The sequence below is a fragment of the Camellia sinensis genome, chromosome 10 (assembly GCF_055761805.1).
Source record: "Camellia sinensis isolate YWXY chromosome 10, ASM5576180v1, whole genome shotgun sequence".
Taxonomy (NCBI): Eukaryota; Viridiplantae; Streptophyta; class Magnoliopsida; order Ericales; family Theaceae; genus Camellia; species Camellia sinensis.
Genome location: NC_138970.1, coordinates 135087272 through 135159360, shown reverse-complemented (window position 1 = coordinate 135159360; position 72089 = coordinate 135087272). Strand labels below are relative to the sequence as shown.

The 72089-nt window shown below is 36.0% G+C and overlaps 1 protein-coding gene across 2 annotated transcripts; it reads left to right on the top strand.

Moving 5' to 3' along the window:
• The first annotated feature begins 25543 nt into the window (after nt 1–25543).
• On the top strand, nt 25544–66199 carry LOC114290804 (chaperone protein ClpB4, mitochondrial-like). 2 transcript variants are annotated; one of them, XR_014342644.1, is made up of 11 exons: nt 25583–26036; nt 30436–30654; nt 30721–30958; nt 33003–33198; nt 47978–48032; nt 56935–57085; nt 63112–63420; nt 63923–64188; nt 64282–64834; nt 64936–65211; nt 65740–66199. XR_014342644.1 is itself a non-coding variant. In XM_028234781.2 (10 exons), exons 1-10 carry the CDS (start codon nt 25770–25772, stop codon nt 66043–66045), a joined length of 2937 nt encoding a protein of 978 aa, XP_028090582.2. In that variant the 5' UTR covers nt 25544–25769; the 3' UTR covers nt 66046–66199. The 2 variants fall into 2 exon arrangements, 1 of the variants encoding a protein (XP_028090582.2); XM_028234781.2 differs by having other exon boundaries at nt 25544–26036; nt 64282–65211.
• The last annotated feature ends 5890 nt before the right edge of the window (nt 66200–72089 follow it).

The window sequence follows — 72089 nt, the reverse complement described above, 5'->3', positions numbered from 1 at the left end:
TCAGAGTTGCTATCAGTATCTTGTTATCGGGCTCGAGATGGTCGACCAGCTGCCGTCACGGGTCGTTCCAGGCCTTCATATGCAGCTTGTTTGGACTTCGCCACTTCCAAGGCCAAATCCTGACGGAGATGTTTGTTCTCTGTAATCATGTTCTCCAATCTTTGTTCATTTTGCTGTGCTTGTTCCAGGATTGCTTGCATTGCGTCGTGCTCTGAAGGCGAGGGTGACGCGAAAGTCAAGGCACATCTTACGGCGAAAGTCTCTGTTCCAAGCATGGTTGTTGGAGTAGTTGCATCTTGTGGTATAGGGTCGGCAGTGACTGTTGGAGGATCTTCCGTCACGCTCGCCATGGATGTGCTTGAGTATTCCCACAGACAGTGCCAATTGTGGAGAAGTGGTTTGGAAATATTCTTCTGATCTTGGGGAACGCTCGTGATCCTCTTCCGGTCACCTGAAAAAGAATATACACTCCGACGGACAAGTCAGTAACTGCACTCAAGAATACTTATATTCTAAGTTAAGCACTACAATTCTCACATACCTCTTTCTGGCTGATGTTCTTCTATTTATATCTTTTCTTCCATGGGCCTCGGGATTAGGTCCATTTCCAACTCATAGTCGGCGCATCTTATAATAGACTGACCCTCACTCGGCCCCTTGCCTAATCGGCTGTTTGGCCGAATAGGTTGGATTTGAACATGCGAGCCAATTGCCGAGTGCTTCGAATCTTGACTCTCCAAGGTTCGACTATCCAGAATCTCTACGACTCCCTCTTCTCGGCCCCCACAATTTCCTATACGCTAAGTTCTTTACGTACGCAAAGATGAGTCCCTTGTCCTTCGAAGAGAAAAATAAGGAAAGAATGCATTCGGAGATAGTCTAAGTTATGGGGAAAAGGCTCCAATGCTACAAGGAGTATGAAAGGTTTCTCAGTGCATCACGATCATCGCCGGAATCACCATTATTATTAAAGTTTCCCTCGATGTCGAAAGTGGTTTCCGTGTCATCTTCTTCATTGCTACTCACCACCAAAGAATCCGGAGTGGGCAGTCGGAGTGATTCTAAGTTGTCATCCTAAAACCAAGAGACCCATGTTATTAAAGAGAGAAGTGAAAAATGCCAATGCAAAATGAGAAATGAGTTTCAAGGTCAGTATATTTACCTCCAAGAAGATGGTAGGATAAGGGAATAAAAACCCCTTGGGCAAGGAGTTTTGGTTAAGCCCATGAGTCGGCGTCGGACCCAACCCATAAAAATGACCACAAGCATGAGCATAGTTCAAGGATCAGCTATTAACTTCACCGCAGCCATGAACTCTTTTTTCGTTATCAACAGTGGGTTCATCCAGGACCGCCCATAATTCTTCTCTCTTATGGACAAGCCTTCTTCTACCTCCCCGGCCACTAAAGAGAGTTCTTAAACATATTACTTTCAAGTTAGGAACTACGACATCATCGGAACTTTCATTGGATAAGCCATCAAAATCCAAGTAATAAGGGGAGCCCATGTCTCAAGATACACTGAAAATGAAAAGGAGACAGAGGGTGTAAACCATTTGAAAGTAAGAAAAGGCGTACAAAGCCACATAAATAGAAACTTCGGATAGCTGTGGGTTGTTTGCAGCCGAAGTACCACCTTTTTACACACTTTCAAAAGTAGAAAAGTTAAGACTCACTCTGGGTTAGACCGATTGTACCAGCCGACTTCACATTTGGTCAGCCGACCATGGCATTGGCCAGCAGGTTCTGGGGAAACTAGTCCAGGTGCACTAATGAGTTTCATGGTGCTAGAACAAGAGCAAGAATGCATTTACAGAGTTTAAAAAAGAAAAAGATATTCAGGTGCGTGTATAATTATTCAGAAGTGAAGCAGGGCAAGCAAGGCATAAAGTCAGAGGTCATCCACAAACAAAAGAGAGTTGATATATATATATATATATATATGTGGTCCACAAACGGCATGAGTTGTTTACAAAAATAGTTACAAAATATCCTACGACAGTTAAAGATATCACTTTCAAAGTTCCTATAAGATATACAAAATGAGAAAAAAAGAAATAAGAAAAAGAAAAAAAAAAAGAAGGTAAAAGTGGAGCCTAAATTAAAACAAAGCTAGGCAATTTGAGCCATCATCCTAGTGGGCAGCAGGGTGCCATCTCCGCCAGGGGTATCATCATCACCACTAGCCTCCACAGCTGAAAACATTACTACCTACAGAGGGATAATCAAGGGGTCTGTAAAGTGCATCATCATCATCGTCATCATTATTGCTGATGACAAGCACCTCAGGCAAAGCAGCTTCATCCTATAACAAAGAAGAAATCTCAATCAAAGAAAAGTGAAAAGTATCGTATGGGAACCATTCATGAGGAAATGATCAGTTTTAGGGGTAACCAAACCTCATGGTGGATGTCTGGAACATGTGGGGCTATTAAAACTTGGTCGTGTCCGTGTCCTCGTCGACCTCGGATGCCCAGGCCATGTCATTCGTGAGGAGGCTGTCTAGGACCATAGTAACAGCCTCGCCCATGGGCTCGAGTCTACGCGGGCTCATCAACCGCTGCCTGCCTACTACTACTAGCACCCCCATAAAGGTTTCCTAATCTATGCCTCCTCGCATGGATAATGATATAAGCAAGCTCCGGGTCAACGGCATCTGTCATGGCTGTGACTAAAGCATCTGTTACCGTGTTTCTAGAGGACTTATCACTGTTTGATGGTGTATTTTATTCATCAAATCCAATGGAAGAGTTGGAAGGAAATGGGAGGAGGTCATCATCAGCCATGGGAAGTAATCAGAAAAAGTTTCAGAGGACTTGGGAGGTGTTTTTGGACAGAAGTGAAAGAAAGTTGGATGGTCACTCCCTTTATAAACTTTCAAAGTTGTGAAATGACTGTTCTGACCTTGTAAAAACCCCATAAGGCCGACCGACCACACCTTCATTCGGTCAGCTAATTTTCTAGTCGGCCAAAGAAGCAACATCAATATGTTAGAAAAGAGGTGTTTAGAGATATACAATAGTGGCCGGGTGGTGTATAGTTGTCATCCCTATCATGTTTCGAGATGTGATTGTTCAGTGGTGCCAGTAGAGAGGAAGGTTAGTCCATGTTTTATCGTGTTTTCTTGTATTTGCCTTAGTGGCACAATGCTTCTATTGTTGTAACCACTCCTCACATGTACAAAGTGTGTAAAGCGTGACCCTCGGTTAATACCACCACCTGTGGGGGTTGGTAGTTAACACCACCATTGGTTAATACCGTCTCTTGTGGGGTTGGGAGTTAATACCAACCTCAGTTAATACCACCCTCCGCGGGGTTGGTGGTTAACATCACTCTCGATTAATATTGCCCTATGCAGGGTTAGCGATTAACACCACCTTCAATCAATACCGCTCCCTGCGGAGTTGGAGGTTAACACCACCCTCGTTTAATATCGTCCCCTGCAGAGTTGGTGGTTAACACCACCCTCAATTAATATCGTCACCTGCGAGGTTGGTAGTTAACACCACCTTCAATTAATACTGTCCCCTGCAAGTTGACGGTGAACACCACCCTCAATTAATACCACCTCCCATGGAATTGGCGATTAACACCATCTTTTCTCCCTCCATGACGTGGCATGTTTTGTGTTGTGGAGTTCCTTGTTGCTGTGACTATCGGTCATATGCAATTGTTGTTGCAATCATTCTTTTCTCTTTCCATCTCGTGTCACCACACCTGTGGGGTTATTACATTTTTATCATGTGGAGCATGCTTGTTGTGGAGAGGTAGTTTGGAAATACTCTAAGATCCTGAAGGACGTCCCTAATCCTTTGATTGCCACTTGAAAAAGGGATTAACACTCCGGTCGGGGGTGCCGAAATTAGCACTCCGACGGACAAGTTAGTATACTCTCGTTTGCTTGTGGCTTAAGTTTCTTTAATCTGTTCACACATACCTCTCTTGGTTGATGCTCCTCTCTTTTATACTCGTCCCTGGTCTCGGGGGTCGGGCCCACTTTTAATCCAGCACATAACTGCTCACTCAGCCATTTTGTCGTGTGCCTATTCGCACTCGGCTTCTTGTACGTCTGATTCTGTGGCCGATTTAACTATTCGGCTTCAGGGTCCCCCAGGATGGAGCCGAATAGTATGGGCTTGTTTGGTTTGTTTTTGGGAGAGTTGTTTTGAAATTTTTTTTCAAAATTTTGTTTGGTTTGTGATTTTTCTCAAAAAGCTTCCAAAATCACTTTCTCTCTCTTACACATCAATCAATCACTTTTTCTCTCTCCTCTTTCATTTTCAATCACTTTTTCTCTCACACACATCTACTCAATTACAACAAAATATCAAATCATCCCAAACTCCCAAACTCCAAAACTACTTTCAAAATATACAACCAAACAAACCAAAAAAATTTCTAAACTCTCTCCCCAAATTTTTTTTCAAAAATAACTCTCCCAAAAACAAACCAAACAAGCCCTATATATCCTGATTTTCTTCAAATTCATTTGGTTTTCCTACATATAAAAATTATTCGGCTCCCACACTTGTATATGGTGCGTCATTTTTTGTTTTTCATAATTGTTAGCTTGCTTTGTATGTCATTTGCATGAGATCCTTCTTTTTCTTTTGCCATCTTTGCAGCTTTATATATTGTTCCACCTCATCACCCTCCCGGGGTGTTTGCAGCATCATCAAGCTTTTCAAAACTCCAGCAGTGTGATACACGTAAGCACAATTATCAAATAATGGCAGTGCGCGCCACGTAAGCCCATCTTTTCAAAATGTATTTTGAGCATAGCATTTGCATTCTATCCCTGAATTATGTTGGTTTGATTCCTTGCAAAAATGCATAGACAACCCTCGGGTTCAACCAAATTTTATCTACATGTTGTTTGTTTGCCCAAGTCTTACGGCCTCATCAAAAAGGGTCATCTCTAGGCTTTAACATTCACTCACGTTATGAAATGATGCACCGAGCTCTATCAAAGAGGTGCAACTGTAGACATTCCATTTTTAACTAGACTTGAGACTTAGGCGTTCCCTTTTGAGTTCCCAATAATGAAGACGAAATGTGTTAATACTTATGAATTCCGCATCAAGAAATCTAAGGATCAAGTTTTAAACCATCCAGTGACTATTTTAGACAAAATGTTTTTCGACCAAAATGGAAACCTCTTCCAAAATGAGTTTTAAAGGTGCAACTCCAAACGTAACCACAATGTTCTAAGACTCATATTTTCAAAATCAAAACGTAGTATTCTTTCAAATAAACTGAGCAAGGAATATAGTGGAAATGAATAGGAATGATGAAATCCTCTAAAAGGCATGTTTCTCCTTTCAATTCAGGCTAGCCTTCTCTTGTTGATCTGACGAATATGCCCACCGGCTAGCCGAACACCATATGATGGTCGGCTATAAAAGCACTTGACCAGCTGAATGTTCTGGGTACAAAGCATTTTTAGAAATTTCAGCTTATTTTGCTTACCTACCACAAATATCTCCGATATTTATGACCTGAGCTTTATATATGAGAGCTCGACAACTCTTTTTAAAAGGTTGAAAAACTTGCCCAAGGCATAGCAAGGCTTGAAAGCTCTCTCTCTCCCTCTTCCCTTGCTTCCTACACACCACCTTTACCTTTTAACACTAAATCCTCCATTAAAGCTTGATCCTAAGCTTTGGATAAATGACATTTGGATATTAAGAAGTGCACCTAAGAATTCTTGAGGGGCCTTAAAGAGAATTTGTGAACAAAAAGAACTCATCCTCATACAGAGGTGAATCATTTGCTTTATTGATCAATTTTTTTTTTCCTTTTTTCTTTAGTTCTAACTTCATTTTCAAATATGTAATTTTTGTAAGTCCTTATAGATGTGGAGGAAGTAGCTTTAGCCACCCATCCATTGAATTGATAGCCTTTTCTTTGTTTCCTTACTTTTCTTAGCTTTAACTATCTAGTTCATATGAATTTTGGATCCTTTTGGATAAGATTGGGAGCGGTTTTAGCCATCCATTCACAAGTTAAATAAGTATGGTAGCTTTTCTTATTATTACACTCCTTATCCTATCTCTCAAGTTTGTTAATCCATGTGGTTCAACTTCTTACTCCATTACCATAAGTGCTAGGGGTTGTTCCATGGGATTGCTTGGGTAATCCATCTGATTTGATGTGAATAAGTGGTGTCTTCCCCTTTTTATTGAGCCTTTAGAAAGTTAAATAAGAGATTTTTGGTCAAAGAAAGTTGAAACCTCCCTTCTCAATCATTTGTGAACATAGAAAATAATGTCATCATCATTGTTTTATGACTAGATGAGGCATTTTTTGATGAGTTTGATGAATCACTTATTTTGTTAAGAAAAGTTTCCGCCAAGAAATGATTTGCATTAATCTATGTTCTCCACTTAATCGCATGGATTTGGGTATTAATTTACCCTTATTCACAAAGAGAAGATGTATGTTCCTATTCGTTTCTTGGGCTTTATTTGTTTTGGTTTTGTTTAACTTAATTGTTGATTTATTGCAAAATATCTATTGTATATACCTGTTTTATTATTATTGAAGGCTTTGGCCTATTTGCCTCTTCCTCAAGTGATCTTTGTCAACAGAGGAGGAAGAAGAGTTGAGCACTCCTAGAAAGTGCCTTTTTGAATTCTATCCTGGAATTCTGCACTGACATATTCCCTAGCTAGAGAGGAAATTCAGCTAGCCACTTCCTCGTGTGGCCAATTCACTTTGTGTCTGGTAGGTCATCCCTCTCTAAGAATAGAACAAACAGTTTCTAGGAAATGCTCTCCTGGGCAACTCTGGAGCTCCTGGATGGCTTCTTTTCTTTATTTAGTGTGATTTGTTAAATTCAGCAGTAGTTGGGTTGAATCGGTTCATTGTTGTAATAATCTCTCTCTCTTCTCCTTTTTCTTATTCGAATTGTTTTAATATCTTCCAATCCCACATCTTTCTAACCCTTTTATTTACCCGCTTTCAGTATTGCATCATGTTTTCTTTATCATACCTGTATATTGCATCCATTTTTTATGCATTCGAGTCTGGTTCATCCACATTTGTGGCATTTACTATCTTCAAAAATGAATACATGCATAAATCCATGTCTTCAAATGATGCTCATGTCACATCCTAGCATCCAGACTCCTAGATGCATGTTATGAACGTACTGCATTAGTAATTTGCATATAAGATCATGTGTATTTGTATATATTTGCATGTGTCTTGGGACTCATCTTAGAGTACTAGGTGAGCATTTCAAGCTTTAGCATATTGCATATGTGTGTTCCTTATCATATTTGTTGCTATACCATGTCGCTAAGTGCTTAAGTGAGATATCTGCTTGAATACCAGTGGATAAAGGTTGTGTTGTTTTTTTAGAATGTAGATGATTCTTACGCTATAGATTTTATTTAAGAAAACCCTATTCAAAACACATGAAGTCAAAGCATAACTAAAATTAACAACACAATCTATATTTGCATGCCCCAGATAGTAATTGTAGCATTATTAATAATCAGAATATGGGTATACATTGATTATACAAATCACATTATGACTTAGTAGAGGTCAATCTTTGATCAGGTGAATAGGGTGCTCAATTAATGACCTTTCCTTTTCATACCTAAGTTCTCGAGGCGAGACACTCTGGTTATGACGGATGGTGGCCTTTGGCACAAGTCATGGGTTTCTTAATTTTTCCAAAAGATTAGGTGGTGACTTTAAAATCTGGTGATGCAGTCCATTTCTGGCAATATTTTGTAATAAAAATGGATTTTCTATAAAAGTTGTCAGATTTGGACTTTCATTTTTTGTTTCACATTGCACTAGTGATATCATATCAGAAATTAGGAGTCTAAACTGTTGGGCGCATTTGGTAACCCCAAAAGGCATCCCACACCTGCAAGGCAAACTACTGGAAGTCTCTTTTCTCTGCTTGAGCAGTCTTTTAACCGCTCAAGCAGTCATTTGGGATGAATTGTCACAATCTCTCCCCCCTTAAGGAATTTCGCCGCCGAAATAACGTTAATTCCCAACGCAACATCAATAACATGATAATGACATAAAAATCACAAGTCACCAACAACCTCAGATAGCTAACGGAAAACTTTTTATAACAAAATATGAGAGATTTAATATAAAGAGTAAATTACACTGAGTTTATTATAGTTTAAGGGAAGAACGAATCAAAAGGAAAGATTACATATTATGAAATAAATTTGGGTATTTCTTACAGACCTCATCTTCACACTCCCAAATTGCTTCCTCAACCCCATGATGATGCCAAAGCACTTTGACTAACGGAATGGTCTTATCCCTCAAAACTTGTTCCCGAGTGTCTAAAATATTAACCGCTCTCTCTTCATAAGATGCACCCTCATCAACCTCAATATTCGTCCAATCTAACACATGGGAAGGGTTGGGTTCGTACTTACGAAGTATTGACATATGGAATACATCGTGTACTATGGAGAGTTGTGGTGGTAGGGCAAGATGATACACAACCTCTCCTACCCATTCTACGATGTCAAAAGGACTGATAAACTGTAGAGATAATTTCCCACTCCAACCAATCCTCATCAATCCCCTCCTAGGTGAGATTTTCATAAATACATGATCTCCTACCTCAAAGGACAATGGTCTGTGCCTCTGACCGGCATAACTTTTCTGAGGGCTTTGAGCTGTAACTGATCTTTTCCGAATGAGAGCTATTTTCTCAGTGGTCTCACGAACTAACTCGGGCTCAAGTATGGGTGAATCCCCTACCTCAACCCAACAAACCGATGACCTACAAGGACGCTCATAAAGAGCCTCAAAAGGTGTTATCTCAATCCTAGCTTGATAGTTGTTATTATATGCAAACTCAGCTAATGGTAAATGTTTCTTCTAAGACCTTTTAAAGTCTAACACACAAGCCTTTAACATCTTCAAAAATTTGAATGGTGTGCACGGATTATCCATCAGTCTGAGGGTGGTAGGCGGTGCTAAGGTTCAGTTGCGTACCGAAGGCACTCTCAAGACTCTACCACAATCTGACGGTGAAGCGAGGATCTCTATCAGAAACTATACTCATTGGAACTCGATGGAGTTGAATAATTTCACGGATATAAAGTTTAGCTAAGTATTCAACAGAATCTATCACACTCATGCCAAGGAAATGGGCCGACTTGGTAAGTCGATCCACAATTACCCATATCGCATCATTACTCCTTTAAGTTCTAGGAAGGCCCGTAACGAAATCCATATTGACATGTTCCCATTTCCACTTGGCAATTGGTAAAGGTTATAATAATCCCGTGAGTTTTTTATGTTCGGCCTTAACTTGTTGATAGGTTAAACACTTCAATATAAATAAGGCTACATCCCTCTTTAAACACTGGATGTACCGCAAGGCGGAAACAATGGAATTCCCGAAGGACTTCCTCTCTAATAGGCTCAGGTACAAACAACCTGTCAAGATAACAAACGCTCAAATCGGCATAAATATTCAAACCCTTCTCTTCCTTTCCCTTGGAGATTCTCTCTCAAATAGTCTTCACTTCATAATCACCCTGTTGTGCCTCTATCACTCAACTAACTAGTGTAGGTTGTGTAATAGTTGTGAACAAGGTAGCCTGTTCCATAGACTAACGAAGTTGTAAGTCAAATTCACTAATGTCACCCATCATCTTCCATTCCCTCACAACGACGCTAACCAAGGTACTTACGGATTTTCTACTCAAAGCATTGGCCACTATATTGGCCTTTCTAGGATGATAGTGTAACTCAAAGTCGTAATCCTCCATAAATTCCATCTATCCCCGTTGACACAAGTTAAAATCTTTTTGAGAAACAAGTACTTGAGACTCTTATGATTAGAGAACACTTCAAATTTCTCACCACACAAATAATGTCTCCAAAGTTTCAAAGCAAAAATAATGGCGCCAAGCTCTAGATCGTAAGTCGGATAATTTCTCTCATGAGTTTTCAATTGGCATAAGCTGTAAGCCACTACCATTGCCTCTTGCATCAAAACACACCCCAAGCCTTCCTTAGAAGTATTGCAATACATCGTATAACCCAAACCACATTCTAGTTTAATAAGAATACAAGCAGTAGTCAATCTAAGCTTCAGCTATTGAAAGGATCCCTCGCAAGCTTCATTCCAAACAAATTTGACACCCTTTCGAATCAATCTAGTCAAAGACGATTCTATAGAAAAGAAATTTCTCACAAAGTGACGATGGTAACCGGCTAGACCCAAGAAACTACAAATTTCAAAGGCGTTTTTAGGTTGATTCCATTTATATACTGCCTCAATTTTGGAGGAGTCTACCGTGACCTTGTCTTTGGAAACTACATGACCTAAAAACTTCACTTTCGAAAGTCAAAATTCACACTTCTTGAATTTTGCATACAAACGATGTTCCCTAAGAAATTGTAGAATAATGCGGAGGTGCCCCTTATGCTCCTCCTCGGAAGGAGAGTAGACAAGAATGTCGTCCACAAAGACGACCACAAATTTGTCAATAAACTCTTGAAAGACCCGATTCATCAAGTCCATGAATGTAATAAGTGCATTGGTTAGACCAAATAGCATGACATAAACTCATAATGGCTATATCTAGTACAAAAGGCCCTTTTTAAAATATCCTCATCCTTGACTCGCAATTAATGATAACCCGACCTTAAATCTATTTTTGAAAACAACGTGAACCCTTGAGTTAGTCAAAAAGATCGTATATTCTAGGTAATGGATACTTATTATTAACTGTAACTCTATTTAGTTTGTGATAATCGATGCACAACCTTAGCGAACCATCTTTCTTTTTGGCAAAAAGAATCGAAGCTCCCCACGGTGAAGTGCTAGGGGGTATGAAGCCTTTATTCTTGCAATTGTTCCTTTAGAATAACCAACTCGGCCAGTGCGAACCTATATGGTGACATGGAGATAGATGTTGTGCCCAGCACCAAGTCTATGGAAAACTTGACCTCCCGATGAGGCAGTAACTCGATAAGATCATCTAGAAAAACATTTGGATATTTGCAAACCACCCTAAGAAGTGTGTCTCGAACCGTACTACTCCCTTCGGCAAAGGCTAAGGCAAAAAGAAAACTAAGCTTGCCTCGACCCCGAAGGTAATACAACGGCGGTGTAGACATATCACAACAGTCACCTAAAAAGTAGAAGCAATCCCCTGCTGGTGTACGAACAGTAACTCTCCTACAATGGCAATCTATGGTGGCCTGATAAGTAGACAACCAATCCATGCCTAAGATGATGTCAAAAATCGGCATGTCTAAGACCACAAAATCAAACAAAAGTCAACACATGTAACCTCTATCTTACAACCACGAAATATTTTGTTCAACACAACTCCGCCTCCAATTGGTGACTCTACCATAAGTGGAGATGCTAACTTATCCACCTTTAACCCCAAAATTGATGCAAATGTAGAAGATATGAATGAATGTGATGCTCTGGTGTCTATTAATACACTTGCCCAACTATAGAAGACAAGGTAAGTACCTCTCACAACGGATGGTCCTAAAAACTACTCAAATGTAGTGACCACATACACCCTTTCCCATGGTCTCTACTCTCCTACGTCGCCTCTCGGAACATAGGCCTACTACACAGATTGTGCAGATATGGCCCTATAAACTGCTCTGGATGCCTGGCCCGACTAGACTAATGAGACTACCTATGACCCTAACACGTCTGAAAACCTCCTGATTGGCGAGACCCCGATACACTAGCTGATCTTTCTATCTATGGGCAAAACTTCTTCAAATGCCCTAGTTGACCGAACTACTAATAGGATGGCGATTGACCCCTACTCCAAGGTTAGCTCTAATAACGAGCCGACTATGCTGGTGGTCTAACCCTCTGACTACACTCTGAAGCTTTATGACCTAGCTAGCCACCTTGATAGCAAACACCACGAGTTTGACTCGTGTTCCCAGAACTTCTATCCATCACCAAACCCGAAGACTTAGCCGACTACGGTGGTGACTGAAAAGATAACGAACCCTTAGACTTCTTAGAGGACCCTGAATCACCCCGAGAATTTGAGTACGCTGACCTCTTCAACTTTTGTCTTGCCTCATCTACCTCCACCATAATTTCTACATGCGCTAGGGCCTTCATTAACTAATCATACTCCTTGATCATATTGCCCACTACCTTTATCAAAATTTTCGATCTCAACCTCTTCTCAAGTTCCAATCATCGGCGCTCTTCTATCACCGCAAGCTCGGGTGTAAAGCAGGATAGACTAGTCAAAGTAGCTTCAAACTCAGTCATGGATGTGTCAAGCTGTAATAGCTCTTCAAACTGCCTCCTCAACTGTTCCCTAGCAGTGGGAGGGAGGAACTTCTCTTGGAAGGCATGTGTAAATGCCTCCTAAGTGTGCATGAGATTCTTGGCATACTCCCACTACTACCCAGCCTCTCCCCTCAGCTGATAAGCCGCCAACGCCCCATGAAACTCACCCTCACAGATGTTTAGGATCTCAAAAGATTTGACGATCTGTTTAACCACTCATCTGCCTTCATAGGGTCAAGCCCGCCACTGAACTCGAAGGGGTTGGAACGAAAGAATTCCTTCTTTAGGAATGTAGTTCTAGTCTCCCCTTCAATAGCCCTAGTCGCTTGCTCGACTCTAAGTATGTCCACGGACTCTCTAAGAGCCCTTGTCATTTCTTGGACCAGTGCCCCCATCGCGTCTTGGGCCGGTGAAGCGGCCACATTATTTTGACCTACTTCTTATTCTTGAAGAGGGATCTCCGGTTAGACCAGAGTATCCCGACCATCCTGGCAAGGTCTACCACGACCTCTACCACGTCCATACATCCTATAAGAAATAGAGATAAACTAAAATTCGTGACTCACATTCGCAAACTTAGTCTCACCCGTCACACATGCACTAGCATGAGCCCATACATACAATTAAGTCACATTAAGCAAACCACATAAGTATCTTGTTAAACCACCTCTCTAAGATATTAACTTGTTCCAAGGCGCTTAAAGACCTCCAAATGAAAAAAGTATTGATCAGGTGTCTTTCCAAAAGAATTTCAATGAATGCAATGAACGCAAGTCGTATCCTAGAAGTTTAATTTCATACCCAAATAGTCACATAAACGCATAATCATATAAAGTAATTAACATCCCTTCCTAGCATGGCAAACCCATTATGGTGCAGATCACTTTCCACGGGCTCAAGGTATTCAAAACTGATTGGCTCTGATACCAATTTGTAATGCCCCTAAATTATTTAAATTAAAGCATTATTTGTAACATGATTAATCTGAAATCTTACCATAACCAACAATAACATTAATCCCATAAGATTTCTTTCCCATTGAACTACACTTTAGAAGTTACAAATTTCATGTTCTAGTATTAGTTACATCACCACTTCCATAGTTCAAGAAGTTAGAAGATACAAATTAAAAATTCCCTAATGGCTTACAAATAGGCAAGGCAAGGCCTTGTTACAACAAAATGGACACGCAGTCCCAAAACACATATGCTCGGAGGTTCCACATAATACATACATGAGCCTTCGTGCTGCATCAAAACAAAAGAATCCACCTCTTTCTCATGAGGTGGTTGCACATCACCATGTCTTGAAAAATGTTAGATAGGAATGAGTTAGATGCCCAATAGAAATACTTTTAACAAAGTACCTAATTACTAGAAAATCCATATGGCATTATCACAACCGAAACATTCTCTTATTCAATACGAGTTAAAGACATAAACAAGGAAACTTAAATATTATAATTCCTATTAACACCGCAATTCAACACCGGGGGATAAATACACCATGAAGCCCCTAAGGAGAATCCCAATACATACATACATAGGTTTATATCTGAAATAACCCCACATTTGCCGGCTATTAATATGGCAAGGAATAGGCATCCAAAATCATTCGTTTTTTCACTTTTACTGACTACAATACGACAGAACCAATAGACACCCAAAAATACTTTCCCACATTCGTCCGATGATAAACTCAAGACAGAATAATTGGGCACCTAGACTTTTTCCCTGCGCGGGTATCAACAACACATAACCTTTTCCAAAATTGACTCTTTACCTAGATTCACATGCTATTTACCACCGGCTTAAACAACCTTTCAAATATTTCCAAGTATTCATACTTTCATGAGAAAAAGGATAAATTACCCCATTCAAGTAATTTAGGCGCATAAGTAGAAACAGTATACATAATTCAAGAAAGATCTTAAGAGCTTCCAATTTCACAAGTCTCAATCAATATACATTCCAAAATCTCATAATTTGTTCATCAATTTAAAATTTTAAAAATCAATTCCATTTAATTACAACCTTCCTAAATTCCAAAAATTAGGATTTTCATAAAATCAAGGCTTTTTCCCCTTCATCATGTTAGATATTGTTTTTCAACTCCAATTTCCATAATCCATAGGCGTTACTAGAAATTTTAAGAAAAATTTGGGAAAAATACCATTTTGGAAACAAAAATCCAAGTTATGAAGACAAACATCAATTATGGCATCAATGTTACAATAACACCACATAAACATCCTCAAAGTAAAGAGATACAAGGTTAAAAGTAATCCTAACTCGAAGATGGAAGCAAGGAAGATATATCAAGAAGAATCCTTCAAAAACCAACGATCCAATCAGAGGAAATACACTACCTTCGCGTAAACTTTGATTTTTGCAAGGGAGAGAGGTGTGAATCTTAGTAAAATGAGTGATTTCTAGAGTGAGAGTATTAGGGTCTTCGAAGCTAGAGAGAGGAGGGAAGGGAGAAAAGAAAAAGTGAAGAAAATGATCTAAAAAGTCACTTTTAAGTGACTGATATCGCGTAGACTGCTAGAGCGATGAACTTAAACTCTCAGTATTTCAATCTACAAAACGAGATTCTGGGAACCCCCTCATGTTCGCTCACGCGACCACTTGAGATTCTAGAAACCCCCTCATATTCGCTCAAGCGACCACTTGACAACTTGAGCGGTCCTCCGACCTGCAAGGCAAACTATTGGAAGTCTCTTTTCTCTGCTCAAGCGGTCTTTTAACTGCTCGAGCAGTCACGTGGGATGAATTGTCACAATATATACACGTATCACTTATTTATTCACTTATATGTTCAATATTACCTATCTAGTCACCTTACTACCACCAGCTGCCACTAGGGGTGTATGCAGTGCAAGTCGGGCAGTTTGAGAGTAAAATCACAAACCAAATAGCAGATTGACGGATTGACAAATCACAATTTTTGGCAGATTGATGGATTGAAAAATATTCTAACCAATTATCAAACATTTGCGTAATATATAACATTAATTTACATAATATTTTTCATATATATAACACATACGAATTTTACATAATATGTTTCATATAAGTAACTTCTAATTTGTAACAAATTTCATATCTTAAAACTTTCTCACACTCATTTTTACTTTGATATTTCATTAGAGATTAAAATATATATATATATATATATATCTATCTTAACTATAGTGAAGCAAAGCAGTTTTGAGGGTGGATTATAAATTTTAAAGTTTAATCTGCGATTAGCAGATAGAGCGGTGCAAATTGATGTGATTTTAGTGGATTGAACGGTATTTTGCACAGCCCTAATTGTCGCTGCTAGTATTCAATGATTTTTCCAGTGTCGAGAACTTTTCAATGCATGTCTTTATCGGCAAAAAAGATTAAACTTTAAAATAAATGACATATGACTCCATAAGAATGGATTTTTCACCAATTAACCCTTTTTTCTTTATAATTTTAAATATATCAATTTTATTCTTTAATTTTCTTATTGTATTAATTTAGTCTAAGGATTTTTTACAACTAGATTTTAATCTAATTTTTAAAGAGGCGTTATTAATTAAATTAAATTCACACATTATAAAAATTTAAAATTAATATTATTAAAATTATAAGGATTAAATTGATACAAATGGAAATCAAATGGGTAAATTACATTTTACCCTTTTATATTTAGTCATTTTCGCACTTTGGCCCTTAAAGTTTGTTTTTTCACTTTGACCCTTCATGTTTCAATTTTTTCTCAATTTCCTCCTAAAATAATTTATGTTCAAAATTAAATAGAAAATATCATATTAGTTGTCACATAATATAAAAAATATACTATTATATTGGAATTTGAGTTTGTGTTGGAAATATGAGTTAAATATATTAAAATATAATATGCTGCATAACTGTCAATATATCGACTTATGTCTAATTTTGAACATAAATTAGCTTTTCAAGTAAATTTTTTTAAAAAAATATTCTTAAAATATAAAAGGTCAAAGTAGGGGGGAAAAAAAAAAAACTTCAGAAGCCAAAATAAAAAAAGTAATTTTATTTACACCACCATTTTAACTCGTTATAATCCCAAAGTTGTTTATTTATTTATTTATTACAATCTCATCCTTATCTAAAATGACCAAAATAGCCTCAAAATCCTATACCTAATTTCTCAATACACCTATTAGTCACCACTATGATTTCAACCAACCTCTGCCACCGATGACACTATCCATTGTCGTTGGTGCCACTACCTACCCCCTTTATGCCCCATCTCCAGTCCCACTCCACCTCCTCTTCATCTTCTTTATCTTCTTCTCTAAAACCCTATAATTGTTTCTATTTCTTAAGGGTTCGCAATGCAGGTGGTTGGGTTGCTATGGACGATCGCGCAATGAAGGCAATTGGATCACAATGAAGGGTCGCGCTACGAAGACAAGTTGTTCACGGTGGTCCCAATGGAAGTGATGGTTAGCGGCGGAGATTGGGAAAGAGAGTCGCAGCGATGAGAGACTGGAATGAAAGTCAAATACGAGGATGAGAGGTCGGTCGGAAATGTGGCGAAGAGTATGGCTGGTTCGCAAGGGAAAAGTAGTTGTGGTAGTTGGTTGTGGTGGTCAAAAAGGGGAAGCGATGGTGAAGGTGGTCACAAGAAGAGAAGAGCTAGGGCTCTGGCTCACCAGTGGGAGGGGGGTTGCAGTTTGGTGGTCAGAGTCGCCAATAATAGCTGCCGCCGAAGTCACCGACAGTGACTGTCGAAGTGGGGGTGCGATCTAGGGTTTGAAAAATGAAAGGAAAGAAGATAAGGGCAATCTTGGTATTATGATAAGTGTAAAGAGAAAAAGATAATAGCTGTCGCCGAAGTCACCGACAGTGACTGTTGAAGTGGGGGTGCAATCTAGTGTTTGAAAAATGAAAGGAAAGAAGATAAGGGCAATCTTGGTATTATGATAAGTGTAAAGAGAAAAAGATAAAATTGATTGTGGTGTAATGAAAAATTAGGTGTAAGGAGACAAAATTATTGTATAGGTAGAATTACCCAAATAAAAAAGGGATCAAATATAAACGGAGCAAATTGTAATTTACCCAAAATCAAATAGACTGTGAATATTACAAGAACTCATGACTTGTGACCTGAAGAGTTTTGTTTTCCCCTTTATCAGTGATCAAAATCCTAATTTCATTGGCGCCATGATTAGGCCGTCTAGATTTCTCTTGTGCCAGGTTTGTCGACGAAATTAGGCCTCGTTTAGGGACTTGGGTTTGTAACCAAAAAGTTACTATAAGTTATCACATCACTTTCTCTACTTTCTGTATGTCTTTTTGTAAAAACTCAAAATTTTAATTAAAATAGTCAATTCCCAAATATGACCTTAAGCTGTAGATCTCGGCACCCACAAGATTCAACTGCATACTTAATTAAGGGTTAATTACATTAATGGTGCTTAAAATATACATATTATTACACTTTAATTTCAAATCTATCGATTGTTCCACTTTAGTCTCCAAAATATGTTATCTGTTACAATTTAGTCCTTATTGTCAACGCGACTCAAAATCAGTAATAGGAGAAGAAATATTTTTGAAATTTACAGGAAGACTCAACAAAATTAAAATGACCAAATATACACATGATCTAAAAGTGTGCATTTTGTAACATTTTTATTTCTAAAATATATTTTTTGTTTCATTTTAGTCTCAAAAGTCTATGCTTTCTTGCATCTTTTGTCCCTAATCTTTTAATTTTGTTGCCTTTTTATTATAAAAATACTCCTATTTCCATTACTAATTTTGAATGGCGTTGATATTAAAAATTAAAGTGTAATAGAGCGTGTGTTTGATGGACTAAAGAGGAACAACAAAAAAATTGAGAACTAAAATATAACATGACACATACTTTGGGGACTGTTTATGTAATTAACTCCATATTGTATATAAACATGGTTGCTTTGGGATTTATTATTTTTCTTAAAACAAAGAGTACATTGAATGATATTTTAATTACAAAAATGCTGATGCTACAACATTTAGGTAGAGAATTTTGTATAAAAAATTTTTTTAACAATAGTACTTTTCGGATTGTGATTCTCTCTATTGCATATTTGTAATGACGAGGTTCCATTACATCATCCAATAGTGAGTGTAATGATTTATTTTAATTTAAATTAATTATAAATTTACATTCCTATTTCGTAACCATTAGATATGTAATGGAAATTCTCTATTACATATATGAAATGAAAAGGATCAAAATCCATATTTTTCGGTTTAAATTATATTTTTATAATTGATATTTGGTGTTGAAAAATGCTATTGACCATGAAAATTTACTGTAACTCTTATCCTTAAAATGGTGTAGATTTAGAAATGGAATGTTCGCCATACCTACTATAAATGTTGTTTAAAAATACTATATGGACCATTGCTTTATCTTTTTGAATAATTTTCCGTGTAATTTTTTTGGGTATATAAAATATTATTGTTTAACGTTAGTATTAAATAGGAATTAAGGACTGAAAAGGTGTTGCTGGACCTATTAGGCCCACTTTTATGCCCTATTTCGATAATCTGAATAGTTCAAATTTTAAAATTCGTCGAATTCTTACAAAAAATCAAGTCGATCAGATAACAACAATTACTTGTTCATTTCAATCTTGTATAATTCATTTATTTTATCACCGTTCATTTTTTTCATACAAAACTGATCCAAACTCGTGGTTGTCGTTATTAGATCGACTTAATTTTTTGCAAGAATGATGTGCTTGATTAATTCTAAAATATGAATAGTTTAGATCATCGAAATAAGACCCAATAGTGAGCTCAATAGATCCAACAACACCTCTCCAGTCTGATTAAGGACGAGAGAGAAGCCAATCCTATCAAATAATCCATTTGTTTTATGCACTGAACAATAGTATCATATGGAAGGCTCATCGGGTGGTGGCTTCCAACTACGTTGGCCTGTATAATTCACAAGGACTTCTCTCATGATCCTTTCAGTTTCCCAATTCAATTTTGTGCTTAGAAATTTGAACTGGCCTCATTTGGTAACTTTGAATTTTAGTCGAAAAGTCACTATAAATTATCACATCACTATAAATTATCACATCACTCTCTACTTTTTCTGCATATTTTTTTGTAAAAAGTCAAAAAATTACTAAAATAGACTGTTCCCAACCGAGGCCGATGTAGGATTGGCAACAATGAAATCAATTCTTTGCTCCGTTAACTCTTCATCTTCCGTTCATTTCTACTATATAAAAGGCCAAGACCACTTGGTTGACAACAACCATAGATGGAGATAGAGCTGAAAAATATGAAGGCAACAATATGTTTCATTATGTTTTGAAGAAGCTCAAAGAAGCCTTTCATTGGCTTATATCCAAAATCAAAAACTTCTTTCAAAAGGCTTACTAAGTGACAAAAAGCGCTTTTGACAGCTTTGCTAAAAAAGTTCAAAGAAGCTATTGTCAAATGCAAGACCAAGATTGACTCAACCATTGCAAAAGTTAAAGCTTACATGTTTTCAATTTTTGGCTTGTTTTGCTCTTCGGTGTGAAAGCTGAATTTCGGTACATTGAAAAATTTGTTGAGTTCTTTGGTGGAGTAGTTGCAGAAGCTTTTTGGCTACGTGAAGGAGTTTCATGAAATTAATGAGTGAAGCTGTGTTGGTGTATGTACAATTCATGTGATGATGACAAAACATTTTTGGAAGAGTATTCACCCAAAAAAAACGTTTTTGGAAGAGTTAATCAGTCTTATATTTGAGATTTTGGGTATAGAGCAGAAAAGCCAGCCACATGAATTCTGTTTCAATCTTGGGAAATTGGTGAAAGAGAAAATTGACAGGTTCTTGAAAAAAAAAAATTCAGTAGTTTGGCTGAGTATCCATGAAGGAGAGGCTTGTTTGTTGATTTATGTCTTATTGCTTTGTTAGTTCTCTTGAATTGAGTGTATCCTAGCTTTCAAGAAACAAAACAAAACAAAACAAAAATTCTACTATAATGTTTTGAATCTAATTTGTGTTTTTTTGGGATGTTAATTTAATGGACAATTGGTTTATTGAGTTATTTGGCCGTACATAATTTCAATTTTGAGGATTTATCATAATTGATCAAATTAATGAATTTAAGAAATATTGTGTGGTTGACAATAATAAATTTTTGGAAATATTACTCATAAATCTCATTTTAGTAAATGTTGCTCTAATTAGTGCTAGGTGTTTTTTCTTAAACCATTTAGTTCTTTTTATTTTTGATATGATATATGTTTTTGATATATTGTGTATGGAGTTTACATTTTTGCTCATATTATGATTTCATTTTGATTTTGTCATGGTGTGAATATATTCTCTCTCTCTCTCTATCTCTCTCTCTCTCTCTCTCATTTCTTTAACATCATCTAAACCCTTCTCTCTCCTCACTCACTCACTCTCTCTCTCGGAGTCGCCTTCAACCTTGTGCTGCCACTTCATACCTCGATGTCGCCGCAGGCGCTGTAGATCTTCAAACCCCTCTCTCTCTCTCTCTCTCTTAGTCGTCGAAATCGCCGAGCTATAGATCTGAGCATGCCATCGCCGAAGCTGTAGATCTAAGTATGCCTCATGCCGCCGCTCCACAATGTTGTTTCCGGCATCGACGATCGAGATCTAGAAGTCGTAGATCTATAGATCTTCTCTTTTTTTGTCATCGATCTGTGCTGTAGCTTTTTCTTTTTTCTATCACCGGTCTTCTCTTTTTCTAATCGTCTTGGTTCCCAAAAGGAATTGAAGTCTCGGTTCCCAACATCATCAATGACATCATCAACATCAGCAACATCAACTACAACATCAACATCAGCAACATCATCAATATCAGAAACATCAACTGCATCATCAACATTAGCGATATCATCAACATCAGTAATATCAGCGACATCAGCGATATCAGCGACATGGGTTTTTTGTGGGTCATATGCTATGTTATTGTGTCATTCAATATTGGAGGGTCAACATTGTCAAATGTGATTTTTCAATCACACAAAATGAGGATCCCAATCACTAACGTTGGGATACAAACCCAGAATGTTCCATAATATCTAGACCGTTTTGTTCGGAAAGGAGGGAAATCATAAAAAAACCTATAGTAAGCTTTTAGGCACTTTTGTGATTATAACATCAGTAAAAACTTACATTTGCCTTCCACCAAAAAAAAAATACGTGTTTAATAAATAGGTATATATGTAATTAACATTTAAACAGAACTTATCAGCCTACAAAATAAAAGGTAGGACCAGATGGTTCAACAAATTAAAATTTGAGATTTATTGGTGCTTTGCCCTACTTTTTTAGTAGAGTTCTTTAAATTAAATCAAGATTTTTGATAAATAATTGTATAGCATGATTTCATAGAGGGTTCAATTCTTATGAGGTGAAATTTGATATTTTTGTAGTGGTTGAAGTCTAATTTAATATAATATTTTTTATATTTATAATTGTTAAAAAAAATGAAGTTACATATTTGTTAATAAAAGTCAAAGTGGGTTGTGCATTTTGATCCCATTATTTTATACCCACCTAATTTTATATTAAAAAAAAAGGGAAAAAAAATGAAAAGAAAGAAAGAAAGAAAGAAATGAAGCTACTCTTGCAGCACTTAGGGGGTGTTTGGGATACAAATTTTTGGCTCAAATAGTAAATAGAGATAAAAAAAAATTAAAATGGTCAATAAGATAAAATATCATATCTAAATTATAATTATTTTATTTTTTCTCTCATAACTTTCAAATTAACTATATATATAAAAAAAAACTAAAAAAATCCCAAATACAACGATCATGTTTAGTTTGTATTTATGAAACAATTTTGAAAAATAATTTTTTGAAATGAGTACAAAATTTAAAAATTTGTTTAGTTATATGTTTTGAAAATAGTTTTAGAATTTTAGATGATTTAATTATTTTTTTGTTATTGAATAAATATGTGAGAGAAAAAGTGATTGTTTGATGTGTAATAAATAGAAAAATGATTTTGATTTTTTTTTTCCTAAAAATTTTCAACCAAATAACTTTTTAAAAAAATTTCTCAAAATTTTTTTCTTAAGAAACAAATCAAACAATGCTAACTTTTTTAGCCACTTTAAAACAATAAAGACACTAATTAAAATAGCAAAGATCCAACCGAGTGTCATCCGACAACCAAAAATTTGCGAGGATGATAATAATTATTTTAGAAATTCTAAGAGCATTCATATCAGTGTTTTCAAATTTTTAGTTAAATTATAACATAAAAAGTCTTTTTTTTTATTTTATTTTAGCTAGTCATCTCACTACATCAAACTCTCTATTCTAACTCAATCCTATTAAAATATTTGTTATTCTTTTTTTTATTAAATTGGTGAGCTGCCGGTCAAACAATTCTTATGTTTCTTTGTAAAGGCAAAATTGAAGGAAATGTAAATAAAAAAAAATTAAAAAATGCCATTGACCGGTTGACTGGTCGGACGTCCGGACAGACATCCGGTAACACACATGTAGCGATAAATAATACCTCACTTGTTGTAGTGAGATATTGTAGCAGTCACAAATTTTGACAAGCTGTAAGCGAGACTGATAGAGGTCGTTTTTTGAAGTTTATATTGCTAGTTTAGCTAAGAAATGATTTTATCAATGCTGATGCTCTAACGAGTGTGTTTAAAATTATAAAAATCTTGAAGGCTTTACAACAAATTTCCAGCACTTTTTAATAGTAATAAGGTGGTGTTTGGCAAGTGGTTTTAGGGTTAAAATAGTCACAAAAAAACAAAATATGCTATTTTAGCCATAACAAACAAAACGTCACATTCAACCCATAATCATTACACTCTTCTCTCACAAAAAAAGTCAAAAAAGGCAAAAAACTCTTCCCAAACTAAGCTTTTTAGCCCAGGCTAAAATAACAAAAAAAGCCAAAAAGCCAACCCACTTCCCAAACGAAGGCTAAATATTCTAACTAAAAACAGGCTTGTTTGGCGAGTTAGGTTTTAATTTTTTTTGGATCAACATTTAGAAAAAATAAATAAATAAAATAAATTAAAATAGTCAATAAAATAAAATATTATAATTTGAGTATGACATTTTATCTTATTAGACTAAAAAATTTATTTTATCTTTTTATAATTATTTTAGTAAAAAAAAATGACCCGTTTAACTTGTGGTGCAAATTGGGCGGGTTCAACCCGAGCAACCCGAACCCAGTCCGAATTTTTTTCGGGCTTGGACAAGATATTTTCAAATTCGGTACGAGCTTGGGCAAAAATTTAGAAACCCGAATTAAATTTGAACAACTTGAACAAAAATGTCAAACAATCCGAAACCCGAATTATACATATATAGATATATAAAAATATTAAATATACATATAAATTATTAGCCATTACATGATATTAAAGTAATTTAGATTATTAAATCATATTGAATATATATTATTATATATACAAATATACTTTTTTTATTTTCACTCATAAATTGTAAAGACTATTATAGTGGCATCTCTCTTACATTATATAAATTATTTATTTTGATAGTATTAATGATTTTCTCTACAATAAAAAAAAAATGTAAATAGAGTCAAATTTTAATAATTTAATAATATAACTGTAAAAAAAAAAACTAAAATTCATTTACAATTCGAGCAACTCGGACAATTCGGATTTAACTTAGGTTGAGCTTGAATATTTAATCTCGGATTATAATTTGGGTCTGGACAAGTTTGGATAGATCTCATTACAACTTGAATTAGACATAGACAACTTTCCAACCCATCCGAACCCGCCCGAATTGCATCCTAATTTAACTTATGCAAAGAGGGATAAAATCAGTCTGTTTAGTTTGAGTTTTCTAGATTAAGTTTTTTGAAAACTGAATATTTTGTTTTTCGTGCTTTCTTGTTTTTAGTGAATATTTTAAAAATTTTAAACGTTTTTATTTTTTTATTTTTTAGATGCACCTTACTTAGATGTATCTAAAAAGTAAAAAAATTATGAAAAAATATTTTAAAAAATTAATAAATACATAAAAATATAAAAAAATATACTGAATTCCATCCTTTGATACCAAAAGGGACGGAAGTAGGAATATTAGAGAAGAAGAGGATGGAAATAAGATAATTGCAATAGCACAAAGAAAATAATCAAAACCAAATCTTTAAAATAAAAGTTTAATAACTTACAATTGTTTAACAAAAGTAGCACTGGATTGCTGCAAAATACATGTTTAAACAAAAGCATATTGACTAATTGATTAGTTGACTAGGTGTTGGTTCTCACTTAGTTCTCACACAGAACTTTTATAGTTTTGAACCTCTGTCCAAAAATGATTTAACCATTGCAATTTATAGAACGAAAATTAACTATGCAGCATGTGACTTGAGATGGATCATGAGAGCAGCTGACAGCACATAGGCAAAAGCAAGCTGTCTGATACTTTCGGCGGATTGACAAAAGTTGAAGCAACTTTTAGCAGATTGATTGAGTGATGAACAGTAAAAGTGAATATTGACTTTTTACTATTAATTACTTTCGGTGGAGACATGTTAATAAGGGAATCAATATAAATACAAATTGACAGCTTTTCTCAAAAGAGTATTGATTGAAGCTAATTTGTATTTATATGGAATCCAATGCAGGGTTGACTAGGCATATGGGTCCTGAGCATCTTGGAACTCGGGTCCATATTGGTTTTGAGTAGTTGAACCTTCAAAAGAGCTTGAACTGTCTGAACTTTCCTCTAAATTGTTGTTATCCGAATTATTCGAATCTGACTGGGTTTCAACTTGGTCAACAAATAGACGGGCCATCTTGAGAAGGTCATCTCTGTATGACTTGCTTTTAACTTTGGGCTTAACTGGAGATACAGGAGTTGTAGATTTAACCTTGGACTTTGCTTTAGCAGATGTGGGTTTTGCTTTATCCTTTGATTTTGGCTGAGCAGAGCTGGGCTTAGCAGATTTGGACGTCTTGGGCTTGGAAGAACTTGAAGTTGGGCTTCCAAGATTAACAGTAAGAAGTTGGCTTCCTTGGGTGATTGAAGCAGTTGGGTTCTGCTGAAATACAAAAAAAAAAATAATGAATTCTTATATTTTTTTTATATTTTTGATATTTAGTAAATTTGTAAAAAGCTTTTTTACAAATTTTTGACTTTTTAAATATATTTATATTAGGTATATCTAAAAGTTAAAAAAGTTATTTAAAATATTTAAAAAAATTATTAAAAACAAAAATCACGAAAAATAAGAAAAAACTGTTTTCAAAAAAACGAGACCCACCAACTGAGAAGAGAAACCCAGAAACTCCCTCACAGTTCCTAGAAACTTCCAAATGCTTTTTGCCTCTTCCCCAAGCTTCTCCACCCTTCTCTACTAGAACAGAATAACCCCCCTACACAAACTTCCATAAACCACCTCTTCTCCTCAAAACAAAGAAACGAAAGAATTACAAACCCTAGTTTTGCTTCCACTTCTGCACAACTATGGCTACCTCCAGGACGACCTCCACTGCGAGGCTCACAAGGTCAGCTCTCTCCGCTCTCAAGCCCTCGTCTTTCTCTCAATCTCGACCCGCACTCTCTCGCTGCACTGAAATTCTCGCAAATGGTTCGGAGAATTTCTCAACGCGGCCTCGAATCAATACTGGTGTTGTGAAACCATCATCGACCTTCAATGGCAGAGGATTTGTTGTTCCTCACTTCCAGTATTATTCCTCACGCTCTTATTCCACCGCCGTCAACTCTTCTCAGGTAGCTTTCTTTATCTTTTCTATTTTGTGTGCATTTTTGTTTGTTTTCATTTCCTGTTTACAAAATCTTTGGGACTAATTTCACTTTTTAATCTATCACAATTTTTATGTATTTATTTATTTTAATTGTCTTTAAACTATCAATTTTGTATATTTAGTTTTGATTTGTGTTCATGTGGTCCAATTAGACATGATTGTACAAATCCATTACAGTTAAAGCTTAATTTGATGGAATTTGATTGGGTACTAAACACCCTTTAAATTAGTTTGTAAGGTATATTTTGTTCAAAATAGTAAGAAAAATGAGTGTTTTATTGTATGATTTTAGACAGTTTAAATCTCATCAAATGAGGCAGTGTTGGACCACATGAACAAAAATTAGAAACTTTAGGGATTAAACAGACGAAAATTATAGTTTATGAATGAAATAAGAAAAATGGTTGTAGTTTAGGGGATGAAAGTGAAATTAACTGAATCTTTGTTTACTACTATTTTCTTTTTGGAGGAATGTCATAGTTGTATACGACACAAACATACATATATCCATAAACAAACATTTGTATGAATATAAAACAACACATAATTGTATGCTGACAAGATTTGAAATTTGGTATGGGAATTCTAATACACACCTCATAAAAAAAATTGTACATATGCATCTTTAATTTCAGCAGTTGGATATAAAAAATTGAATTGGAAACATTGATCATAGCTAAATATTGTCATTACCCATATCACTTTGGGCATAGACCGGTCTCTAGTCATAACTAAAAGTTGGCACTATGGGGTTGTGTCAACACACCACAATGCGTTGCTTTGTATCTTTTGATTTGACAATTTGCTAATGCTACCACCACAATGGTCCATAACCAAACACCACAATTGTTTGTGGGTAACCACAATTTTGGCCATAACTTCCATATGATATGCATGGTGTGTGTTGTAGCATCACCCGGTTTGGTATTTCAAACATTAATTTGTTATTTTTTAAGGAGAGTCTTGACCCGCACTTGAAAAGCATGTAAGCTGTAACACCGACATGAGCTCATCTGTATTTTATGAGTTTCTTGCAATGGGAACATGGTGATGGGAAGGATTTTTGATTAGAGGCAACCATTAATGTGTTTTTATTTTCTATATGAACTGTTGAACATCCATGTGGAGTTCTTCCTTTCTTTCTTTCCCCTTTTTTGTAGGTAGCTTTTAGAATACCCTTGCATTAACCATGTGCCTGCTTGAAACCTCAACTTCTAAGTTAGGCGTTACAACTCCAACTGCATATCAACAAATAGTTGCTGGTGAGGAAGAGTTTCAGGAGTTCAGTTAACCTTGGTCTTTGAAATTATGGCAGAAAAACAAAAGAACAAAAAAATGGTATGTACAATTGAAGGTGGATTTTTTTAATGATTAATTAGAAAATGGAAACATGTTAAGCATGGCTGGAAATGTTTCCAGAGAACAATTTTTTTTGTTTTCGGGAGTTTAGTTAACTTTGTTTTTGTTGAGGGTCTTGAAATTATGTCTAAAAACAAAAGAACAAAAAAGGAACAATTGAACATGGTTTTTTGTAAGTGATTAATTAGAAGATGGAACCTATTATGCATGGGTGGCTAGGAAGCATGGATACGGATGCGGTGATATGGCAAAATTTGAAAAATTATGATACGGGCACGGCGGGAATATGTTCGTAAAATGTATTATTTTTACAATTTTTAGTAGTGTGCTCTACATAAAAACAAAACCTAAAGCAAAAGACAACTTGATAAAAAAGGAAGATTCCTATATAGTTAAGGGTCTTCAAGGTTAATAGCTTCAACTTGTTCCACTTGTTGAACCTAAACTTCCCGTATCCGAACTCATTTCCTAAAATTTATAAATTTGGTAAAGAAATAAAACAAAACATTAATGTAGTTATCTTTTAGCATGAACATAAAAAAAAAATTCAGCAATTCAATTCAATTCAATTAAATCTCTTACATCTTTAAAGAGATAATCTGTAACAAGTTACTGAAGGGAAAAACATAAATTAACATTAAGCAAAAGAGGCAACACAGGTATAGAAAAAAAAATTAAGAGTAAATTTTTGGTTACTATTTAACAGGACTAGAATAGAGTAAATGCACCTCAGATTAGGATTGCCTTTTAGCTTCACTGCAAAAAAAAAGAAAAAAAAAAAAAGATATTCAAAGGGGTCAGAGACGGAAAGAGTGAGTGAGATTGAGCGAGAGGGAGAGACAGAGAGAGTGAGTGAGATTGAGCAAGAGGGACAGAGAGACCGAGTGAGAGAGAGGGACAGAGAGAGGGAGAGAACGAACCTTGATCGACTCCTCCTCTTCCTCCTCCTCCTCCTTGCTGCTGTTTGCGAGCCTTGAGCTAGGGCTTGGTTGATTTTATTTTTTGTTTTATTTTAGATTACTTTTGTTATTTTACATTTTGATTCCATTATAAGTTTTTAAAATTATTTTTTCGTCCCGCCGTATTCCGAAAGTATCCCAAGTGTATCCCTGAAGTATCCTCGCATATCCCAAATGTATCCGAAATTCAAAAAGTTTAAAAAAAAAAATTTGAGATACTTTTTTACCGTATTTGATATGTATCCTGTCGTATCGAACGCCTATCCGTATCTGATACATATCCAACACGCATACGAGGGCCATTCTGGAGTATTTGTGCTTCATAGATGGATGGAAATGTTTCCAGAAAGCAATTATTTTATTTTATTTCCCAATTAATTGCTTTACTTAACAAGAAGAAATGACATTTCAACTTATCTTGTTTCTTGCTATTGAACCTTTGAACTTATTTTGATTTCAAAAAGGAAAAGTTTTATTTGGACAGTATATACATACCCACTTTAGGAAAGAAACAAGATTAGTGTTTGATATAGAATATAAGACCATCTCCAATGGTTACTCAAATCTATCCTCAAATTTGAATTTGTGAAAAATCACTCATTTTCCTGCACCAACGGTTTCATCAAATAGGTATCAAATTCAGGATTTTACTTTTCTTTCATCAAATTGAGGACCAATGTGCTTTTTATCAAATCACTGTTCGTAGCCGTTTGATTTTCACCACTAGATATCCCTCCAGATATCCTCGGATGACCACTTCAAGGCAAAAATTTGTGAAAAAATTACGCTGATCGGTCGACCCCTTGGATGACCACCTCAAATCAAAAATTTGTGAAAAATTCACACTGGTCGGCCGACCAGCTAGACATCTACCAGGGTCAACCAGTGTTCTGATGAAGTTTCAAATGTTTTCATTGGAGCACTTGATATCAAATGAAACTTTTACTCCAAGTTTTACTCAAATTTGATGAAAAATTTGATGCACCGTTGGAAATGCTCTAAAAATCTCATGAAAGAGTAAATTCAAAGAAGTGGCAATATTTGAAAATTGACATGATTTTAAAGTGAAACTGATAGGAATTTTATATAATAATGTTTCTAGTATTATTAGAGTCTTATTTTATGATTATTTTTATGTTTTCTAGAATTTTTAAGTTAAGGGTATTTTGGTAATTTTTATTGTTGTTGTCATGGGTTATAGGAGTCGCCCATGGGTCATCTTGGGGGTCAAGTTATTTAATTGAGTTTTATGTTTCTTCTTTGGTCTTAAATTAGTTTTGAAAGTCTAAAATATTATAACAGTTTCTATTTTTAGGTCTAGTTGGTTGAGGAAGTCTCTAAAGTCTATATAAAGTCATGTAATGCTTTTAATTCAATTGAGTTAATATTTTATAAAAATTTGAGGGCTTTGAACCTTCTTCATGGATTGTGTGATGCAATCAAACCCTAAGTGTGATCCTATGGAATCTGGGTGTGACGCTTAGACCTATCTTTCTTCTTTCTTCTTTCTTCTTCTTTTCTGTTTTAGTTTACTCTTCACGAATTACTGTTCACAGCTTCATAGCAGCCCCTAAACAGTGCTAAAATCCCATATTTTCATGCTTTAACTCTTATCTATTTATTACCCTAAACAAACCGTACTTGTCCCCTATATTCTTATTGCAATTGCAACCATAAAATCCAATTAAAATCAGCCCCAAAAGACTAGATTTGTTGCTGTTCCAAGATCATAGTCATTTGAGAATTGATAATAAGAATGCTTGCTTGAGAGTTTTGATTGTGCTTTTTGAGAATGGACTCAACAAGATCAATGTCATATTCCAACTCAATTTAATGAATTCTCTACTTTTAGTGTCTATGCTGCATGTATTCAGTCATAAAAACCTCATCAAATCGAATATGCTTCTTGTAAATTTTTCCTTGGGTTGATTTCTGATCTTCTTTTCGTTCTTCCATTTGCGTTCCCCAGAGATTTTTCTTTTCTAACAGTGAGATGCAACATATTTTTCTAATCCTTTTGTATGTGCTTAACAATTCCTTTATCAGATCAATAATTCAGAGTTCACTGAAATGGCATGGGAGGGAATCATTGGTGCTGTGGAAGCAGCACAAGCTTTGAAACAGCAACTGGTGGAGTCTGAGCATTTAATGAAAGCCCTTTTAGAGCAGAAGGATGGCTTGGCTCGGAGAATTTTCGCAAAGGCTGGTCTTGACAACACATCACTTCTGCAAGCTACAAATGATTTTATATCTCAACAACCAAAGGTATGCACATGAATGGTTTTCAAAAGCTAGTTGCTTTGGAAATATGGTCATCTATTTCTGTGGCAGGTGGTGGGTGACACTAGTGGTCCTATATTGGGCTCGCATCTCAGTTCCCTTTTGGACAATGCAAGAAAGAATATGAAAGAAATGGGAGATGCCTTTGTGTCTGTGGAGCATTTAGTGTTGGCATTCTATTCAGATAAGAGGTTTGGCCTGCAATTATTCAAGAACCTGCAGCTTAGTGAGACGGCTTTGAAGGATGCTGTTCAGGCTGTTCGTGGCAGTCAGAGAGTAACAGATCAAAGTACAAACTTGATCTCTTGTATTCTCATGGTTATATGCATTTCTATTCTACAAGTATAAGCATGGGGAAAAAAATCATTTGAGACTTGGAATTTGCAAATAATTCTATTAAGTTTTTTAACGCAAAGCATATTGAAGTTAGAAACATAAAAAAGCAAGAATCATAGAAAGAATATCTATGGTGAATCGCACGATTCACAACTGATTCTTGATTCAATTTACTAGTTACGATTCATGTGATTTTTGAAAGTATTGTGTCCAATAAATTTTGACCCTTTTTTACTTTATTTATTTATTTTATTATTATTTAAAAATAGTCGAGTGACATATTTATTATGAAAATAACCAATACCTATGTATGATTTGTTGTTATTTTGGTGGTCAGAGGGTTTTTAATAGGATTCAATCTGATCTAGTCAAACCCACCATGTTCATAACCTTTTTTCCTCATTTTTTTTTTTTTTTTCAAATGATACATTTCCTAAAGATGTTTAAGGTTAATATTACTTGAACCCATGAATTATCTATGGCTATTTAGTGAAATAAATATGTTTGGTTATTACATGGGTCAGGTCAATCAAACCTAATGGTTCAAAAACTATTGTTTTAAAACTTGTTTTAAACAATAAGCATACACTTCTTTTAAAGTGTTTTGAATTTTAAAAAAAAAGGATTCCACTTAATTCTTGAATTTAAAAAAAAAGGATTCCACTTAATTCTTTCCTCTTAATATATTCTATATAGGGTTCCTAGGTCTATTTTTTGTATGCCAAGAGAGATTATATTATGATTTTTGAATAATTTTATGGTTGGATCCTATTTGGACCCATATTTGTTGCTATAAAGACAATGCCTTCTCAATTAGACGGTGTAATCATGTCCTTATATAAGAATTATTTTATAACATGTACCAAAATCAATTTATAATAATAATAATAATTATTATTATTAATAATTATTATATATATGATTATTTAATATATATATATATATTTTTTATAGTTTGTATTGAATCTTAATGATTCTCGATTCCTGGTATGATTCACAATTCACAACGTTATAATTTTGATCGACCATACGATTCTTGACTTGACAACTATGGATAAATATAACATAGATGCCACTCTTGGAGAAATGAAGGCTCTGTTTGGTGCAGCTTTCGAAAGTTGATTCCACCTTTTGGTTTGAGTGTGGTGTTTGGTTAGAGTTTTCAAAAATGGATTCCACTCCCATTTCGAAAACACATCTATCCGGTCATCCTCTCGGACGTCCGGCCGGTTGATTGGAACAGTCTTCGTGTTTTTTTTTTTTTTTTTGGCACATGTTATTTTTATATTTTAGATAAAAAAAAATATTTTTGGAATTGTTTTAAATTTTTTATGAGCTTTGAATAGAATTTTAGATTGTGTGTTTGGTTATGAGTTGTAAGTTTTTGAATCAAATATCATGTCACATTAAAAATTTCAAACTCAATTCAAAACTCTTTTCAAAACTTATAACCAAACAAATTTTCCACACTAAAATCATAATTTCAAAACTCACAAACTCAAAATACAACTCTATTCTCAAATCATAGTTTTAAAACTCTACCAAATGCTACTGAAGTAGCCAATCTCCCATCTCAAATTGGATAACTTTGCTAGGAATATTAGTTTAAAAAAAATAAAATAAAATAAAAAAATAAAAATAAAAAATAAAAAAGAGAAGATAATTGGTCAATTTTGCAGTTCTTAAACATTTAGTTCTGAAGTTGTATCTTTGTTTATATAGTTTTTCAAGCATGAAAAATGAATGAATAGGTTTTCTAGCAAAGGAATGTATTTGTTTAAATGATTTTCTCTCCTTTATGTAGAATTGACTCTTTATTCATTGCTTATTTCATATTCTTGTACTTCCTATATAAAATTTAAGCTGCATAAGCATGTGCGATGTATTTGTTTCTATTTCTTTCTTTATCTCCCACTATATTTGAGTTATGATCATCTGTGCTTGCAAAGGTTCTTTGCTAACTTGTGGTCTACTTACACAAATGATGTTTTATTTAGATCCTGAAGGCAAGTATGAGGCACTTGAGAAATATGGGACTGACTTGACTGAGATGGCTAGGCGTGGAAAACTTGATCCAGTTATAGGTCGGGATGATGAAATAAGGCGGTGCATCCAAATATTATCTCGTAGAACAAAGAATAATCCTGTCATTATTGGTGAGCCTGGTGTAGGGAAAACTGCGATTGCTGAAGGGTATGATCTTTATACCTTTTTGTTTGTTTCTTCTTTGGGGAAGTGGAGTCCATTATGGTAAATTTATTCATTTTTTGGAGATAGTACACGGTATTAGTTCATTTGGTAAAATATTATGTGCAAAATTTTTAAAGGCGAATGCGTAATGTGAGGCATTTTAACCCTCATGAGGTGAGCCGTAAGCCTTTAAGGCGTTGATGCATAAGCATGTTGAATTTTCATTTTTTATATTTAGTAAATAATAAAAATTAAATATAAAGGTCTAAGTACTTTTCTGCTCAAGATGTTGAATATTTCACTTCCCTTATTGAAAGTGAAATTGACATTTTTTAATTTAGTAATTGAACTTTTCACTTGAGCATTAGCTTTGTATTTTTTCTTGATTGGTCAAGTACTTAATTTTTCTACATAATATAGTTCCAAAAATAGTTATTTTTTTATTTTTTTGTTTAAATCATCTACTAGACTAAGTTTAACAAGAGCCTCAGACAAGGCTTTTTATGTGCTTATGTGCAAAAGGTGTACAAAGCACAACTAAGGCACATGTCTCAAATTGTGATGCGCAAGCCTTTGGGAAGTATAGCCTGAAAATCGAAGTTGTGATGTGTTTTACCTTAGCCTCGCTTGGAGGCGAGCCTCAATGAAGCCTTTTGAAACTTTGATTATTTGAGTAGATTGTCTGGTTGAACCACTAAAATCTTTTAATAAAACTACTTCACATTTTATGTTAATTTGAGTGTTTTCCATGTTAATTCCGTTTTAAGATATATCTATCTATTTATATAAAATATAAATTTCTACTAGTCAACTTTGTTCATTTTCTAGTTCCTTAAGGTTTTATTTGTACTATCTATTGAAAAAAATAAGGGAAAATATAAGATTTTAAAAGAAAGTTGTCCTTTCACATTGCTAAATATCAAATAATGGTCCTCTCCTCTCTAAGGTTAAGCATGAATGCTTTTAATAAATTCTTCCTAGAAGATTTCTCTTGAAATGTAATTTGTTTTAGCATTAGAGTTAAAAGGCTCATTGATACTTGGTAAAGAATAGTAATGGATGGCATAACAACCAAAAGAAAAATAAGGCTATAATTGTTTTGTAAAAGAGTTGCTAGAATTGAAAACAACATACTCTACAAAAATGATAGAAAAGCTTACTCCGCGACAATGAATGTTGCTTGGCTTGTGTCATTGATCATACTGGGTGATTGCTTGTTACATTTTTTTTTTTTTTAATTTTTAAAAATGGGAGTAAGTTATTTTATGTTAAAAAAGATTACTTCAAAAGTACATTTCAGATTGAGAATTTTACTTCCATAGTTTAGTTAAGGGTAAATTATATTTAACATCCTTGAAGGTTTGCTTTTAATACAAATTCTTCCCTAATGCTTTGTAAATTAAACAAACTCCCCTTGTCAGTGTTTATCGATTGACAGGGTTAACAAAAATGATTAAATGACCTTTTTACCTTTTAATCATTTATCTATTTTCCGTGGTGCCGTTATTTCCCTCTTTTCATATTTCCCACCTCCCACTACCTCCATTGTCATCTTCCACCTTCTATTCCCAACAACCACGTTCACCCACCCCCACCACGCCGCTACCTTTCCCTTTCCACCCCCACCTCCATCTTCGCATACCCCCAATTGCCACCTTCCCCTTCTATCCCCAACTAACTCCTTTCCATTCCTAGCCGCACCTCACCCTTAACCTTTCCCTCGTTCACCTTCGCTACCCCAAACCATTGGCTAACAAAATCAAGCTCAAGTCAAAATCAATTACACAAATCAATACCAAACCCAAACCCAATCAAATCAAACCATACGCAAAATGAAAATGAAAATAAAATCCTAATGGCAGAGATTGATTGGAGAGAGAAGGGGAAGGGAAAGGTGGTTGTGAAGTGGTGTTAGGCAAGGGAGATGAAGGATAGGGGAAATGGGAGGTCTGTGATGGGGGAGGGGAGAGAAGAGAGGAGAGATGATCTGTGATGGAGGGAAGAGGATGATTATGGCAGTTGACAAAGAGGGAGGTGGTTTCGGTGAGGTGGTGGGAGGTGTTGTCGTGAAGGGATGGGAGGTCAAGGTTTTGAATGAAAATGGTGGGGATGGTGGTGACGGGTTTGGTGGAGCTTGTGATATGGGAGCTTGGGGTGGTTTTGTGAGAGTTTTAATGAGAGAGAATGAGGGAGGCAGGAGAGGGGAAGAGATGGCCATGGTGGTGGGCTTTTGGTTCATGTAGACACAAATTTTAAAACATGAAGTGTTTCAACACATTTCCAAATTTTATGTTACAAATGTTCACTGTTTAGTCTTTGGACTAAATAGTGTTGATTATTTGAATAGCAGGTTCTTATTTCCGATCTGTATTTCAGATCGTTAATTACACATTTTCATACAAATGAAACCTCCGATTAATGAAGAATAAAATAAACAACAAAAGACAATTTAAGAAAAATAAATATTTTATTGAAATTATTATGGGCTTTGAACCCTCAAATACAAAATACAATTCTTGGGTTTGGAACCCTTTACCTATTCATCGCCATTAGTAGTGAATGTGTCCGTCACCTCAATGGCTTGAGAGTTTGTGTGTAGGCTTCACCTCCTTTTATGAGAAGGTGAAGATATTTCTTGGATGCTTTGCTTTGAAAACCCAACTTGCAGATTCTTCAAACTTGTCTACTGCATAATTTGAGGCCCAATACTATGAGAAGAAGCTTCATTTCGACAAAGTTTCTGGCGAACATGAACAGTTGTCTGCTTCAATTATCAAGTCGGATGAGCACATTGCGGGTCTTAATCAAAGGATTATTCAAACAAAAGAGTTACTCAAACAACTTGAAGAGGAATTGTCATCCACCCAAGCGGAACATGCATCCTTTATGTGTGATTTTGCACAAGTTTCCAAGAGTGTTTCTAAATCAGAAGAAGACGTGCAAACTGCTCTGAATGTTTTGAGCCAACACAAGAAGAAGAATGGACAACACAGTGTTGTGGAACGTGCTTTTGAAAGGGCCAAGGCTTCTCTTAATGAGTGAATGCACTTTTATTTTATTATTCATCCGAACATAATGTATTTATGAAATTTCGCTCAGTGATAGATTTATTTGTTATATGAAATTTCTCAATACAATAAATTGATTTGTCTTATTTTAGCCGTTCACAGTTTATACTCTTGTTGGCCAGGAGTATCCAATGTTTTACCACCTTAGATTTCGATGGGATATTTTAGCAGTTTAACCACATACAATACCGTTGGTGGTTTTTGACTTTTGTTTGGCCGTACACAGTTTATACTCTTGCAAGCCAGGAGTATCCAATGTTTTACCACCTTAGATTTCGGTGGGATATTTTAGCAGTTTAACCACATACAATATCGTTGGTGGTATTCGACTTTTGTTTGGCCGTACATAGTTTATACTCTTGCGGGGCAGGAGTATCCAATGTTTTACCATCTTAGATTTCGGTGGGATATTTTAGCAGTTTAACCACATACTATACCGTTGGTGGTTTTTTTTTTTGCCTAGGCCGCCCTTTCGGGTTTTCAACCTAGCAGGCTTTCTTAAGGGTAATATCTCTTCAAGAACCTTGCATTGGTTGGGGGAATGATTCTATCACCATCCATCATTATCAACAAATAGGCCCCATTAGAATAAACCTTCTCAATCACATAAGGTCCTTCCCATTTGGGCCCAAGCTTTGGTTCTTCGTGAGACTACTATGGGTGTTCTAACCATTAGTACCAAGTCTCCCTTTTTAAAGGAACGAAGCCTCACTCTTTTATTGAATGCATTTGCCATCCTTTGTTGGTAGATCTCCAAGTTCTGTTGAGCATACAACCTTCTTTCATCCAGGGTCTCGAGCTCAGCCAACCTCACTCTTGCACTTTTATCTTCTGTTAAGGACTCTTGTATTGCAACTCGCAATGATGGTATTTGAACCTCAAGTGGTAACACGGCTTCTCCAAAAACCAATGAATAAGGGGTTGCTTGAGTAGGAGTTCTGTGCGAAGTCCGATAAGCCCATAAAGCTTCTTGTAACTTTTCGTGCCAAGCTCTTTTGTTCTTATCCACCATCTTCTTGAGAATTTTGCATAATGTCTTGTTGAAAGCTTCTGCCAAACCATTGGCAGGTGCATGATATCTTGATGAATGGTTGTTTTTGATTTTGTACTTGGCAAATAACTTGTTCAAAGCATCTCTCCTGAATGGCTGTCCATTATCCACGATGATACTTTTTGGAATCCGGAACCTGTAAATGATATGGGTTCGGATGAACTCAGGCCTCGTTTGGGAACAGGCTAATTTAGTAACTTTTTGGCTCTTTAGCTAAAAAGGTAGGTAAAAAAAACTTGTATGTTTGGGATGACTTTTTGGCTAATTACGAAAAGATGCGCAAAAAGTAGAGAGAAAAGAGAATCTTTGACTTTTTGGTATGGGTTGTTGGCTTTTTGGCTAATTTAGTAACTTTTTGGCTAATTGACTAAAATAGCCTCTTGCCAAACGAGGCCTCAGAGACAACTGTGCTTTTTCTATCCTTTAAAGCCACTGCCTCTGCCCATTTTGAGAAATAGTCAGTTGCAGCTAGGATGTATCGATATCCTGCTGAAGATGGAGGTACAAAAGGACCAATAATGTCCATACCCCATGCTGCAAATGGCCAAGAACAAGTTGTTAAATGTAAAGGCTCTGGGGGTTTGTAGAGAAAGTTCCCATGGAATTGGCAGACTTGGCATCTTCGAGCATAACCTATGCAATCTGCAATCATAGTCGGCCAATAGTATCCCAACCGTTTTAGCTGCATATGTAATTTATGACCACTTTGGTGTGCCCCACATACACCTGCATGTATTTCTGCCATTACCTCTTGAATACGCTCCTTGGCTATGCACCGCATGAACATTCCATCCAAAGACCTTTTGTATAACCCATCCTTCCACGAGACGAATTTGGTAGCCCTACGTCTCACTTCAATTCTTTTTATTTTATCTTCAGGTAGCCTACCATGTTGGAGGCGAGCTATGAATGGTTCCCGCCAATCCTCCTCGTTTTCTCCTTTCGTGGTGACGACCAAGATAAGAACTAAGTCAGAAACTTCTTTTAAAGGTTGTAACACCCTTCTTTCACCTACCGTGATAGTAATTGTTTTGCTATCTGGTAGGATGAGTGATGCAGCCAAACTTGCAAGTGAATCAGCTCGAGCATTTGTTCTTCTCTTCACGTGGAAAATATGTGTTTTCCTGAATTGCGAAAGCAATTGATCATCCCTTTCATGATACGAGATGAGACTTGTTTTCTTAACAATGTATTCTCTACGGAGTTGCGTTACCACCAGTTCCGAATCTCCATAAATTGAGAGTTTTTCAATAGGAATTTGTAATGCCAATTCTAATCCAACAATTATAGCTTCATATTTTGCCTCATCATTGGAGCATCCTTCACTTAAAGGCGAAAGAATGGGTAATTATAGCATTGTCTGGAGTCACAAACACAATTCCAATTCCAGCTTTATTGTTTTTAGGATTTTCTTGCTTCTTGCCATCTGGACTCCTTGAAGCTCCATCAAAATACATCTCCCATCCTTTTTGAATTTCTACTTGCATAACTTCTTCATCTGGTAAATCAGTTACTAGAGGTGAGTCATCAGATATAGGATGTATTGCTAAAAAATCTGCTAGAGCCTGCCCCTTTACAGCTCTTTGGGGAACATATTCAATTGCGAATTGTTGGAGAATTACAGCCCACTTTGCAATTTTCCCTGAAAGTATGGACCGTGAAAGTATATATTTCAAGGGGTCTGCTCTTGATATCAACTTGACTTCGTGTTCCAGGACATAGTGCTTTAGTTTTTGCAAGGCGAACACCAAGGCAAGACATGTCTTTTCGATAGGAGAATAATTGACTTCTGCCCCAACCAGAGTATGACCATGCTCATTGTGTTGTGCCCACAGTGCCCCTAACGAACCATCCAGGGCTCTTATGTACAACAAGAGTGGTTTCCCTTTTATTGGGCTCATGAGTACTGGAGGCTTCAAAAGATACTCCTTAATACTATTAAAAGCATTTGGCACTGTTGATCCAATTCAAATGGAACACCTTTTTTCATCAATCTTGAGAATGCCAAGCATCGACCAGCAAAGTTCGAAATAAATCTTCTGATATAAGCTAACCTCCCTTGTAGCCCCTTCAATTCCCTTAAATTTCGCAGAGGAGGCATTTCAGCCATGGCTTTAATCTTAGTAGGGTCAATTTCAATCCCTTTGTTTCGAACCACAAACCCTAGAAATTTTCTTGAGGAAACTCCAAATGCACATTTTAGTGGGTTCATCTTGAGTTTGTATCTCCTCAAACGTTCGAAGATTCTTCTCAAATCTTCCGCATGGTTTTCCTTCTCCTTTGTCTTGACGACAAGATCATCAACATAGCATTCAATGGTGTCATGGAGCATATCACCAAAAATTACAGTCATCGCCCTTTGATACGTGGCCCCAGCATTTTTCAGGCCGAAAGGCATTACCTTATAGCAAAAGACTCCTCTCGGAGTCCTGAATGAAGTCATTTCTTCATCTTCAGTTGCCATTCGGATTTGATTGTATCCTGAGTATCCATCCATAAAAGACAAGGTTTCATACCCAGTAGTTGCATCTACAAGAAGCTCAGTGATGGGCAAGGGAAAGTCATCTTTAGGACAAGCCTCATTGAGATCACGGAAATCAATGCAGACCCTTATTTGACCATTCTTTTTCTTGACCGGCACTATGTTTGCTAGCCAGGTTGGATATTGGACTTCCCTGATGAATCCTGCATTGATAAGCTTATCGACTTCGGCTTCAATTTGGGCTGTAAGCTCTGGTCGAGTTCGCCTCTGAGGCTGTTTAACTAGTCGTTTCTCAGGGTGAATTGCAAGTTTATGGACTGCAATCTCTGGATTAAGACCAGGCATCTCACTGTAGTTCCATGCAAATATGTCACGATACTCCCTTAAGAAGGAAATATATTGCCGAGCTTCTTCTTCCTTTAAATTTGCACTAATGAAGGTTGGTTTGTTTTCTCCTTCATCACCCAGATTTATTTCACGAAGGTCATCCACGGTGGCTTGGCCTCCTGTTTCAAATTCTGTTGGTGCAGGTTGAGCTTCATCTTGGTTAACATCTTCCAACACATCTTAAGTGATAGCCATGTTTACTGAAAATTTTTCCTAATCCCGCCGATAACCTAACCCTTCTGTCCTAGTGGTGATAATACCGCTTTGTTGGATAGCCTGCCTCTGCGAAGGTGTTAATGCAAAGTCAAAGGGTGTCATTGTTTTTGGTATTTTTTCAGGATCTAAACCAACTTTCACCAGCATCTGTGTAATTTTTGCACTGAAAGTAGGCTTCTCAAAACTCGAGATGTTTTCTCCTGACACTTGTTCAACTTTCACTTTTTGTTCAACATCTCCAAGTGAGTGGAATACGATGGGTTTCGACCCTTTTCCTTTAGAAGGGACCACAATTTTATTATATTTCTCCACATAGGTGCATTCTGTCCTCCTTAATGGCAACGTGAACTCACCCTTAAGATCTAAAATTGGATTTATTGGGGCTAGAGCCTTTGCCCCCAGTTGCCTTTCGGACTTTGGCACATATCGAAAAGTTCTTTTTGTTGAAACTCCAGTAGACTCTAGAGCTTCTTTGACATTCGGAGTATCTTCAGACATTTTCACATCTTTTCCCTTTCTTTGTGATGTCTTTGTATAGAAGCGAGCATCAGCATAATAGGCCTCTACTTCTCCAAATGGATCATTGTCAGCCACAATTGTCCCCTCTTTTTTGGGTGAAGGCAACGGGTACTTGATACATTGGTGATAAGTTGATGGCACTGCATGATGATTATGCATCCATGGTCTCCCAAACAAAGCATTGTCGGAGGTGTCTACATCAATGACCAAGAACTCAGTGCTTTCTTCAATATCCCCAAACTTGGTTCGCAATTCAATTTTCCCCATTGGGCGTTGTTCATTCTAATTAAATCCTTGAATGACCAAACGACTTGAGCGAAGTTGTGAAATTCGAACCCCTAATAAGTTTAAGGCCCTCCGAGGCAGGAGGTTTACCGCAGATCCTCCATCAATCAGAATGCGAGAAATTTTCACATCATGGATAAGCCCAGTGGTAAACAAAGGCCGATTATGATTTGTCATTTCAGCACACATGTCTTTGTCACCAAAGGTTACCATAGCCATGCATGTAGTTGCCTTCTCTTGATTTCTACCGTCGATTTCTTTGTGGAAATCCTCTGGCTTGGACAGGGCATATATTAAAGACTTTCGAAGCTCTGGAGACATTTTCAGTGCATCAAATACGCTCAACAATGCTGAAATTTTCTTTAGATGAGCTAGTACATCATATTTCACTTGCTCTTCCTCCAGCAAAACCTGTGGAACTTCTGACGTTTGAGGATCCTGAGGATTTCGTAATTTCGTCCGGTAGGTCAAGTAAGTCTGGCATACTTCAGCAACCGCCTTTTCGTTGACTTCAACTTCTTTTATTCCCTCACTTATTTGGACCATGTTAACTGGTCCAGCTGCAGGGTGATCATCATCATCAATCACTTCTCCATCTTCCTGGAGCTACATTCTTCTCCCATTTCTTAGGTACTGGGAGTCACGCCTATAAAAGCATTGAGATTCTTTAAAACCATTCTTCATGGCCTCCCAACTAGGCACCACGACTTCATTGAGGGAGCAATACCAGTCAAAGGCGATCCCCTCTAAGGAAAGGGGGAATTGTTTTAGACAGTGCTTGATTTTGAGCTGTTTCCCCACACTGTTTCAAAAAATGCCTAATATGTTTTTGAGGATCTCCATACCCCTCATATAGGACAAAATTTGGAAGTTCGTATCCTTCAGGAAATGGTGTTTGCTCTACTCATAAAGGGAACAAATCCCTTGGGCGATAAGTGCCCATCTCTCGAAGGTCAAGGGCAGTTTCAATCTTCTCCTCAATTGTGCCTTCTATGAAATCATATGTTTGAGAAGATGTACCTTCGTCATCCAAATGTTCTGACATCTCAATTTCTATTGGCCATGGTTTATAAAATGTCCTATAGAATTGATCAGCCATGTTGTCCCAATCTGGGATTGAATTAGGTGGCAGGCTGAAGTACCAATCTGCTGCCCATCCTTCCAAAGAAAGAACGAACTGCCGTAGAAGTAACGCCTGACTTTTTACTGTGTTTCCACATTGTGCAAGGAAACAAACCAAATGGCGCCTTGGACAACCTGTCCCATTATATAAAGGAAAACGAGGTACTGCATATCCTCGTGGGAACTGAACCCATTCGACCCAATTAGGGAAAGGGTGTCCAGAAATTTGATTTCTTTCAATAATCAAATTTTGATGGGCTTCAAAACCCTCATCTTTCAAAGAGACTATTACTTTTGCTTGATGTTCCGCTTCCCTTCTAGCTTCAATTTTTGCTTTCTCATCATCACCTGGATTGCGAATGATATGTATTTCTTGTTCTTTAAAATTTATATCCACAGTGATGACATTACAAGGAAAGTCAAAGTGGTCACTTGATACACTTTCTCCATCGTATGTCCTAGTTGGGGATGTATATGGTGAACCATCAGGTGAAAAGTCAAGTTCCCAATCTTCATTAGGATCCTCAACTTGAGATGACTTTGCTTGTTTACTTGAATGCTTCCATACTTCATCATCCGACTTAGACCTGCCATTCACTTCATCATCCTTGAAGTGTAGTCGTTTTTTCGCCTTTTTCACAAGCTCAGAGTCGGACCTACACCCAGTGTCTCCTTGTTTTGTTCCCCTTACATATTCTGGAGTGCTTTGATAGTACATTGGTAGTACTGTCGAATACTCTGGAGAAAAGGTTTCTGGTGTATACTTTGGAGAAGCTAGTGTATATTCTAGAGAGGCTGGTGTGTATTCTAGAGAAGCTGGTGTATACTATGGTGAGGCTGGTGTGTATTCTGGAGAAGTTGGTGTATACTTTGGTGAGTAAAGTATGCAGATAGGAGATGTAATGCAATCTCCTTCCCTAACTTTTGAACCAACTTCACCCTCATCTTCCTCGTCATCACTCAAAACAATGATGGTTAAGCAAGTGGCCAAAGTAAACTTTTCCTCCCTCCTTTTATCAAAGTATGTCTGCAATTCCACAGATTGAAATTTTGAAGGTAGAAATTCCTCTAATGTGACTGGGCAAGGGGGCATTGCTTTAACTGCTCATCAGGGACCAATTTCTCCCTTTTTTCCTTTTTTGGGTTCTTCTTTTCTTTCCTCTTACTTTGGCTTTTTTCTGTTTCCTAGAAACTTTTGGTTTTTGCTTTTTGGAAACTTTTGGCCCTTGTGTTGTTGACTCAACCACATTTCTAGCTTTCACTGTGGCATTTTGTTTTTTCTTCATGCTTCTTGACTGATAAACAACCCATTCACCTTCATTATCATTGTCAATAGTGATTGGGTTAGCAGATGCTTTCTCTTGAGGAGGGAGCTCGATAATCTTAGAGTCCAAAAGTTTCTGAATTTTATCTTTCAGAACAAAGCACTCTTTTATCGAATGGCTAATCAAACGATGGTAGGGGCAGGGCAATACTTTGGATCGTTGGTCTTTCCTAACTCATGTGGTCTTTTCACCTCAGGGAGAGCAATCAACATTTGCTCTAACAGATCTTCAAATAGGTCTTCAACCAGATCATCCATGAAAGAATATTTCTTCTCCAACCTCTCTTTCATAGTCACCTTTTTAAATTCCTTGGGCTTTTTAGCCCCTACTACAACGGGACCCTTCTTTCTAGTTTCGATTGTAGCTGCAGTCGAGGACTCAACCCTTTCAACGGCCCTAGGCCTCCTTCGTTTAGCTAGATGCAGCTCCATATCATGAGCTTTAGTGCATAGATCATTGAATCCTTCAAAAGTTTGAGCCATAAGAGCCATAGAGAGCTCATGTCGGAAGTTGTTGAGGTACATCCGAATTAACTCTAATTGTGTAAACTTTTGAGGATAATCAAATGTCAAAGCGCGTTATATTGCAATGAAATCTATAATAGACTCATTGTCACGTTGCTTGGTCTCAATCAGTTCTGGTACTCCAACTCACCTTTGTGTATTGCAGAACTGTTTAAGGAACTCCTTCACCATGGAATCCCAATTTAGGATTGATCCCTCAGGAAGGTTACATACCAAGTAAATGCAGAACTTTCAAGTGATTGAACAAATAGTTGCAGGCACAGGGCCTCATTCTGGGCTATTGGCCCACACCTTGAACGAAAATGAGCCACATGTTGTCTTGGATTTCCTGTTCCATCAAACATTTTGAAATCTAGTTGGGAAAAACCAGAAGGGAATGGAACAGCATCTACCCATGCTGGGTAAGGTTTTGTAATTATTCAAAAGTTCTCATCATCTTTTTCTTTGACTTTCTTTACTTGTCTCCTCACCATATCATCAATCATGGCCATGAGCGTTGGATTCATACCACCACTGGTCAGATCAGAGTAACAAGGACCATTGCTCCCTGGGGCTAGTGTACTTTGTATGCCTACAGATGTCCCCACAACAGGTTGTGTCATTTGTTTTGTCATTTGTTTGGGTGCACGTCCTGGTCATGTCATTTGGGCCTGCAACTGTTGCATTTGCTCCAACATAGCAGCCATTTCCCGTTCTCTTCTCTCAAGTTGTTCTTGTAGGCCACCACTTTTTCTTTGAGACCTTGGTCTTGTTGGACCTGCGAATTTTCACTTTCTTTCTCAACCTCAGTCATCATAACTGCGACTTTGTTGATATCTTTCAATTCATTGTTTCCAATATTCGTTGAAACAAACGAGATAGAATCATCTTGTTCGTATAAAGGATTATCAACCCCCACAACATTACTCATATTTGAAGCATCTAACTGCGATGCTTTGTTTCGAGCCTGATGGGTTATGGACCTTGTTACAGGCCCTTTTCTTATTCCCTCCATAGATAGTTCAACCAAAGTAGAAATATTTCTCAAGCGTTGCTTACCCTCCTCCACCTTGGATTTTCCAACAAAGACAGGACTTTCAATTTGTTTTGGGGGTTCATCTTTCGAGAGAGCCCTTTCAATAGCTCCTATAACATTTGTTGTCACTGTTCTTAGTTTCAGTTTCTTTAAGGACTTATTTCTTCTTCGCCTTTGTCTTTTCGAAACTGGACCGGATGACATATCAAGTCGAGCCCCTAGGAGCATAGAAGGAACCGTTTGCGTTTTTGCAAATTCCTCATGAATTTTCAAAACAGTCCCTACATTTTTAGAGCGGACCAATTGATGTTGATTCAAATCTCGTTGGGCCAACAGGTGTTCCTTATTCGAACCTTGACGGGCCAACGAGTGTTCCTTATTCTGTCGGGCCAACGGGTGTTCCTTATTCGAACCCCATCGAGCCAACGAGTGTTCCTTATTCGAACCCTGTCGAGCTAACGAGTGTTCTTTTGGCTCCTGAGAGTTGACTGAGATTTGGTTTGACCGATTTTGTGCTCTGAACAGAACTATCGATTCGTAGGCCGAAACTGTTTTTTCAATAACAGGGGCCTTTTTTCCATCAACAGGAGTTTGGGTCATTACCCTCCTCCCAATGGCCCTAATGATGGCCATGTTTTCAGCAGATGCTTTCTTTTGGGCAAACTCCACCATTTTAATGGAGTCTTCTACCCTTTTGAGTAGTTGGGCCACAACATTTTTTGTTGCCCCCGTTGAAGCTGCAACAAAAGTTGTAGTTGCAAACTAATTAGCCTCTTTTGCCTGAATTAGAAAGCTCTTCGTTCTGGCTGTGGCCCTCACGATTGCGTATTGCTTTAACGCTTTCACATAATCTTCTTCGTCACACCAGTTACCTTCGGGACAGTCAAGAGCTTTCGCTCCGGAGCCCCTTGGGTGATAGGGGAAAGAAGTGCATCTTTCCAGGATTTCGCTGGTTCTACCTTTGGGATAGCCAAGAGCATGTGCTCCGAAGCCCCTTGGGTGATGGGTGCTATCTCCACCCTTGGTGATTTCAAAACCACTGGAGTGTAGGTTTGTCTCATGACAGTTGCTTCAGCATTCCTATAACAAAAGAATACATCAGTAAGTTTCAACTATATATATATATATTTTTTGTTCTTCAAAAGATGGGAGGAGAAATATGTCCCACTGGGCATGCCAGAATTTGTAGACACAAATTTTGAAACATGAAGTGTTTCAACACATTTCAAAATTTTATGTTACAAATGTCCACTGTTTAGACTAAACAGTATTGATTATTTGAATAGCAAGTTCTTATTTCCGATCTGTATTTCAGATCATTAATTACACATTTTTATACAAATAAAACCTCCGATTAATGAAGAATAAAATAAACAACAAAAGACAATTTAAGAAAGATAAATATTTTTTTGAAATTATTATGGGCTTTGAACCCTCGAATACAAAATACAATTCTTGGGTTTGGAACCTTTTACCTATTCATCGCCATTAGTGTAGGCTCTTGAGTTCTCTAGGCTTCTCGTCTTCTTTCTTGTAACGACTTCTTTAGCTTCTCAATTTCTTTCTCTCTCTCCGATCTTTTTACTTCTGATTTCCTGATCCCTCGTCTTGTGTGATGGTCCTCATATTTATAGAGGGCCATCAGGTGATAGGAATGCCTCATCTTCAACTTGAATTTCAAATTGAATGATAGCGCCATTTGAATTTTGAATAATAGCGCTATCTGATTAATCGTATATCTTATTAACCGGATTGATCTTTGGGGTTTCATCCTGTGTGGTGTCTTTGCTGTAGGCTCTACGGGTGTCATCTTTCGTAGGCTCCACGTGTCACATGAGCATCTTGAATAACGTCGTTGAGATGCAACGTCGTTTTATTTATGTACTTCAACGGATCATGTTGATCTTTTTTTAGGAAGTGATTACCTACAACCTTCCTGTCATAGGCTCTATACGTGTCATAAATTTAATTGAAATTTATGTGCCAACAGTGGTGTTTTTTGTGAGAGATGTAAGAGAGACGAGAATAGGAGGGATGCAACTGAGGTAAAAATGGTATTTCAAAACAACTAACTGTTAATGGAGGGGGCATTTTGTAATGCGATTATAAACCTTAGGGAGGGAAATGTAATTTCTAGAAAGTCAGAGAGGAATATGTATCAAAGACTAACCACAGGGGGTGTCAATATAATTTATCCTTCAATTAATTATAAATATGTAATTTCACAATGACCATTAGATTTCTTTGGAAAATTCGAGAATTGTTATTCTTGGTCGCCATAACTTACGATTCATCATTAGTGTGCCACTATGTATTCTTATGACTTTTACAATAATGTGGTGGCTGCTAATATCATATTTGTGATGGAAATCAAATAGCTGAGAGATTAAAAAGATTTTAAATTATTGGGGTGAAATTTTAAAACGATAGTACGATAATAAAATGCATATTTAGTAGAGTGAAATTATTGGTGGCTGCTTTTGAATTTACACATTTATTATACCATTTTGTTCCACATGCATATTTATTGTAATTATTTTTTCAGTTCTCAAAGAGGTTGTAACCAAGGAATATGAGTGTGCAGCATGGTATGAATGAGATGTCTTATGTTGGTTAAATATTTATTTCTAGTTTTCTATTCTCAACTCTATACTATCAATTTAGCATGCGAGAAAAATATGTAATCTGTGAGTTGTGATTTTAACATATAGGTTTTTTCGAAATTTCCACACTTGTTATGTAGTACCTTCCATATTATTTTTTAATACAAAATTCGTGTATCTTGCAGATTAGCTCAACGAATTGTTCGTGGTGATGTTCCTGAAACTTTATTCAATCGGAAGGTCGTAATTCATGTTTCTATTTTTTTCCTCTAGTTATTTTCCTCATTTAAATTTGAGTAATTAGGTTATTAAAGGTAAAAAATTATTGGATGAGAAATGTTGTTTCCCATGATGCTATGATGGTTTATAGCTCCAATATTTACTAAGGAAATTACAAAAGTAACCCTATCGTTTTACCCCAGTAACATAGTTTTTAATTGTCTATCTAACCCCTACATCTTTCACATGATGTTAATCTTAACTCTGTTTATCTCTGTTAATTGAACCTACAGAGTAGGAATAATTTTGTGAATTTACCCACTGCCTTTTTCCTTTCTCTCACCCTCTTGTATCCACCGCTGTCACTGTCAGCAACCTCCACAGTTCAACCCATATTTCTTCTCTTGTAACTCTATTTGCACAATATAGAAAATCTCAAAACACACCTTTTGTGTTGGTTGGATATACACTTCCGAATAGAAGTCAAATGTTCAGACGTAAACTTCCAAACAAAAATGAATTGTTTAGATATACATTCCGTTCAATAGTTGATATCTGAACAACTATTGTTTGTTTGGAAGTTTACGTCCGAACATTTAACTTTTGTTTGGAAGTTTATATCCGAACGGAACTAATGGTGCTGTTAAGTATTATTGTATAAGGGTAGTTAAGGATAGTTATGTCTTTTGTTCCTTTAGTCTTTTATTATAAGTATGTGTAACCCTAATAGGTTTATGAGGGTGAATAATATACAGTTCTCTTCCTTTTCTTTCTTTTATGCAAATCTAACATGGTATCAGAGCATCATCTTCCTTCTTGAAGATTCGTTTCTTTTTCTTGTTTCTTTCGTTCTTCCTTGTACACAGAAAAAATCAGAAAAAAAAAAAAAAAAAAAAAAATATCGAAAAAAAAAAAGAAAAAAAAAAAAAAATCCTTTATGGTCGAAATTTGATGGGTTTTCACCCTAGATTTTTATTTTAATTTTTTGATGAGTTTTTGAGTGTTTTTCCAATTTTTGTTGATTTTTGGAAAAAACGATTGATTTTTTTGGAAGCCCCTGCTGCGGCCTGTTTTTGGCTGTTTTTTCCCTTCCTCCCTCTACCTTGGGAGCCGACTGGGACTGATCTAGGGTTGGGAGGACTGGTTTTGATGATTTGGCAAGCTTTCACTCTATTTTTGTCAATTTTTCTCAGTTTCAGCACGTTTTCTCTCAGTTTCTGACTGGTTTTGGTCTCTCCAGCCCCTGTTTCGGCTCTGTTTTTGTCTCTAGAGGTAACTATTGTCCCTAAGTTGAGTTGGTGGATTGCCTCTGTTGGTTTTTGCTGTTTTTCGACTGGTATTTGCTTTTTTCCTATTGTGGGCATTTAATTTTCAATGGCTGAGGGTGAGACTAAGGATACAATTAGTGATGAGGGTGGCCTCCGTCGTGTTATGACTCTTACCGACAATCCCTCTCTTCAAATTAGTCCTGTTAAATTGGATGGTTCCAACTATTTGATTTGGTCCCGCTCATGTGGTCTTGCTATTGCTGCTCGCCGTTTGACTGGCTACATTACTGGTTCTCTTCCCCTACCGGATGGTGATGCCTCACTCCATACTCAATGGATTTCTGAAAATGCTCTTGTTATGACTTGGCTCATCAACTCTATGCAGCCCACTATTAGTCGGAGTTTCCTTTTATTAGATACTGCTCATAAGATTTGGACAGCTGCAGCCCAAATGTACTCCCAACAAGGTAATGATGCACAGGCGTATGAGTTGAGGAAGAAGCTTCGGAGCTTAGATCAGAAAGATAGATCACTCGCAGTCTACTATGCTGAGTTGAGTAGTTTGTGGCAGGAACTAGACTATTACCAAAGCTTCCAGGCTGTTTGTTCTCGGGATGCCACGTTGTTTCAACAAACCGTTGAGAAAGAGCGTGTGTATGACTTCCTTGCTGGCTTGAACTTGGAGTATGATCAGATTCGCGTCCAGGTGTTGGGTCGTTCACCTTTTCCCACCCTACGCGAGGCTTATGCCCTTGTCCAGCAAGAGGAGAGTCGCCGTAGTGCTATGGTACATTCCTCTATTCAGGATCGTTCTGCTTTAGCTGTTGCTCCTCCTCCTCGGGCTCCTCGGCCTAGTCCAGTTCAGTCTGGGAGTCAGGGTACACTGGTTGATCGAGATCGCTTGAAGTGTGATTATTGTGGGAAAGACAGACATGATCGAGAGCATTGTTGGAAACTGAATGGTCGCCCTACTCGGGGTCGAGGTCGTGGTAGTACAGCTCGACCCCAAGCACATGTGTCCGAGATTGCTGTGAGTCCTTCTGAGCCCAACACTCTTTCCCAGGATGAGTTACACACTCTCAGACGTTTGATGGCTCGACTTGACTCTCCTTCTACCACAGTTTCTTCTACTTCTGCTTCTTCCAATTTTGCCAACACAGGTATTCCTGCTAGTGCTCTTAGTACCTTATCATCGCCTTCTTGGATTATTGATTCCGGTGCCACCGATCACATGACAGGTGCCTCTAGTCTTTTCTATTCTTATTCTCCTTGTTCCGGCCGAGACAAAGTTCGAGTGGCTGATGGCACTTTATCCTCTGTCTCTGGCAAGGGTTCAGTTCATTGTTCATCTTTGCTTTCTCTTTCCTCTGTGCTTCATGTTCCTTCCTTTTCCACTAATCTGCTTTCTGTTAGTAGTCTTACTACTTCTCTAAATTGCTCAGTGACATTTTTTCCTACTCATTGTGTCTTTCAGGACCTGGCTACGGGGAAAACGATTGGCAATGGTAGAGCACAAGGTGGGCTGTACTTTCTGGATGCCGTTCCTCCTGTCGTCCCATCTCAAGCTCTCAAGTGCACTATTGGCTCCTCTCTTTCTCTCCTTCATCAGTGGCATCGCCGTTTGGGTCATCCTTCCTTTAATGTTTTAGAGAAACTTTTTCCTTCTTTAGTTCGTGATTGTCCTAGGAGTATTTTTGGTTGTGATGCTTGTGAACTTGCAAAGCATAAACGTACTTGTTACCCTTCAATTAATAAAAGAAGTACTTTTCCTTTTATGCTTATTCATACTGATGTGTGGGGCCCTTCCCCTGTGGTTTCTACTTCTGGGTATCGATGGTTTGTTACTTTTATTGATTGTTTTTCCCGTGTGACTTGGATTTACTTGCTTCGAACTAAGAGTGAAGTTTTTTCTTGTTTCCAAACTTTTCATAAAATGGTGACCAATCTTTTTAATGCTCAAATCAAAATTCTTCGTAGTGATAATGGGACTGAGTATGTTGATGGAGTTTTTCGGGCATACTTAGAGGAGCATGGCATTCTTTATCAGACTAGTTGTGTTGGTACTCCTCAACAGAATGGGGTTGCCGAACGCAAGAATGGCCATCTTCTTGAAGTTGCTCGCTCTCTCTTGTTTACCATGAATGTCCCTAAGTCTTTTTGGGGTGATGCTGTTCTTACCGCTGCTTACCTTATCAACCGTATGCCTTCCAGTGTCCTCCAATTCCAGATTCCTCTTCAACTGCTTCCTGTCGCATATCCCACCTCGTCTCTTCCTCCTCGGGTGTTTGGGTGTGTCTGTTTTGTTCATTTGCAACCTCGTACTCGTGGGAAACTCGATCCTAAGGCTGTGCGTTGTGTCTTTATTGGTTATTCTGCTACTCAGAAGGGTTACAAATGTTATGATCCTCACACTCGCAAAGTGTATGTCAGTATGGATGTCACTTTCCGTGAAGCTGTGTCCTTCTTTCCTTCTCCTCCGCCATCTCCTCCGGGGGAGAGTAGTGGTATGGATGAGATTGCGGATGAGGAGATGGCCTATCAACACGAGTTGTCTTTTTTCCTTCCTAGTCAGCGGACTATTATTTGTGGTGAGGGGGAGCCTAATAGTTCTCTTGATGTGGAGCCTGACATTAGTGGTCGTTTGGACAGGGCTGATTTTAAGACTTATTCTCGACGTCCGAAAGAGCAAGCATCTCTTGTGCCACCAAACCCATCATCATCCCTCATGCCAGTTCCAGGTAATGCATCTCAGTCTATCCCTCTACCTGTAGTTGAGAGTCCTGTTGTCAATGATTCGAGTCTTCCTATTGCTCTTAGAAAGGGGGTTAGGGCATGTACTCAACACCCCATTTCTAAATTTGTGTCATATGATTCATTGTCTTCTACATATCGTGCTTTTGTTTCGTCTTTGTCTTCTGCATGTATTCCCCAGGGTTGGACAGAAGCTATCAATGATCCTAAGTGGAAAGTAGCTATGGTAGAAGAGATGCAAGCTCTAAGCAAGAATAACACTTGGGAGTTGGTTTCTCTTCCTAGTGGAAAAAAGCCTGTAGGGTGTAAATGGGTGTTCACCATCAAGCAGAAAGCAGATGGAACAATTGAACGGTACAAAGCACGGTTAGTGGCCAAGGGATTTACTCAGACATATGGAATTGATTACCAAGAAACCTTTGCTCCTGTGGCGAAGATGAATTCCATTCGAGCTATTCTCTCATGTGCAGCTAATTTGGGATGGCCTTTACAGCAGTTAGACGTGAAGAATGCATTTCTCCATGGTGATTTGGAGGAGGAGGTATATATGGATATACCACCAGGATTCTCATCTCAGTCTACAGTTGGGAAAGTTTGTAGGTTGAAAAAGGCGTTGTATGGTTTAAAACAATCTCCTCGGGCTTGGTTTGACAGATTCCTAAAGGCTATGTTGAGGTTCGGGTATAAGCAAAGCAATGCAGATCACACAATGTTTGTCAAACGTCACGCAAATAAGGTAACTGTGCTTATAGTGTATGTGGATGACATAGTTGTGACAGGTAATGATGAGGAAGAAGTGACACATCTTAAGATGCTGTTGGCCAAGGAATTTGAGATCAAAGACCTTGGTTCATTGCGGTACTTTCTTGGGATTGAAGTTGCCAGATCTGACAAAGGCATCTTTCTTTCTCAGCGAAAGTATATTCTAGATCTTCTTGAGGAAACTGGCATGTTAGGCTGCCGACCTGCTAATTCTCCAATTGAGGCTAATCACCATCTTTGTAGTGGTGTTGGTGATCTTGTGGAGAAGGAAAGGTACCAGCGACTTGTTGGAAGACATATATTTATCCCACACTCGTCCAGATATTGCCTATGCGGTTGGGATAGTGAGTCAATTTATGCATGAGCCTCGTGCCCCTCATTTGGATGCAGTGTATCGTATTTTGAGGTATCTTAAATCTGCTCCTGGAAAAGGGATTTTATTTTCCAATCATGGTCACTTGAGGTTGGAGGCATTCACAGATGCTGATTGGGCTGGTTCTATAGATGACAGGCGATCTACCTCCGGTTATTGTGCATTTGTGGGGGGAAATTTAGTGACATGGCGTAGTAAGAAACAAACAGTGGTGTCCAGATCTAGTGCAGAGGCAGAATACAGGGCTATGGCGCATGGTACATGTGAATTGATGTGGCTCCAGTCCTTGTTGAATGATATTGGGTTTGTTTGTAGTGAACCATTGACACTGTACTGTGACAACAAAGCTGCCATTAGTATTGCTCACAATCCTGTTCAGCATGATAGAACCAAGCATATTGAGATTGACAGACATTTCATCAAGGAGAAATTGAATAAGGGTTTCATATGTATGCCTTTTGTGAAGTCTGCAAATCAATTGGCTGATGTCTTTACTAAGGGTCTTAGTAGTAAAGTTTTCCATCCTATTTGCTGCAAGTTGGGCATGAGAGATATCTTTGCACCAACTTGAGGGGGAGTGTTAAGTATTATTGTATAAGGGTAGTTAAGGATAGTTATGTCTTTTGTTCCTTTAGTCTTTTATTATAAGTATGTGTAACCCTAATAGGTTTATGAGGGTGAATAATATACAGTTCTCTTCCTTTTCTTTCTTTTATGCAAATCTAACAGGTGCACTGAGATTTTCTGTGGTGTATGAGTAGAATTTTCTTTTTCTTTTGCTATCCTCTTTTCTTCTTCATTTCTTTCTTTGTGTTATGCTCTTCTTCATGAGAGACCCAAAAGCTCACCACAACCGACAATTGCACCCTCAACTGAACTGGTAGCCATCTCCTTCTTTTTCAGTTCACCACAATCCACAATTTAATACATTTGTCAAGATGTTGAAGCACAACAACAAAACCAAAAATCAAGCTTTGCACCATTTTTATAAACTTTGTCATGGATTGATGGGTTTAGAAGAAAATTCAAATAGGCATTACCCTGTTTATATATGTTGTCTCTCTTCTATGCCTTGCACCTCTTCCATCATTTGAATCACTATTCAGATAAAATTCCATACATGGGTCACTAGTAACACCTTTAGAGGATTGGTTTTATAAAGACCAAAAAAACTCTCAGATATATTTATGATGTTAATTATTTTCTTTACAAAATTGGCTTATGATTATACTGTTTGTTAGTTCAGGGTCTAGGTAGAATGAGGTTTGAAACTTTATCTATGTTTTATATCACTAGTTTTGGGTTTATTAATGGAAGTTTTAAAGGGAGAGCAGAGGGCGAAACGGATTGTTAGGGAGCATTAGAATAATAAAGAAGAAGATGGTGGTCGAGGAGGTGAGAGTTTAGTCAAATGAAGTAAGACTTATCAGCATATAGAAAAACCTGCTATGGGAATATATTTATGTATACACGTGTATGTACGTATATGTGTATATATATAGTAGTGGATAACGTTGACCCAAAGATAAAAGTACTTGGTTCTTACCCGAGTCACTTACATTCATCGAGGTTTTTGGGATCAGTAGTGGTGGTAGAGAGGTTGGGGATGAAGTGGATAGAGTGCAGTCATGGAGGAGATGGTGATGCAGGATTGTCCATGGTGGTGATTGTTTCCGTGGGTTTGTATGTGAGTGAGACAAATTGGGTTAGGGGAATAGGACATGGTGTTGGCCGTAGAGTAGGATAGGTAATGATATGGTTTTGGGGCGAAATCAGAAGCATGCGGCGTTTTAATGAGTTTTTTTTGTCCAATTATTGCTCTGTCACTGTTAATAATTGAGGTGGACGGTGGACTAAGATTAAAATCAAGTTTGAAGTTCAGAGTTTAAATCATCACAAGTGATTAAACTTGGAGTTGAATTTGTTATTGACGTAAAAACCTTAGGCTCCCTTTGATTGGAAAGAAAATTTAGTAGTAAGTGAAACTGAAAAAAAAAAAAAATGAAGTGAAAGAAAATAAGTAGAAAAGAAAATATATTTTCTTTCAAGTATCTGATTAAGATGAAAATTTTGAGTAAAATATAGAAAAATTTAAAAGTTTATTTATAGATAACTTATACACTCAATTTTTCTTGTGTTTTTTTGCAAGAAATTAAAAATTAGTTACAATGCTAATATGGATTGTACAAGAAAATTAGTTTTCTTATATTTTCCACCACTTTCAAGCTAAACAAACTCATAAAATTATTATTATTATTATTATTATTATTATTATTATTATTATTTTCTCTTTCCCCCACTTTCTACCTATTTCATCCTAAACAAATTGAGCCTTAGCATTATTTTTGTAATTCTCCCTATTTATTATTATCTATTGGTAGGTCTGAAAGCTGAGAGTTCTGCCTTTCTTCAGCAAGTTGTGGTAATGGGAATTTTCAAGACATCATTAGAAGTTAGCCCTTGTGAATGGAACTAAATTTCGGCCCTAGGTGTCATTCAGGATGATCATGTCCTATGAAAAAATATGTTAAACAAAAATACTCTTCACGTTTCTGAATGTATGAGGTACATGTGTCTTAGATATGTCTAGAGGTTTGAGCATGGTAAAAGTTACCCATTTAAAATTTACATGCAATTGATTATTTCTGCAAGTTTAGTAATACGATATGTTTAATTGGATCAGAGGCAGACCCAGATCAAAGTAGACCAAAGCGCACAGTCACATCCCATTGACAAAACCTGCAAATTTACTCAAATACCCTCATCTTCTTCCTCTTTAACTTGTATATGTATTTTTTTTGGGAATCACTAATGGAAGTACATCCATATTTTCAATTGAAGAAGTTCTCTTTCCAAACAACAGACATGTTCAACAGAATCATCACAATTGGTGTTCATTCTGCATAACTGGTTAACTAAGCAAAAATAATAGATGGAATGGGTTGTTTACTAATCAAGCAGCAAATTTTTGGTTTCTCTCTGTGCTTCTTGATCTTCTTGCCCACAATGAACTTGTTCTCTTGCTTTAGCGGCATGAACATCAGCATCCCTTGCACCCCAAACTTGTGTGCCACATCTGACAATTCATTGTCATCAATCTTGACAAACTCAGTGTGAGTGAACTTGGTGACCATTGTGCAGATTGGTGACTCTATGAACTTTTAGGGTCCACACCACGATGCCAAGAAATCCACCACCATCAGCTTGGGGATTTGCTTAGGGGCATTGAAATGAAGTTTCTGTCAGAGAGAGTAGGAAGGGTGGCATTCTCTGTAAATTCAAAAATGTATAAGGGCTATTTTTGTCTTAAAAACTTACTCTTCATATAGGCCTGTGACTCTCACGGACCATTATTTTGGATGGAAGATCTAATGGTGCACTTTAGTTCACAAACTGTAGGGGTTGATGTGCTTATTTTGATAAAGAAGTTATCTACACATGGACCAAATCCGAAGGGGGTAAAATGAAATTTTCCCTATAGTAAATATCTTCACAAGAATCTGTTCGAATTTGATCTGAAGTTCGGTGGTCTTATAAATGATTGTTTTCTAACTTGATTGATTTAGATCTGCTGGAATTTGACCTCCTTCCAATTTGTACTATGTAATTTCAGTTCAAAATGCATTTTTTTGTTGATTTTTACTTTTTTTTCATGTCATTACTTTGACCTTCTTCCAATTTGTACTATGTAATTTCAGTTCAAAATGCAATTTTTGTTGATACTTACGTTCCCTTTCATGTCATTACTTTGTGTTCTTGTCTTGTACAGCTGATTTCTCTGGATATGGGTTCTTTGCTTGCTGGTGCTAAGTTCCGAGGAGATTTTGAAGAAAGGCTAAAAGCTGTCTTGAAGGAGGTCACAGCTTCAAATGGGCAGATTATTTTGTTTATTGATGAAATCCATACAGTAGTCGGTGCTGGTTAGTATTCTGTTTGTTTGGTATCTGTTGTATTTTTTTGTTTTTCCCACCAATATTTCATCTGTGTTCCTATCCATAACATCTTAAGTTAACAACAATATGTTAATAGCTTGCAAATTTTATAGGTGTCCAATAGATTGAAGTTCGAGATGTTGTAAGAGTTCGAAAACTTAAAATAAAAAATATACAGTTTGAGATAATGCATAAGAACTGACTTCTTTACCTTCATCCATTTTAATGAAGATCCTATTTTGTGGTGTGCACATATATGCTAAGAAACACTAGTGGCAAAGCATGACATGAATAATTAGAAACATGGTTTGTAATGATTTGGTAAAGCATGAAATGAAGAAAATTATGGAGTACTGGATGTTACATAAGATAATCAAAATTTGTCAAGGATGATTTAAAAAAATTATTTAGCTTACCTGATAAGCACAGCTCATAGTGGATATATACATGAATTGTTTGCATAATGAACTGTCAATATACTGTCCACTTGATGCACTTGAGGGTTAATGATTTTATCAATGTATGACATTGATAATTTCATGTGATGGTAGTACCACAATCAACATGCCTTGGAATTATATAATGAAATCTTTGGAAATTATTTTTTAAGCACCAATACGTTCTTGTTTTATTGGTGACTGGGTGATGTAGGATGAGTTCGAGGATTACTCACCTACTAGTAACAGCCCAAAATAATATATGACAACAGAAACCCTAGGCTTTGGGGGCTGAATTGTAGTTGATTTTTGTAGCTGAACAGGTGGCAAAAATACGGAGTATTAAAGGATTTGTATGGAGACATGGAAGGGTAGAGGTTTGATAGTGAAGAGAAAGGATTTATGGAACTATTTGGGGACTGTTTAACGATTTATGAAGCTTGGGGGTTGAATAAGGGTTAATAAAGATTTGGTTTTATGGTTTTAGAGGCTAAAAGTGCAAAAACATTAAAAGATAAGAAGAATTAGGCATCACACCTAAATTCCATAGGGATTATTCCTAAGGTTGGAATTGCCTCACACAATCCATAGAAGAGCTTCAAAAACTTAGCAAAATTCTTCAAAACTTGTTGTCTATTAAATTAATTACATGACTTTGTATAGGGTATGGAGATTGGAGACTTCCTTCACTAACTAGGACTAAGATTTAAAAAGAAAGCAAAAAAAAAAAAAACCTACTAAATTTGTCACTTCTATAATCATACAAGACCAAATAAGACCCGTAAATAAAATTTGATTACATAGCATGGCTCATATGATAACTCTACAGTCCATATTCGGAAATTATGCAAACCTATGAAGCACGGGTACTTTGAAAATGTTGTCGTACTCGTACTGACAGGACTGCATGCGTACCGGGTACTCGAAATATGTACTGGGTAATTTTTATATATTTTTTGGCAATTGGGTACTCCACAGGTACTTCATGGGTATGAGATTGGTACATTCGAGAGTACACCAAGTTATCGGACATTAGTGGAGATACGTTTAATTTATTAGAGTTCTGATTTATTTGAAATTGCAAATTCTTTATTTGATGTGCCAAAGATCAAAGATGTATTATTCAATGATGAAGTTGATGGAAGTAAAAACTAAAGTTTCAAGTTTTTAAATTTCACTTAGCTTGCTTTTGGAATGAAACTTTATTTTTTAATTTCTCCTATTTAATGGCATTAAAATAGCTTGTAGACTTTGCTTTTGTATTGGTATTGTTGAACTATAATTTCTCTTTTGGTTTTGTAATCTCTCCTTTTAGTTTTGGTATTGAACTTTGATTTGTAAATTGAATCTCAAACTATAAATTACAAAAAATAAAAAATTTATTGATGTACCTCAGTCGTATCCGTATCCGTATCCGTATCCTAATTTTTTTTGCTTATCAGCATACCCATACCAATATCTGTACTCACACCCGTGTTTCATAAATGCAAACCATATTTGGAAATTATGCTAATTACTATCCTTGAGCTATGAAACTTTATATAGAAAATTAAATAGATTAATACCTAGCCTAAGTAATCATAAAATAACACTACTAAATCTTAAAGTTTAATTATACATCGATCTCAAGTGAATTTGGTTTGGAACCAACTAATTTCCAAACAGGGCCACTTCTTTAATTTTTCTTTTACTTAACCTTCTCAACGACTGCATCATTCTTCCCAGTTGGAAAAAACTCGTCCTTGAGTTTTAAAGTACATATGCATAAGCTATGAAGCACATATATATAGATATGAGATACAAGACGATACGACAAAACTTTAAAAAATAGGATATGGGTATGGCAAAGATACATGTGTAAAAAATATTTTTTATAATTGTAGGGTCTGTATTATACATGAGCTCAAAGAATGGTGAGCCAATGGCCAACCACTTTACTTTTTTTAGTAGGTCATACTAAAGCTAAACTGTTTTTATTGCCCTTGCACGTCTCAATTTTATATGTTTTATGTGCATAAGGGTTGTTTGCAAGATAATTTGCATGCCTAACTGTTGAAATTCGATTTTAATGTCATCGTATTTCATTGTTTATCCTATGGATATGGATACGAGAGACATATATGACACATTTATAAGGATACATCAATTCAATAAATCCTAAAAATGTAGGATATTATGGGATTTTTTGAATCACGAATATGATTAGTTTCAACCTTGGAGCTCCTTGGGGGTACTGATTCATCAATCAGACCCCTTTTACGTCTTGATAATTAGATATTGGGTAAATTACAAATGCATCCCTTAATGTTTGCTTACAATACGGATTAGCTCCCGTGGTTTGGAAAATTACAAATACTCTATTATCAGAATTTTTTATTTAACAAAATTAACTAAAAACATGAAATTCCTAATTGCTCTCTTATACAATGATTAAATTACCTAAATTATTAATCGAAATAAATTTCTGAAATTATTAAAAGCTGTTAATTGACTTGATAATTTATTTATAAAAGCGACTATTTGTTATGAAATGAGAAACTTCAAGGGGAGGGATGTAATTTCCAGAACCACAAGGGACAAATCATATTTTAAGCAAGCCTCAAGGAGTGTATTTGTAATTTACCCGTAGATTTTTTTATCACCTTGCATTGAGCTGGTTTGTTGTTCAAAGTATTAGTCGAGCATTAAAACCATCAAGCTCCTCCATAATTCCAAAATGAATCTCATGTCTCTGGTTCTCAAAAAATATATATCTAACAAAAGATTTTCCAAAAAGGGCAGACTTTCAGAACTTGGTCTAAGAATAGGATCTTTTGCTGAACTCGATGCAGGACAGTGCCATGAAGGGTTTCAAAGCTGGAATTTGTGGGTTTATTTCGTGGTTTAAAGTTGAGATCCAATGAGAATTTTAGGGTTTTAATTAGTGAATGGGAAAAACTAGTGCTAGGCGTAATTAAATAGTCAAGAGATCTATGATGCACGGACACGACACGGACGTGCGGACATGCAAATTTTTTAAAAAATGGGAGACACGACACGTTAAGGACACGTTTAATATATATAATTTTATTTATTATATGTCTAAAATTAAAAAAAAAAATCATTGATTCTTATACAATTACAATAATAATAAAATTAATAAACACATTTCTTAAATTTTTTAATAAAAAATTAGTTTTTTTAAATAAAAATAATTTATTCTATGAATTTTAGTTTAACAAAAATAAGGATTAAAAAAAAGAAAAAAGAAAAAAGAAAAAGAAGGGAGGGGAGAAATCAGGAAAATAAAGGAGATAGAAACAGAAATATATATATATATATATATAAAATAAAGAGGGAGAAGAGAAAAAAATAAAAAAAGAGAAACGAAAGAGGGGGGGAAAGTGAAATTAGAAAAGGGAGAGAGAATTAGAGAAGACAAAGAGACGAAACAGAAAAGGGAGGAGAAGAAAAAGAACAGAGAAGACGAAGGACAAAGAAGAAGAAGAGATAAGACAAAGAAGAATACATCAGGGCTTTTCGATTGATTTGAACAGGTTAGGGCTTCTCTCTTTCTCTCTCCTCTCCAACAGTTAGGGCTTCTTCGATCCACCTCGCGCGTGTTTGGATAGTGTCATGGCATGTCCATGGCTTGTCCGACTGGAAAAATTCAAAAAAAAAAAAAGAGGACACGTTAGAGAGAGTGTCAGACAGGTGTCCACAGTGTATCTGACGCGTGTCCATGTCCAACACTTGTATGCAAGCCCTGGGGACGTATCGATGCTTCATAGGAAGAGATCAAAACAACAATTGTTTTGGGTGCTTTGAATGGTACCTATGTTGGTTTAGGGTTCTTTTGCAAGCTAGAGTGTGAGCATTGAAGCATGGACATCTCTTCGGAGGCAACATATGGGTGTCCGATACATGTCACACATGGACACACTGCGGACACGTGATGGACACGTGTTGGGCAGTCTCTCTAATGTGTCCAGAATTTGTTTTTGATTTTTTTCCAGTCGGACACTTTGCGGACAAGCTCAGACACTTGAGGGACACTTAGTGAGAGAGAGAGAGAGACCTACCTGTGAACAACTCTCTCTCTGTCTCTCTCGGTCGTTCTTCTTTTCTTCGTCTCATCCTCTTCGTTCTTCTCTTCGTTGTCTTCTTCTTTTCTTTGTTTTTTTTTTTTTTTTTTTTTTTCCTTTAGACTCTTTTTTTTCATCTTCTCTCTCTCTCTTTTCTCTTTGATTATATATTTTCTTAATTTTATTTTTTTTCCCCCTTTTATGAGGTCAACTATAGGATAAGTAAACAAAAATTTGCAACCCCTCTACGTTTTAACATTCATTTTTGGCTCTCTTTTCCTGAACATGCATAGAGCAAATAAATTTTACTTGAAAAATAAATAAATTTCTTGAAATTGCCGAATTTATTTATTGGGTGAAGTGCTAAAATTGATGAATAGCTGTATATATATTTTAAAATATTTGTTAATATTATTTTGCATTTTTTTATTACTTCTGAATTTTTTTTTTAATTTTATGACATAATAAATAAATAAAATTATATATTTTGAGGGTATCCCTAGTGTATTGTGTCCCTTATTTTTTGAAAATTTGCGTGTCCACATGTCTATGTTGTCTCGTGTCACGTGTTCGTACATGTGTCAGCGCTTCTTTGGGTGAGGGTAAAGATCTATGAAGCTGGGCGTTGAATAGTGGTCAACAAAGGTTTGGTTTTATGGTTTTAGAGGCTATAAGAGCAGAAAAATTAAAAAGAATAAGAAAAGATCTAAAATCACACCTAGATTCTCTAGGCATCACACCACGATTAGAATTGTATCACACACACCATTGGAGAGCTTCAAAAGTTTCACAAATATCTCCAAAACATGTTCTCTATCGAATTAAAGGGGGGTATTACATGACTTTATCTAGATATGAAGACTGACTTCATTAAATAGGTCTAGAATTTTTTAAAAGGAAACTACTGAGCTTTTCTAAAACCTATAAAAGTCCAAATAAGGCCCATAACCTAATTGTGTAAGTTGACCCGTGTGATGACCCATGGGCATCCAGAAATTATGCAAATTACGAAAAATACCTCTGAACTATAAAACTTAATAAATTGTATTAGAAAATTGTAAGATTAATACATAGTCTAAGTAATCATAAAAATAGACTACCAATTCTAAAAATTTAATTATACATGGATCCCAAGTTCGTTCGGCTTGAAACAATCAATTTCCAAAAGGAGCCGCTTCTTTTATTTTGCCTTTTCTTGTCTTCTCGTGGACTGCATCACTTGGTAAAGGAGAAGACCATATAACAAGAACATTATTGAAAATAACATCTGATGATTTAAAAATATTCGAAGTTCTTGAATGAATTATGACCAGATATTAAGTACGCATGGGGGCCCATATCTTCACCCATCGATCCAGCGGCAGCTACAAGCATATATGCACATTAATGTTCTTTCTGTTTTTCTGGCAGGCTTATATTCACATCCCAGTCTGTTATACCTTCTGTTACATTCTATTAGTTAGATTGTCAATGTTCAATTATTTGATGTGGTGGTCTTATTTGTGTCATGTAGGGGCTACAAGTGGGGCAATGGATGCTGGAAATTTGTTGAAACCAATGCTTGGCCGAGGTGAGCTCCGATGTATAGGAGCAACTACTTTAAACGAATATAGAAAATACGTTGAGAAGGATCCGGCTCTGGAACGCAGATTTCAACAAGTGTTTTGCGGTCAGCCATCTGTAGAAGACACAATTTCCATTCTTCGTGGATTGCGTGAACGGTATGAGCTGCATCATGGGGTTAAAATATCAGACAGTGCCCTTGTTGCAGCGGCAGTTCTTGCAGATCGATACATAACAGAGCGTTTTTTGCCTGACAAAGGTAATGAATAGCTTTGTTTCAGGCCTGGAAATCAATCCTTCTCTACCAGCGTAATTATCGTTCTTTTCTTTTTCCTATCTATTAATACTTGCACACAATGAACTTATCAATGCTAATTTGATATATCATCAGCCTGTCTATAAATTCTTTTCTGTGACTAACCTAAATGTTAAATTTCTTTTCTACTTTTTTTAATATATTATTAAATTCTGGAACCATGTGATCCATCTCCACAGTGCTTGAGTGCCTGGACAGATGTTAATGGAGCAAATTTCTTTTATGGATTGCATGAAGTCGTTGACAATCTTAATGACAATTAACAGACATGGATTTGCTCCATGGTTTATTCAGAAAAGGAGAAAAAGAAGAACGAAAACATGAAAGGAAACATTTCTCTATTTAGAAGCGTGGGAGTGATCTAGCTCTTGTTTACTTTAGATGTTTTTGGTGCTAAATGTCTTTTTCTGAATTTGATTCTCATAAATTCTTCTCCTGATTTCAGCCATTGATCTCGTTGATGAAGCTGCTGCAAAGCTAAAGATGGAAATTACTTCTAAGCCTACTGAATTGGATGAAATAGATAGGGCTGTGGTAAAGCTAGAGATGGAGAAACTCTCTCTGCAAAAAGAGAATGATAAATCATCCAAAGAAAAATTAGCCAAGCTGGAAAATGAGCTTTTGTCGCTTAAGCAAAAACAGAAAGAGTTAACTGAGCAGTGGGAACGTGAGAAAGTTCTCATGAATCGTATACGGTCAATTAAAGAGGAGGTAAGTCTTGTTAGTGTATATTGTACTGGTGGCAACTATACACTTGCATCGCCCTAACCCTTTTCCAACTCACCTCTATTTTTTGTTGAATAGATTGATAGAGTCAACCTAGAGATGGAAGCTGCTGAGCGTGAGTATGACCTAAATCGTGCAGCTGAGCTCAAATATGGAACACTAATGTCCCTTCAGCGCCAGCTAGAAGAAGCTGAAAAGAACCTTGCTGACTATCAAAAGTCCGGAAAATCTTTGCTTCGAGAAGAGGTTACTGATCTTGATATTGCTGAAATTGTAAGCAAATGGACTGGCATACCTTTATCACACCTCCAGCAGTCAGAGAGGGAGAAGCTTGTCAGGCTAGAAGAAGTTCTCCACAAGAGGGTAGTTGGTCAAAATATGGCAGTCAAATCTGTGGCTGATGCAATTCGACGATCAAGAGCTGGATTGTCTGATCCAAACCGTCCTATAGCGAGCTTCATGTTCATGGGACCTACTGGTGTTGGTAAAACTGAGCTTGCAAAGGCTCTAGCTGGATACCTTTTCAACACAGAAAATGCTCTTGTGAGGATCGATATGAGTGAGTACATGGAAAAACACGCAGTATCTCGCTTGGTTGGTGCCCCACCTGGATATGTTGGTTATGAAGAAGGTGGGCAACTTACGGAAGTGGTCCGTCGGAGGCCTTATTCCGTTGTGCTCTTTGATGAAATTGAGAAGGCACATAATGATGTTTTCAACATTCTGTTACAGGTGCTGGATGATGGAAGGATAACCGACTCCCAAGGACGGACTGTTAGTTTCACAAATTGTGTTTTGATAATGACATCAAATATTGGGTCCCACTGTATCCTTGAAACTCTTAGAACCTCACATGACAGTAAGGAGGGAGTGTATGAAGTGATGAAAAAACAGGTCATTGAATTGGCTAGGCAAACTTTCCGGCCAGAGTTCATGAATCGAATTGATGAGTATATTGTTTTCCAACCTCTGGACTCCAAAGAAATCAGCAAAATTGTTGAGATCCAGGTAATTAAACTCTCGCAGCAGATCTATGATTTTGTTCTGTTCATGTTTCATATTCTAGCCTACAGTCCTCTGTATACTAAATCTTTGACGAGTATTCATTATGTTATTTCAGGCTTTCAGCTTGAATTGTATTCACCATTCTTTATTTTCTCTCTTTGGTTTGATGAGCATACTTGTGTTTCTTACCCTGACTGAGGGCTTGCAAAAAAAAAAAGTGAAAAAATTTCAATTGTACAATCCTGCATTCACTACTATCATTACGATTTTGGCATTCATTGTGGGCCACATAGATACTGACAAAGATCTAATATTGGTCATTTGTATGCATACAATCACAGCTGAATATCCAATGATGTTGATTTGTAGGTTATCAAATGCAGGTCTATTCTGTGATCGGTGATAGATGGCTAAAATTGTGACTTCTTACCAATTATAATTACCTTGTGCTATTCTTGTATTATTACATTCTCAGACAGTATCATGTAAAAAATAATATTCTGAAAATACTGCTGTTATCTTGAATTGCAGTTGAATCGGGTGAAAGACCGGCTCAAACAGAAGAAGATTGACCTCTACTACACGAAGGAAGCGGGGGAACTTCTAGCGACATTGGGTTTTGATCCCAACTTTGGAGCGAGGCCAGTCAAGAGACTGATACAACAAATGGTTGAGAATGAAATTGCTATGGGGGTCTTAAGAGGAGATTTTAATGAAGAGGACTCTATCCTAGTTGATGCTGATGTATCAGCTAAAGACCTTCCCCCCAATAAAAGGTTACGTATAAAGAAAATAGAGACTACCCCTGCTATGGATGCCATGGTTGCCAACAACTAGGACTAAGTGTGAGAGCTGTACATATATTTGAAATAAGAGCTTAGATTGTGGTCTTTTTTCGTTTCCTGTTTACAGCATCAAAATGATATCATAATATCATTGTTTGGGTAATTTTGATAGTAATATCTTTCATGTTAGTATTTGTTTCTGTTAATCTTCAGACGGGCAAACCTTGTGTGCTTGAGCTTTGAGTAGCGCACTCTGATTTGTTATGGTTTCAAATGGAATTTCCATAGGCACCTAAAGCAAGGATGGACCTAGAGCGGGTGATTGCCCGCCTACATTCTCAGATAAACCTTCCATATACTATCATTAGCTATTATTTAGACCTTAAGTGGTTGAACAACTCGCAATGCTGTGAGGTTCAAAGTATAAAATTTAATAATTTAGATGAAATATAACCAAAAAAAATTGGTTTCTCACAACTATTGTCAATAGATTGTGTTGTAATTGCTGTCTTTTGTAATTCAACATGAATATAAAAAAATATGTTTATTTATATATGTTTTTTAATGTTATTTTCACCTTTTATATTGGTAGAAATTGATTCCATAGTCTATGTTCTTTTCATAATTTTTGCCCCTTCATGTTAAAATTCTAGCTCCAGTCCTGATCCAAAGCAATTTTTGGTTATTTGTTGTGTCTAGAATGTTTTTGAAGGGTGACTGATAACTGGTGACGCAGAAGCAGCACCTTATTTGATTTGAGTTACAAGTATGTTTTTTGAGAAGTTGATAATAAACTGACTTTGATTTTTTTAGTCAAAAAAATTAGTTTTTGGATAGTGACTTTGGTAAAAAAACTAATTTTTTTAACTAAAAAAAGTTAAGAATTAACTTTTTGCTAGCTTTTCCAAATGAGCCCTGTAAGAGTAAAATCCACTAAAATATATAAATATATATTCATATTTATATACTATATGAAATGGAGAACCAAATAGAAAAGGACAGTATTGATGACTTGTCATCATTACATCACACTCGAAGCTGGAGGTTTTTCCCATATTAAACTAATTTATTATCTTAATTCCTAAACTAGGTTTAATTTAGACGGAATTCTCAAACTAGGCTAAAACGTTATTATAAATCACACTTTTACTGTTTGGAGTCTAAAATTTAATGAATAATGAAAGCGCTATTATAAACCACGCTTTTAATTAATAAAGCGTGGTTACAAACCACGCTTTTAACATAAATTTATTTTTTGAAGAACCACGTTTTCACTGTGCATTTTAAGAAAACGTGATTTGCTCACTGTGCATATTTTGTTTTCTGAAGAAAACGTGATTCCAAACCACGCTTTCACTGTGCATTTTGTTCTCCTAAGAAAACGTGATTTGCAATCACGCTTTCACTGTTCACTACAGTAAGCGTGGATTGAAACCATGCTTTTACTGTTCATTTAAATTTTATTATTTTTTATTTTTTTATTTTTTTTTTCTGTTATCATTGTTTTGGTGATAATGTAATTCATAAATTTTTTTTGGCTTTACTAAAGCCGTTTTCATGTTAAATTTTTTTTTTCTTTTGTCTTTGTTTTGGGTTAAAAGGTGTAATTTAGAAAATTTTTTTGGCTTTACTAAAGCCGTTTTCATGTAAATTTTTTTTGTTTTTTGTTTTGTCTTTGTTTTGGGTTAGAAAGTGATAATGTAATTCATTAATTTTTTTTGGCTTTACTAAAGCCGTTTTCATGTAAAAGTTTATTTTTTTTTCTTTTGTCTTTGTTTTGGGTTAGAAGGTGTTATTCAAAAATTTATTTTAGCTTTACTAAAGCTGTTTTCATTTAAATATATATATTTTTTCTTTTGTCTTTGTTTTGGGTTAGAGAAGGTGATATTGTAATTCAGAAAACCAGTTTAGTAAAACCGTTTTCTAGCCGTTTTCATTAAAAATTTTTTTTTTTTTTTCTTTCGTCTTTGTTTTGGGTTAGAAGGTGATATACATGCTCTACAGTCCAAAGCACACCTACACACTGTTCAGTTGGACGAACAACGGTGAAGGTTAAGACGCGAAGAGCATCGCGGAGTAGGTCAAGAAGACGAAGGGCACCACGAGAGCTGCAGCAACAAGGAATAAGAGAAAGACCTCAAATTTTGGTGATATATTTTTTACATATGAATGGTACTTTTTCTGTTTTTTGCTATGTAATGTAACTTGTATGTAATTTGAATTCTGATTACGAACAGTAACTTATGTAATGTAAATATTGGGTTGGAGTTGATGTTATTGTGATTCAATTGGTTCCGCTTATTTCATAAGACTGATGTTGTGCAATGAATGAATGAATGTAAATGTTATTTGTTTTATTCAATTGGTAGCATATTTTTTGTAAGAATGAGAACGTTATTTGTTATATTCAATGAATAATGGTTACATTTTTGGGTTGTCACGATTGAGAAGATGAACAAGTTAAGAGAATGTGTATTTCTCCTAAATTAAATTTTGTCAACATTTTTGTAATAAAACTTAATACATACTATACGAGGTCACTAATTTACTAAATACTCATACAGGCATGACAACAACATAATTGAAGTTGCAAATGTAACAGTTTTCAGTTATATAGGTAGTACAGACATAAGTCTCCCACAAAAATACATTCTGGACACCATGAACTGACCACACAATACATACATCCTGGACACCTTGAACTGAACACACAATACATAAACATAACAGTTAGACAGACAAATACTAGGCGGACAATCTGACAAACTCATTACGGAAACACTTAGTCTAACACAGACATTACATATTAATGAATGACCTAATATTGTCGAAGTGTAGACATTAACACCTAATTCGCGCTTAAATCGGCAATCAACAGTGAAAGCGTGATTGTGAATCATGTTTTCTTAACAAAACAAATATGCACAGGGAAAGCGTGATTGTGAATCACGTTTTCTTTAGAAAACAAAATGCACAGTGAAAGCGTGGTTTAGAACCACGTTTTCTACTTTTCAAAAAATTTTAAACAATATGCACAGTGAAAAGCGTGGTTTGGAACCACGTTTTCTTCAGAAAAGAAATTTATGTTAAAAGCGTGGTTTGTAACCACGCTTTCTTAATTAAAAGTGTGGTTGTAATAGCGCTTTCACTATTCACCAAATTTCTGCTCCAAACAGTGAAAGTGTGATTTGTAATAGCGCTTTAACCTAGTTTGAAAATTCCGTCCAAATTAGACCTAATTTGAGAATTAAGATAATAAATTGGCTTAATATGAGAAAAGCTTCTCGAAACTGTCTCCGGCACAAGCTCATCTTCCCCCCCCCACCCCCCTCTCTCTCTCTCTCTCTCTCTCTCTCTCTCTCTCCTTCCTTGCTTCCTTTCTTTACTGTGCTCCTCTTTGTTACTGTGCTCACCACAGTTAGCAGTAATGTTAGCAATAACACTGGCTAAACAATACAAAACTATTCACCATTTTTGTTGCTATTTTTTTGAAAATAATTTTCAAAAAGTTTATCTTCTTATTTTTTGTATTTTTTTAATTTTTATTGATTTTTTTAATATTTTAAGCATTTTTTTTAAATTTTTAGACACGCCTAACATAATTATATTAAAAAAATAATTTTCATGAAAAAAATCTTTAAAAAATTAATAAATACACAAAAATACAAAAGAATATAGTATATTCTTTTGTATTTTTGTGTATTTATTAATTGTTTAAACTAATTTTTTACAAATATTTTACTTTTTAAATACATCTAAATAAGATGCATCTAAAAAAGTAAAAAAAATTTTAAAAAATTTAAAATATTTACTAAAAACAAAAAAATTAATTTTCAAAAAACTAAATTCAAAAAAATATAACCAAATTGAAACTGTATCAAATAACTTATGACACTAGCAATGTGCTCTAAGGTGGTTATCTTTTTTAACAATGATAAATCCTTCTAAATTAATGAGCTCTAATAAGTTCTAATGATATGGAAAGTCAAAAAAAAAAAAAACACAAGACACAAATATCACTATCACAGTGGGACTCACACTCCATTAGAGTCATTAGAACTCTTTTATTAGAGTTCCAAAACATTTTTATTCAAATAGAGGATGAAATGCTATAATATGATGGAAATCCTATGGTATGTATCCTATTATAAAAATATATAATTTAATTATAAAATTTTGTATAATCATTTATAAAATATATAATTTCGTCATAAGTTAGCGTAATAAAATTTTCAAAATTTTGTGGTTAATATTGGAAAAGTTTATAATTTAGTTACGACATTTTTTTGTTATGTCAATTTATATCAATATTACATATTTTGTGATTGATATTATGAAATTTTGTAATAAAGTTATATATTTTATAATAGGATAGATATGATATGCACTCTTAAAAGCGGTGCACATCATAACATTTTCATAATGCCAATATGAAAAAAGACCTAGAACTATTCCATTGTTAGTTTCTTGCAAGCTTCATTGACGAGTTTAACAATTTTGGTTGCAGTGAGATCATATTATGCTGAAAAATGGTTACCCAATAAAGCATATGATGATGCTTTCACACACAGGAATGATGCTAATTAATACTAACAAATTATAACATGATGAACTACCTCAACTTAATTACCTAGATATGGAAACGGTGATTCCTATGACAGAGGCTAAATAAACAACAACAAAAAAAAACCAATATATTTATTAAATCGAATTAATTTTTTTTATGAATAATATGCACGGATAATCTTATAAAGTGAATAATTCATATCATTGAAAAAGGACCTATTGTAAACTTAAGAGAAATTCAATTCAATTTACTTCTCCCAAATGAGTCTTGATTGGTTTAGTTTTCAAAATAAGTTTTTTAAAAAATTTTAAAACCAAGTTTGTAAATAAATAAATAAATAAAAAGTTGTTTTCATATAAGGTCTTTTTTTAAGAATAAAAATAATTTAAAATATTTTTTCAATGTTTCATATACTAAAAATCTTAATAAAAATATAATTAATTAAATGTGATTAGTTATTAAAAAAAATAATTTTGATATCAAATGATATCTAGTTTGGACATATATTTTTTGAAGTAAGACCAATGCAATGACTTATGTCATTGAAGATACTCTAATATAAGACAAATATATTATAAATTAATATAATTTCATCATATTAATTATAAAATATGTATTCTTATTATAAATTGATATAATAAAAATATCGTAATTAAATTATAAAATTTTGTTATATGTATCACAAAAGTTTAAATATTTTGACAATATTATACATTTTGAAATAAAAAATATTAAATTTTTTAAAACTTCTATCAAATATTTTATATGGATATAAAACTCACATAAAATTTATAGAAAAATGTTTGGTGGCCACATATTCTGTGGCTCAAATGGTTTGAAAATGTCAAAACGACATCGTTTTGGTATTTTCGGAGTTGTTTTGTACCAAAAACGACATCGTTTTGACATTTTCAAATAATTTAAGTCACAGAATTTGTGGCCACCAATCATTGCCGAAATTTATATTATGTAATTCCGTCATTGCTAAAAATTTTGATAGATTTTTTTTTTTTTTTTTTTTTTGATATCTATGACATTATTTATTACAATTGATGTAACGAAATTTTATGACAAAATTACTATGATTTCCCCCCTCCCTCTCTCTCTCGGTGGGCACACACGGGCCATTTCCCAATATAAGCCATTTTTGTATTGTATTTCCAAAACTAGGCCAACTTCTGGCGGAATTCCAAAACTAAGTTAAAACGCTATTACTATTCACGCTTTCACTGTTAGGAGCGTAAAAGTAGGTGAACAGTAAAATCGCTATTACAAATAGCGACTTTGATTAATAAGTCGCTATTACAAATAGCGCTTCTAGGGTTTGTTAAAAACGCTTTTCGTAACAGCGCCTTTTTTAAAATTGCATAAAAACGCTATTCGTAATAGCGATTTTAAGAAAAAATTTTCCGCGGAAAAAACGCTATCTCTAATAGCGATTTCAGTTCAAATTTTTTTGCCAAAAAACGCTATTTGTAATAGCGATTTCATTTAAATGAAATCGCTTTTTATATCAGCGTTTTCAAACT

Bases quoted from the DNA above. Each gene is read 5' to 3' on its own strand.
- LOC114290804 (XM_028234781.2), top strand. From the start codon at position 25,770: ATGGCTACCTCCAGGACGACCTCCACTGCGAGGCTCACAAGGTCAGCT. The intron at 30,655-30,720 runs GTATGCACATGA...TTTCTGTGGCAG, and splicing joins TTATATCTCAACAACCAAAG to GTGGTGGGTGACACTAGTGG. The intron at 48,033-56,934 runs GTCGTAATTCAT...TGTCTTGTACAG, and splicing joins AAACTTTATTCAATCGGAAG to CTGATTTCTCTGGATATGGG.